This window comes from Bidens hawaiensis, unplaced genomic scaffold (assembly GCF_021521415.1).
Source record: "Bidens hawaiensis isolate Kalapana, Puna unplaced genomic scaffold, B.hawaiensis_p1.1 tig00000904_1, whole genome shotgun sequence".
NCBI lineage: Eukaryota > Viridiplantae > Streptophyta > Magnoliopsida > Asterales > Asteraceae > Bidens > Bidens hawaiensis.
The window spans coordinates 3,748,594-3,820,682 of record NW_027491052.1 but is presented as its reverse complement, the minus strand read 5'-3'; the positions used below and the strand labels follow the sequence as shown (position 1 = coordinate 3,820,682).

The window sequence follows — 72,089 nt, the reverse complement described above, 5'->3', positions numbered from 1 at the left end:
AGTTAGTCAATTTTAAGAAAAATGAAACACGTACATGTGAAATTCACTGTATAAGAAATATAAAAATTGTGTTTGATAGGTGGAATTCACATAAGATTTGTGCTTAATTGAATCTTAATACGTATCGTAAAATTACTGAAGGATCTGTATAAAGTTTAAGTGGACAATTATATCTGCAATTATCATTGGGTTACGCTCATAATAATGTCAAAATTGAAGTGTCGTTTAGGACGTTACTAGTCAATATGATCCCATGTCGCGATCTTTCTCACAAAAATATGTACTGCTTACATTTACTGCTTTAATTTCTTTTCGTTATTTTGAGTAAAATATAAAAATATTTTATTTGTGTTTTGATATAAACTTTGAAAAAAAAAATCAAAAATATTTTGGGTGTGTTTTAGCATAAAGTTTGTAAAAAACAAAAAGATTTTTCTTTCCAATTTATTTTTGATCTTCCGACAAGTGATATACATTTTCAAATTGTTTTGCCAAGTTACAAAAATTGTTTTCACCATTACACATTCTTGTTCATACATTTGTACTCAAAAGCTAAATCAAGATAAACTTTACGGTTTATTGACGGAATGTGTTGATTGACTACAGGTTTGAAAGAGTGATGATTATTCAATCCTTGAATCTTCTCAAATGGTGAATTTAAGGTATGGCAGAGTATTCGAGTGAAGGGGAGTGAAGATGCTGATCGTGTGTACAAGATTGATGCTGATAAAGATTGGAGACGTACAGCTAATGCCAAGGGGGAGTTTGCTAGTGCATTTTTTTCATGGCATTATATGTATAGAGACACACGTGAAGGCCAACTGAAAGCGACAAAGACTACAAGTTAAATGAACTCTAGCTATTGTCAAGGGGGAGTTTGTTAGTACATGGAATGTGACAAGTGCTTGGAGTTAAACCGACGAGCCGCTTTGTTTGTGTATAAAAAACAAAAGATAAAGAATGGAAGAAATATTAACAAATGAGTGGAGAATGGATCATAACGAATGAGATGATTAGTTAAAAGGAATGTGCAATGTCATATGGGAAGATTAACGAATGGAGTGTGCACGATGAAGACATAACGAATGGGAGCTGTGCAAGTATAACTGAGAGAGCATAAAAGGATCTAGATCTTGTGATTACATCAATGTTCATGTTGATTCGTTATACGATTAGGCTAGATATACGTTAGTAGGTGTAGTGTGTGTATTGAGATGGCAATCGGACAGAGTAACGAGAGGATAGATGGAAATAACCAGAACTGTTACTTTAAAATAGATTACAGGGGGTTTATATAGACGATGACCCTTATTCGTTAAGATAAACTTAACGAATAAGTCATTTGTTACAATTACTTAACAAATAAACACGCTTATTCGTTAATACTTTAAATGATAGCGAATGGCCCTCATTCGTTATCTCATTCTTTATCTCATTCGTTAAACAAGGTTAACGAATGAGCTTACATTTAGACGAATGTGTTACATTTGTTACGGGGTAACGAATGTAACTTACAATTGAGCGAATGGCATGTTTACCATGTTTACATTATAACCCCTATACTTTTAACCTATTACAATAAAGTCCTGATAAAGATCGAGACGAACAAAATATGCATCAACAATAACGAATGTGCAAATATGATGATTGGAATGCACTTAACGAATGGTAGTGATCTAGTAACGAATGTGACATGATTATAAATAGGTTCACATTTTAGAAAGTTAGTTAGGCAATTACACACACACAAGTCACAACGAGTCATTCATCTTACGAGACACCGAATTGTACCGAACCTCTGCCGAATTTTATAGTGAGCTTCAACGAGTTATTATTTACATATCTTCTACGTGTTCGGTCGTTTTCATTCATCGATTAGTACCGAAACTGTAAGGCCCCGTTACCGGTAACCCTACTTTCGTGTTGGATTTACTCATGAACACAGTTCTAAATATCAGAGTTAATTAAAAACTTTACGCGGAATATAAAACTTTCATAAAACATTACATATCGATTCATAATCATGTCTTAAAACATTCCTCTTGTCTTTCAAAATCAAAACATAACTTATAAAACATATCAGATCTTCAGATGCCAGGCTTTAGTCTTCTGCCATGTGTCCTCCACTCAAGCCAGCTGTCTCAACCTACTCACCTGCGTGCATACTAAAAGTCAGCTACGCTGAGTGAGTTCTAGTTAATCATACAATACCATACAATACCTTATTACATACATACGTACTTAACCTCATAACTTTCTTTCATACACACATAAGTACCCATGCCTTCATTCTTACTTACATACTTTCTTTCTTACTTACATACTTTCTTTACATTCATAATCATACGTTTTAAAGAGCCTTTCGCCCAATAACCTCACAGATATTATAAGGGTCTGGTCCCTAACATCACAGATATTATAAGGGTCTGGTCCCTAACATCACAGATATTATAAGGGTCTGGTCCCTAACGTCACAGATATTATAAGGGTCTGGTCCCTAACATCACAGATATTATAAGGGTCTGGTCCCTAACGTCACAGATATTATAAGGGTCTGGTCCCTAACATCACAGATATTATAAGGGTCTGGTCCCTAACATCACAGATATTATTAGGGTCTGGTCCCTTGTTTTCGAATATTAGTAGGGTTCGATTCCCTCTTCGTTACCATACAACCATACATCATACCTCGAGTATTATTAGGGCTCGGTACCCTTTTCGTAACCATACAACCATACAACCGTCATTTCCTTCTTTTATTAACTTTATTACGTTCATACACATAAACACACATATCATACTTGCCATCTTTATAACGTTACAACCTGACAGTACGTGCAATATCCGAAGATCGTTCACGTACCATCAAGCAATCGTTCATACATACTTACCATATTTATAACGTTACAACCTGACAGTACGTGCAATATCCGAAGATCGTTCACGTACCATCAAGCAATCGTTCATACATACTTACCATATTTATAACGTTACAACCTGACAGTACGTGCAATATCCGAAGATCGTTCACGTACCATCAAGCAATCATTCATACATATCACATATATCACATATGGCATACACTTATCACTTAGGATAAATGTATTAACAACACATCAAGTATGCACACAGCCCCGAAAACATAACAAGGAATGGGGCTAGAAACTCACCTGGATCCTGTTACGCTCGCCGTTGATCGTAATTCCTTTCTTTAACTGGGCTCGGCTAACTGTATAATATTTACACATATCAATTAACTACTACTACTCGCTTTGTATTTCTATCTATAAATGACCCACAACGAACGGGGGTCCGGGGGCAGCGCCCCTGGCAGCGGGGTTCTAGGGGCGGCAGCCCCTAGCGGGGTCCAAGGGGCAGAGCCCCTGGCTGGGGTTAAGCTGCCAGGTCAGCTTGGAAAAATTTTATTTTCGATAACTGCCTTAACACATTTTCCATTAGGTTTTTACTTTATTTTATAAACGGACTTCACTTCAGGCGAAGTTAAACCTTAGGCGAACTTGGCTTCAGGCGAAGTTATACCTTAGGCGAACTTGGCTTCAGGCGAAGTTAAACCTTAGGCGAACTTGGCTTCAGGCGAAGTTATACCTTAGGCGAACTTGGCTTCTGGCGAAGTTAAACCTTAGGCGAACTTGGCTTCAGGCGAAGTTATCCTTAGGCGAACTTGGCTTCAGGCGAAGTTAAACCTTAGGCGAACTTGGCTTCAGGCGAAGTTAAACCTTAGGCGAACTTGGCCGTAGGCGAAGTTATCCTTAGGCGAAGTTACACTTGAAGGCGAAGTTACGCTTGAAGGCGAAGTTACGCTTGAAGGCGAAGTTCATCAGGCGAACTTATTCTTGCAGGCGAAGTTATCGCGCTGCAGATCTGTTTTGCCCATAAATCCTTCGTTTCTTAGCCAAATAACTCGATTTTGGTACCCACGGAATCGTATGATCGGCGCCTACAAATCCCAACCATCAAATCGGCCTAAAATCGACGTTTTAGGGGTCCGATTTGGGCAGTTTGGGTTTCGGGTCCGGTTAACCCATCAAATCCTAACCATTTTCAGTACTATAAGCTTTGGTGGATTTGTTCTTACCTTACCAACTCAGATCTATCAACAAAATCTCGGGTCTCGGCTTCGAATCTTGATCGGTTAGTATGTGTGTGTTTTGAGGAGTGTGTGGAGTGTGGTGAGAAATGAGATATTTTGGGATTTTGGGGGTATTTATATCCCTGAAGTCCCATTCTCATTTATCCTATCTCAATTAATCCAAGTCCATGACCCGCTCCTACTCGATATTAATAATTAAAACGCGAAATCACTAACATAGCTTTCTTTATTCAACATTATAAATTTTAGGATGTTACAGAAACGCACCGAAACATACATCATGCGTTTTCGGTTTCGTAGATCAATATCGAGTTCATCGATCCTCATCGGGAAAAACAACAGGGTAATTAGTTAAGAGGTTTGTATGGGAGAACATTATTTGTAGGTTTAGGTTGCCATATGCCATTATCAGTGACAACGGGAAACAGTTCGCCAACAATCCATTCCGAGAATGGTGCGACCAGCTAAGGATAAAACAAGTGTTCACATCGGTGGCTCATCCTCAAGCTAATGGTCAGGTAGAGCGGGCAAACAGAAGTGTGGTGGAAGGAATTAAGGGAAGGTTAGGAAGGCAGTGGGGGTTATGGGTGGAAGAGTTACCCCATGTTCTGTGGGCACAGAGGACTATGCCAAAAACCAGTAATGGGGAGACACCATTCAGCCTGACTTATGGAACAGAAGCAATGATACCTGCAAAAATTGGAGCACCAACGCGTCGAACCCTGCAAAGGGAAGAAGGGAATGAGGAAGATTTACGGTTCAACCTGAACCTGGCAGAAGAAAGAAGGGAAGAGGTAGCAATAAGGGAAGTAGAATATAAAAAGAAGATTGAAAAATATTACAATACCAGGGTTAGAGAAGTCAAGTTCAGGAAAGGAGATCTGGTATTGAGAGAGAACGAAGCAAGTAGGAAGGAAGATCAAGGAAAGTTAGGACCAAAATGGGAAGGACCTTATCAAATTACGTGGGCCGGGGAAAAGGGAGCCTACAAGCTAGCAGATTTGGTAGGGAAAGAGATTCCAAGGACTTGGAACTCAATGCAGCCAGGAAGTATTACGCTTAAAAGCACCAACAAAAGAATCAAGGATCAGGAAAAATAAGGAACCTCCCCGTGAGGAAAGCCAAGAAAGTCTAACTGTTATTTTTGTACAATCCTAATGTAAACATGATCATAATGCATGAAAGTTTTGTGAAAAACAAAACATGTAGAAACAAAAAGTGAGTCCGTCTCACCAAAATACGATAAGCATAGCACGAGTTTGTCTCGAACATACTCCTATGACACTCCCAAAAGGGAAGGCCTCGCCGATAGGCTATATGGTTAACCAATAATTACGCGTAAAACCTCAAAAAATCTATGACAAACACCAAACATACTAGCTCATATAAAACACCAAGAGATACCATGCTAAAACAAAGCCCACACAGGGGCAAAAACACCATCATTATCTAAACCACAAATGGCATCCCAACAGGTACGAACGAGGAGACAAGTAGCATAATTGTCTAAATGAGGCAACCAACCACAAACACAAAACACTAAGGCAGGGGGGAAGGAGGATCCACGACGGAAGCAAGAGCTTGAATGTCTTCTATGGAGATCTCGGAATTTGAAGAGACTTGTGCAAGAATAGGGGGAACATGAGCAGTAAGGGCCACGAAAGCCTCTTAAGCTTTTATCTCTGTAGTAGAAGAAAACGAAGGAGCCTCTTGCAGAGAGATCCCCTGAGAGCAGTGCTCATAACCTGCACAAAGACCATGCTGGAACCCGGAAGCAAACACTGCTCGGCTCAGATTATCCCGAACCTCCAAAGTTTCCTTGCAACCTAAAGCCCTGTCATATACCTGATGAAAGCCTTTCGAAATAATCCACTTCCGATCCCCCTTAAGTTTCGTAACAACCCCCTGCAAGCGGGAGCATTCCCATCTCAACCACCCAACCTCCCGGGACAAATCAACAACTTTCTGTTTCTCTTGACCTTTAGCAGCCTCCAATTGTTCCACAACAAACTTATGCTCAACACGTTCACGATCCAGCGAGGTATCCAATTCATGGATTTTCACAATGGAGGGAGTTCCCTCGAGCTACAAAAAACAAACCGATGTATATTCGATTATGTGTCTTTTTAATTATTTTAATATATTATTGCATTTTCTTTTTAATTAATTGGCAGTTTATTTCTTTAGGTTAGTGGATAGAAGTTAGCATTTTCATTTCCTAAGTTGTAGGAAACGTGCATGGTGTAGTATTTTGATTTCCCTATATGTAACCATTTCAAAGGAGAATGAAAGGACAGTGTGTTTATGATGAAAAGTTATTGTATTGGTTTATCTCTTGAGAGTGAGAGTCAGATTAATATGTGTCTATGCTAGGTCAACTTTGGCAAGTTGGATGGTGTTCTTAGACCCGATCCTCTAACCGTAGTGGTGTATCTGTATCTATGGTTAAAGAACATAGCCCGACGGTTTATTTCGGTGGTGTATCTGTATCCGAAAACGATCCGTTGATCAATCCGTTTTTATTTAATTATTTCAAATTTCTATCCGTTACCGGTGATATTGCTATCATTTGGTATCAGAGCCGAGACGATCTATTTCGACTCAACTCCTGCATTCACGATTTTTACTTTCAAAAAAAAAAAAAAAAGTTTGTCCTCAAACTTTGAATTATTAGGTGGCGGCTCGGGAGGTATTTCTGATGGATATCCAATGGCATAGAGTTTCAAACGAGGTCGTAACATAAAAAGAATCCTCAAAGGGTGCTGCATTACTTGAATAGAGATCTTGGTTACATGGAAATTGTTAATGTGCATGACTTCAATTGAACTCCAAATATGTAGAAGTCCCTCTTTACTAGTACATTCCGAACCATAACATGCATTAGCATTTAACTCTGTTTCCTTCTGTTGTAACTTTAATTCCTCTCCCTCTCCCTCGTCAACTTCTGGTGTGTTGGGATGTGTACATACTAAACTGACCTTTTGTTTTTCTTTGATGAAGAGAAAATTTTTACCATCATCGTATCTGACCTCCATTTCATCTGATGGACCCTTTTTTGAATTTAAACTCTTAGACGTAGATTCATCTTCTTGTTCGATAATCCCATAAAGAGCTTGTGTCATGAACATGCACTCGTCTTCATCGGGACTAATGTCTTTTTCTGCATCATATCGGGGTCCTTCATCCGGTCCTTGGTCAACAATGTTTTGTATGTTTTGAATTTCATTTTCACCACAAACAGCGGTGACGATAGGCTCAACTACCGGAGCAGTGACATAAGGGCGAACCACCTCAAAAACTTGAGCAGCGTCTTGCTCACCGTTATGTGTCGTCAGCGTGGCTTGTTCCTTTAACATTGCATGATAAGTAAAGACATAATTAGGAAGCTTTCTTCTTGGCTTCTCGGTTCTGAGCACAGCCTGCTCATTCGCAAGAATCTTGCGCGTGAGTTCCTTTATCTGATGGTTCATATATTGCAACCGTTGCTTCCATTCTTGGTTTTCTCGAACTAATACATCAACTCTGGCCTGCAATTCACGTTGGTTTTCCTTCCTTAGCTTCTGTTCTCTAGGTCTCTTCACATAGACCATTGATAACTTCTTCTTGTTTTTTTTTCTTTCTGAAAGTGGAAAAATTGTGAATGCAGGAGTATGAGTCAAAAAAGATCGTTTCGGCTCTGATACCAAATGATAGCAATATCACCGGTAATGGATAGAAATTTGAAATAATTAAATAAAAACGGATAGATCAACGGCTCGTTTTCGGATACAGATACACCACCGAAATAAACCGTCGGGCTACGATCTTTAACCGTAGATACAGATACACCAGTACGGTTAGAGGATCGGGTCTAAGAACACCATCCAACTTGCCAAAGTTGAACTAGCATAAAAACATATTAATCTAACTCTCATTCTCAAGAGATAAACCAATACAATAATTTTTCATCATAAACACACTGTCCTTTCATTCTCCTTTGAAATGGTTACATATAAGGAAATCAAAATACTACACCATGCATGTTTCCTACAACTTAGGAAATGAAAATGCTAACTTCTATCCACTAACCTAAAGAAATAAACTGCTAATTAATTAAAAAGAAAATGCAAAAATATATTAAAATAATTAAAAAGACACATAATCGAATATACATCTTGCTCCGGTAGTTGAGCCTATCGTCACCGCTGTTTGTGGCGAAATTGAAATTCAAAACAAAGAAAACATTGTTGACCAAGGATCGGATGAAGGATCCCGATATGATGCAGAAAAAGACATTAGTCCTGATGAAGACCAGTGCATGTTCATGACACAAGCTCTTTATGGGATTATCGAACAAGAAGATGAATCTAAGTCTAAGAGTTTAAATTCAAAAAAGGGTCCATCAGATGAAATGGAGGTCAGATACGATGATGGTAAAAATTTTTTCTTCATCAAAGAAAAACAAAAGGTCAGTTTAGTATCTACACATCCCAACACACCAGAAATTGACGAGGGAGAGGGAGAGGAACTAAAGTTACAACAGAAGGAAACATAGTTAAATGTTAATGCATGTTATGGTTTGGAATGTACTAGTAAAGAGGGACCTCTGCATATTTGGAGTTCAATTGAAGTCATGCACATTAACAATTCCCATGTAACCAAGATCTCTATTCAAGTAATGCAGCACCGTTTGAGGATTCTTTTTATGTTACGGCCTCATTTGAAACTCTACGCCATCGGATATCCATCAGAAATACCTCCCGAGCCGCCACCTGATAATTCAAAGTTTGAGGACAAACTTTTTTTTCAAGAAAGGGAGGATGATGTATATTCGATTATGTGTCTTTTTAATTATTTTAATATATTATTGCATTTTCTTTTTAATTAATTGGCAGTTTATTTCTTTAGGTTAGTGGATAGAAGTTAGCATTTTCATTTCCTAAGTTGTAGGAAACGTGCATGGTGTAGTATTTTGATTTCCCTATATGTAACCATTTCAAATGAGAATGAAAGGACAGTGTGTTTATGATGAAAAGTTATTGTATTGGTTTATCTCTTGAGAGTGAGAGTTAGATTAATATGTGTCTATGCTAGTTCAACTTTGGCAAGTTGATGGTGTTCTTAGACCCGATCCTCTAACCGTAGTGGTGTATCTGTATCTACGGTTAAAGATGGTAGCCCGACGGTTTATTTCGGTGGTGTATCTGTATCCGAAAACGAGTCGTTGATCTATCCGTTTTTATTTAATTATTTCAAATTTCTATCAGTTACCGGTGATATTGCAATCACAAACAGTTTGCAATAAAAAAAGGGGGGGAAGAAAATAGGAGAAGAGTAAAGAGGGGAAAGCTGACCTCAGAAATCTTGGTTTGAGCCTCAAAAAGAGAAGAACGAACAGAGTCAAGATCAACAACCTTCTCCTGAGCAAGTTTAAAGTCGGCGGTTAATCAGAAGCTTGTTTCTTTGAAGACTCCAGTGCAGCCTTCAACCCAGTCACCTCGAGACTCTTCTCCTCAACCAGTGTAACCCTCTTCCGCATCTACATGACTCGCCTAGTATAGCCTTCAACTAATTTCTTCAGACCGGCAACCTCCTCCTGGCTATTGTGGTAAAGGATATTGGTATCCACAAAAGCTTGACGGAGGGAGGCACCCAACACCAAGGTTCGGTATAGATACGTCCCAAATTCCCCAACCAAACTATCCGGTAACATGGCATGAACATGAGAATAGTCAACGGGAGGAACAACGCACTTCAGAAACTCGTGGGCAAGATGAGGGGTATTCACAGAAGAATTAACCATCAGAGACCACTTGGGGACAAAGAGGTCAGCAGGAGACAGGCCACCTGATGTAGGATTCGTGGAGGTTTCAGGAACAACAGGATTTTTACCTTTAGGATCAGCCTTAGGAGCAATGGGACTTTTATCCATTGGGGCAGTAGCAGCAGCAGCAGGTTCAACAGGATCAGGAGCAACATTAGAAACTGGGAAAGAAAAGTCAGAGTCTATGTCAACAATCTCAGTAACAGATGAGGAGCCTTGACCAGCGGAAGACCCCAAGTACATACGCTTGGAATTGCGCAGACGACTCTTCAAGGAGGAGTCAAATAAATTAGAGGCAACGTTCTTACGCTTCGGGGTATCTTGAACCACCACAGAGGAAAAACCGGGAGCATCAGAATCAGAGGAAGCGTCAACTGTACGAACAGCTTGGGACGAGGTATCAGCGGAAACAGGGAGTTTCACAAATTCAACACCTTTCATGGGGCGTTTCTGCAGGATTTCCATCAGGTTCATCTCTAAAATAGAAAAAAAAGAGAGGAAAGGTTAAGAACAGTTAGCAAAAGGGTAAATAGAAAAGCAAATACAAATAAAAGAAGCAAAAGGTCACCCACCTCGGTCACCGTCAAACATAGCTAGACGTGTCAACGGATCAGGCCATACTGGCTAAGCCCTGCCAAATACAACAAAGGCTCAGGATAAGTCGTGGCCTCGGTTTTATTTTGAACCAACAAGTTATAGAGCCAATCCTGGCTAGTGGGAGGACCGAGGGTAGGATCATCAATTTTGGAAGCAATGTGACAACGGCGAGTAAGGCCAGGGGCAAAAGAAGTAGAGACAAAGAAGAAGTCATCCTTCAATTCCCGAGGGTAAAACCCAGAAGGAATCTTAGAGACACAAGGAGGATACTTATCGCTAGACCACCGCTCAAATGCAAACCAGTCGCCATCTGCCTTCAAACGATAGAATCGGCGAAATAATGGGACTAAAGCAAACCCACCCAAGGCCCGATAGGCAACTTCAAAATGAGTCACACGAAGAAACCCTAAAGGATGAACTTGGGAAAAACATAACCGGTGATGTTTCAACAAGGACAACTGAAACTCAATTAGGGGGTAACGAATGTTCAAAAATTCGAAGTTTTTTTGCATACACGGCTGTTGGCCGTCTCGCCCGGACCAGGAAGGGTAGGGACAAAGAAAGAGGAATGTGATAAGTCGAACACAGAGAAGCCATCTTGACAAAGGACATGGTGGAGGTTATAGTGGAAAGACCGTCGCGACTCATAATGAAAAGGAGAAAGATGATAACAAACCTGTGTGAAGGAGGAAGGGCACCTCGGAAAATTATCGGAGAGAAGAAAGGACAATTATTGTGAGATGACAAGTAAAGAGCAGTTAATAATGAACATGGGGAACTTAAAAACGTCAAAATTCAAATCAAACAAACAAGCTATTGGGCCGGAGTTTTAAAATGGGCCAAGGGAAAAAGAGGCCCAGGCAAACTTCAAACAAACCAACAAAAGGAGAAGCCCAGCTAGTAAAAATTAAAGAAGGCCCGAGGAAAACAAAACAAAGTATAAGTCTATAGTCCTCGTCATAAATAACGAGAGCAATAGACTATGGGGACTTAAAGAGCCTACCCATGAGATGAACCTCATCGATAGGCTCCAGCCCAGTAACACCAATAAAGCCCAACGGTGACAGGCCCAATAACAAAAAACGTTCTAGAAGCTGGCTTGGAGGGAAACCTCATGCGGCACGTCTGATCTAGTGGGTGGCCCAATGCACGCATGTTCCGGAATAGGAGGCAAGAACCAGGAGATAAAGATTTGCGAATTCGTAAGGCCCAAAGGAAAGCAAGACGGACTAAAGGATCCGGCCGATATCGATAAATTGATAGACAATATGTATAAACATCCTCCTGTATAAAAAGAGAGGAGATTATCGTTGTAATTCATTCACTCATAATAAAACATACTCTTTATTCATCTTTGATCTCCATTCTACTAGTTGTTAGGAACCTTACCCTTCACCCGGAAATGGTTCCAACAACTTGCACATTCGCCATTACGAACAACGATTTCCTACAAAAGCCCATTGAATCACCAAACATGGTCTTGAGATCGTATGCATGCTATGCTATAAAACTACAATTCCAATTTCATCTTCACTCCCTTCTCTTTCAACTCATCTTTTCAAGAGATCTTATACCATTTTTTATTTGTTTTCTTAATTGTTTTGGTCTATACATATATATATATTCTTAATCGGATTCAACTGAAAACTAGACAAACATGGATGATTACACCATGGTGTTTCCCATCAAATAAACGGAGCACAAAAAACAAGTAACAATGCTGGTTCCATCAACCAAAATGAATGTTTTCGATCAAGAAAACTCACTGTCCAAGACTTATTCGAATCGCCATTGTGCTGGCAATTTTCAGTAAAACGCCATTCCGTACAGTGACATGTAAAGTTTGTGCTAGAGATTGCCATCCATACGACAAGTTGTGCAGTCAAGCCAGAAATCACCCTTACGTATGACAATTTTTACTTTCCCAATTAAATGGCTCTTACATTCCCTGACCTGTTATCCACACCTATGGATTCCTCCAAATCGTCGTTCAAAATGGAAACGACATTAATTTTGAAAATTTTCGTAACCCGGCATTAGTTGTGAAAACAAATTAGGAAGCTGCATTAGTTATGAAAAAAAACTCCCCAAAAGCTTGCACATGCAATGGAAGGATAGATGTCATTTGCCTTATAACTTAACTTTTTAAAAATATATTTATATATAATATTAAAAGTAAATAATAAATAGCATTAACTATCATAAAAATCCAATCTACTTGGATATAATAAAGAGGTCACCAAAGGGTAGGAAATACACAACAAACCAAGACTTCAATAATCTCAACACCTTTAACCTCACAATTTGATATGCTGCATATCTACTAAAGTTGTATAATAAGTTAATAACATGCCTAGTTTGCATCTAAAGTTCTAAACATCCATTTCTACCAACTTCAATGCCACAACAACAGAACAGAACATTTGTTAGATTGTTTGTTGTAGAACAAAAAAACAGCATGAAGACTCATCCGATCATTTTCTGGTGTTCCTAAAACACAAAACAAAAGGCAAGTTATTGTTCTGGTGAATTTAAAGCTAGCATGTTCTTCATAACTTGCAAAGAACTAAAAAAGATCTGATCTTTTAGAGCAAATTAAGTAGTTTTCAAGATTTCTGATTACGTTAACTGGTCCTGGACTCCTGGTGAGCCCCATGAGTTTTCCCTAACAGGTTCTCCTAGAAGCACAAAAAAATGATCTTTTTTTCTTGGATGTTAAATGTTACATTAGTAATGTTTCACTTTGAAAAAGAAATTGATCTTTTTTGAGCAATTTTAGTAACAGAACAGGATTTGTGATCTGGGATTTCATAAACAAGCCAAAGGGTATAATCTACTTATATTTTTTTTGGATTTTCCCACTAAAAAAAAAAGAAAAAAAATATTACCTTGAATTAGAAATATACTCGTCAACTAATGCCTTTTCTTGATCATTGTAAGCAAACCATTTCTCATCAGAAGTAGCCACATCCTCATAACAAGAATCTGCAAATTTGATAATACAAAATTACAAACACGTAATTTTAAATGCATGATTCGAGTTGTATAAATGGAAGCCGACACGAACCTTGAAGTAACATGCCAAGTTTCTCATAATGGCTTCGCAATTTCCAGAGTTTGCAGCCATTTTTGTCCAGAAGAACGGGCTGTGATCTAACTACATATGATTCACGCGGTACATCTAAAATTGCAAAACAAATCAATGAGTTATGGATACAAACCCTAAACCTTGAAGTACAGAATGAGATATGCAATATAACTATTATTATATGTGGCTAAAGATCCTACAAACCTCTCATTTCCATAGAATTTGCAAGAACTTGAGCGCTTTCGGCCTTCAGTTTTGAAATAATATCATTATGTTCAGAAATTGAAAGCTGGATTCCGTTTCGTGATACTATAGCTTTTACCACCTCATCGTGTACTTTCTTTTTAATATCTTTTTCCTATTTTAAATTCACAATAAATGACCATTTATCGAAACAAAAAACAATAAATTTCAATAATTTTCAGGCCTCAAAAATACCTTCTCTCTATTAGCAATCAGCCTCTCTTTCGCCGCTTTCTTTTCTTCCACATTTTTCTCTTCAATCCACAATCTCAGTTGTCTACAATAGAAAAACAAACCAACCAGATTTAATCAAAACATAAAGCAAGAAATTTTAAAATTTGAAAATATTAAAAACAAAACTTGACTTTACACTGTGCCAAGAGATTCATCACACAAAAAGTTCAAAAGCCGAAGTTTTTTTTTAAAAACTTACTTCATCGTAACCGTTAGGCTGCAAATTAAAACACTCCAAGAGAGAATCTTTAGATGGATACTGAGATTCAGATATACACTCTTTAAAAGCTTCCACCCATGAGTTTTCAGAATATCTGCATAATATTTAAGCACGCGTTACGTGTGTCATTAAGTGACTAGAAAATTGTTAAAAACTTATCAAGCACTTAAATAAAAACACATACCTTTTCCCTAAATTTTCTTCTATCAAAGAGAGTAATCTGGTATGGAACTGAACGATTAACGATTCTTGTGTTTTATGTGCGTTTTCGGATGCCAATTCGCTTAGTAGAATTTCAGACTCTCCTGCCTTTAACTGGAGGACCTAAAATGCAGCAAAAAAAATATAAAAATAAAAAAATGGGGGGGAAATTTAATGAGGCCAAAATGGTAAACATAGATAACCAGACTAAATCAACGGTTAACAGATACGACAAAGTTTGATGTTTGTCGTGTCATGCGACCGTCATACTTTCCATGCAAAAGTTTCCCTATTGAATCCACTAGTTACTTTCCAAATATGAAATTAAATCACTCAAACATACTTCTCCAAATGCTTCACAGAATTCTAATAACTGCAAAGCATGTCCGATATCTCCTGGAGGCAGGTCAATTCCTGCAAGATTGGTCAACTCTGTACCCGGTGGTAGTTGAAGCTCCACATCATGATCTTCACTCGTGTCCTCAACTGTGCTTTTCTCCTCCTGGCAACTCTGAGAAACATTTGGATAAAGTTCATACATGATCATTAAGTTTCACATATTCCCATAAATCATATCAATATATCATGCAACATTAGAAGCATTTGGATGTGCTTCTGTAGTCTGACTTTCTAATAACACAATATAATATAATCATATGTTTTTAGGTTTGGCATCGATAAAATAACCAAAAATGACATTTTTATGAGTTATGATAATGTTAACTTTTGTTTTACCTCCCTTTCACCATCTTCTTTCATCAGTTTCGTTTCGGGTTCATCTCCAGTCTCCTACAAGTCCAGTTTCACATAATCAAGTGAGATCTTCCAATTATTAACACTTCATGCATGTGTGCGTGTGTTTATTTATTTTTGTGTGTGTTTTGGAGGGGTGGGGGGGGGGGGGGTTGTTACTGTAAAGATTTGGACCTCATCATCAGCACTTCTCTTTTTATGAGCACCATACTTTACTTCGGTCACGGCTGCTCCCTCCATATTTAAAAGATTGGAAACCGACTTATACCCGTTTTGTATTGCAATATGAGCAAGCATCCCTGTTGGAATGCATCCTTTCTTCTTCCTACAACACCATCATTTTTAAAACCCTTCAAACTTTAAAGTAGCAAAACCGCCTTCTCACTATACCGTTTAACTAAACTTTTCAAAATCTTGAATATCTTTACAAAACAAGTACTACGGTTTAACTTTTATGTCAACAGAGTACTTGTTGAATACAAAATTGGTATGAATCTTGCAACCAATAGATCACAATAATAGTACCAATAATATAGATTCACATTTTTTTGGAAAAATCTTAAAAAACTCAAACTTTACACCAAAACTTTCAGTCTTTGACCAAAGTCCAAATTACAGTTTGTTTTTTTTTTTTTTTGGTGGATTAGATCTTAATAATAAATAAAAATAATAATAATATATGATGATGATGATGATACACTTACATGCAAAAACTGCAATTACACTTGCCTCTGCATCTAGGGCAAATCCAATCACCAGATGCTGCAGCTTCCTCAGCATTCTCCCCATACCTAATTCAATTCACCAAACAATATCAACACACCACAAACCCTAATCCCCAAATTGTAAAATTAGCGCACGACCGTCCGGAGCCCGAAAATTTAAAAAAAATTATGGTCGTCATCGTCATCGTACTCAGTAAATCCCACCAATAGCAAAGCTATGTTAGGGTTTGAGGAGGGTAAGATGCAGACAGCCTTACCTCTACCCCGTAGGAATAGAGAGGTTGCTTCCGGTAAGACCCCCGGCTCGATAGTAGTTTTGCATCAAGCCTTGGACATAAGGCACATAACACTCAACCATCGGGACACCGGCCGATTGTGCGTATACCCTTGTCTTTCGGCTATCAACACCACCACATGATGACCGATTAACCTTCCGCCACTTTTAACGCTATTTTCATGAGATTAATAAAATAACATCAAAATTAATGTAATTTCACTTTTGCCCACCCGAGGGTTCACACATATATATACATTATATGGGTGCACCGCAAGCAAGGCATAAAATTATTTTTAATAATATTATTTTTTAAAATTATATAATAATTATATTTTTTAAAATTATATATTAATTTATAAAAATATTTAAAAAAAGGGTTTTTTTACGGGTATCCGAAATCTCGAAGACGGGTCTGAATTAGGGCAAAATGAAGCACCAAATTCACCTGTTCATTAGACAAGCTCTACACACATTCAGTGGACACTTCTTATTATTTCCACTCTGATTAGTACACGTCGCCACAAAGTCCAATGTCTTCTGCCGACACTAATTAACAATACCCACAATTACAATTCAGAGGCAAACAATCACCCGATCGTCATCGGAAAACACGCACATTGCATCAATTAATATGAATAATATTATTATTACCTGGTGACATGTTTTCCCGTTCTTTGAGTCGTAGATTCGCCTTCCAATGACGCGAATTCCGGCGGATTTGGCGCCTTTAGGAGGAGGTGACTGAGTTGACTCGGAGTTGGAGTTGGTGTCGGTGGGTTTAGGGTCATCGTCGGGAATTGGGTTTGCAGCCATGGATGTGATCGGAGGGTTGAGATCGCCGGAGGCTGTGACAAATGTTCTCTGGTGAGTGACCCCTTATTATTATTAATTATTATTTTGAAATATGATTATATGTTATTTCATGTGTTTGATGATATCTTTCTAATTAATGGCACCTGTTTGTAGTTATCTTTATTTTTTTACTTTTTTTTTAAAGTATATATAGCCAATGCTTTCAGATCCGGCCCACACGTTGACCCGGACGTCTCAGTGGGCTAACGGTCGGACCGACCCGGAAGAGTGGATCAGTGTTTGACCCGGACGATATCATAAATAACACACACATACATATATATATATATATATATATATATATATATATATATATATAGGTTGAGTTTAATGGACATATCATATTAGTGTGAGAAGTTGGAGAAATCCTTTCAACCAATTAGATTTTTTCTTTTTATTTTTCCATTTAATTAATTGAAATGGTATATTAGTAAAATTTCATTTGTGTTTTTTTTTGTAACTAATAAATCGTATATAGGAAGTTTTAAATTATAATTTTCTTTTCTTTTTTATTTAATTTCTTTTATTCTTTCAATTGTTTTTCTAACTAATCACAATTTCTAGGTTATAAATCGAGTGAGAATATCACAAGAACATGTATCTGCATATTCACTTATGGATTAAAAACATCTCTATGTTTAATATTATACGGACCATCCTACACATCCTACATTATACAGATGATACCATCCACACATCCTACATTATATAGATAATACCATCCTACACTGCGGATCTAACAATAACATACACATCTTAAACATCCTACAAAACATACACAATCCTACAAATACTAAACTTTATACAATATAATGCTACACATGCAATAACACAAACTAAAACAATATTTGATACAAAACAAATTTATGGTTTTTGCTTTACGTTACCCCAACACAACTTAACATATTTTATCCAACACAATAACAATGTTATTCTTACATTTAACTACATTAGTTGATCAATACGGAATAGAAAAATAAAACACAAATTTTATATTACAAAATTTAGCATTTATTTAAAACTTCATCCAACTAAAAAGAACTATGAAATTGCAACAAAAAAAATGTCGTAAAACTATGGATATAGTTATGTTAAAGTCAACAAAATGCATTTATGGCACATGTAATTCAAGGAATGTTAAGGTGTTTCCTAAACAGATTCTTAATAACAAAATACAAATATACCCTTTTGTGTTAAAGTCAATTAATATAAATGGCTAAAATTTACAGTTTTGCCATTTTTATTAATGACCGTTGATCAAATATAATCAATGGTTCAAATTCATTTCTCATACTTCTCACGCTAATATGATTTCTCTACTGAACCGTCATATATATATATATATTAGAAATAGATAAAGATTTGAAGTTAATGTTGGTATTCTATTATCGAACGCTTTAGTTTGCTTTTATAATTGTAGAGATTATGATACATATAAATAATTTATACATAAAAAATTATTAATAATCAAATTTTATGTTCATTTATTATTTATGCACTGCTTTTTGCTTTTTTAATTATATAAGAATTAAGTTTCACCTTTTAAAGACATTGACATAAATATAAATTAGTTGGTTGGCTCATGTGGGGTTTTCAAAGACTTTCTTCACAGCATTTGCGCAAGTATGAGCCCGGCATGCGTTTTGGATTTATTAAAAAATGGTTTTATCGGTTTAATCGACGGTTCACCGGTTCCGATCGAATCGTGAACTATCAAACCGGCCGAGTTATTAGAGAACGGGCTATATCTTGCGAACTGGACCGGCTTATCTACCGGGTCTTGGTCGGACCAGCCGGTCCAGTCCAGGTTTCAAAACACTGCATATAACAAACAACATTTTATTTTGACGTTATTAAAAGTATAGAATTATTAATAGGAAGTTTTATAGATGTGTTTATGATCGGTTTTCAATTAGTGGGTATGTTAAAACGTATTCTGTTAAATACGTAAGAGCATGAATATAGGATAGCTATGGGCATACTCACATGCATGATGAGTATGAGAGCGAGTATGGCACGATTTAATAATTGGGCTATGAAATTGAGATCGTGTGTTACCCCGTATTCAAAAAGTTCCCGTATAATAATTTCCATCTTACAAAATATTATACTACTAGCTTGTATTGTCTAATACAAGTTACATGTTTTGTCATTACTCATTTGACACTCCCACATTAACCCTTATACATTTTCTAAAATTTATTGTTATTCATTTATTGAAAACATATAAACTTTTACTTTTTAATTTACTTAACTAATTCTTAACTTAATAAATTAATCCTCATAATTTAACAACATACCAAGACAAAAATAAAAACCCGAAAATAATTCATAATTATCCTACAAATTATATTTATAATTTTTTATAAGCCAATAATAAAGACATACATTTTTTTTCTAAATAATTTTCAAATTATTAAAATGTTACTTTTATTAATATTAATCAAGGACGTTATAAAACCCATTATTAACACAATACATAATATATTTTACATTTTATTTCAAATGAATTAACATTTTTAAGGCAAATTGGATTTTAATAAGGGAAAATTCTCAAAATAGCCAATTTTAGAGAGAGAATCCCTAAAATAGCCCAAAAGTGTTAAGAATTCCCAAAGAATTTGTATAAATTGTATTGAGCAACACATTGGAAGAAGACCTTAATTATAAGGGAGCAGACTAAAGTCTTCAAAATATGGAGGAAGAAGACCAAATATGAGAATAATGTTGATAGATAATGCCAAAATTTTGAAAATATTGAGAGAGCATGTCATATTTATGTCTGAACTTTTATTTTTAAAAGGCAGTCTCCCAAGACTGTTTTTTTGTGTTTCCTACCTGGGTCGTACATATTTTCAAATTTTAGGAAAATATGTTTTTTTTTTTAATTTCGTCTTGGGAGACCCATTTCGGATACATTTGTTCTTAGGATACCAGATTCATGTATTTCTTCTTATAACTTGGAATTATTCAAATTTCGTCAACTCTGGCGATATTTATTTAAATTTCGTCAACACCAACATGATTTAACTATTATCAGTCTACACCAGCAAGATTGTGATTAATAACTTTCTTTCCTTTAATATATATTAGTAGAGCTTAAAACTAGGGATGAGCTCGGTACCGTACCGGTACTGAAAATCCCGATCCCGAAAATCGCAAATTTTTGGTATCGGTACTGAAATGTTCGGTTCAGTACCGGTACCGGTATGTAAGGTAAAATTTGGGAAATACTGGTACCATGCCGGTCCTGAAAACTCAAAACCTTGGTACCGATTTCGGTACCAGTACCAATTTTGCTCATCTGTGCTTAAAACCAATCAAACAAGGTTTCATAAAATGGCCGTATATTAGTACAAAAGTATATATACATACTTCCACCTCAGTATGTATTGATTCTATTTGCTCGCCCTCCTTCAATGGTGACCTGCTGCCCGCCGATTTCAACCGTAGACGCCTACACAATTCATGGTATTTTGTCAAGCAATGCCAAGTATGAATTTTAATAAGAGACATTTACATATTTCTCCTTCATAAGACCTTTAATTACATATTTTCCCAAGCCATAAAAATCAATTACATATTTTCTCTTCTTAAACCATATATATTACATATATATATATTCTTTTTATTAAAATTAACTACTTATGGACTATTTTACCCTTTATATAAAAAAACAATAAAAAATATAGAAATGAAATTACATGTATAGTTTCCTCACACTTCTGGACAACAAGAATTCTGTTTCTTCATTGTTTTCATTACCAGTTCTTCCTCACAATTCCCAAACCCCATAAAACATGAAGCCTTTATTTTATCATATAACTAACAAGTTTCTGATCACCAGACACAGCCCACCGCCATCTTGTTTTGCCGGTTTCCAGACACAGTCAGGTTTTTCGTATCTGAGTGAAACCCCATCCAAAAAGCTTTAATCTATAGATCGTTTTTCTGGTTGGAGGCGAATGGCGTGCCTTGATGCTAGGGTTAGGAGAATTGTCAATGGCGGTGGGGTTATGTAGATGGAGACCGTGGAAACCAGAGATGTCGTGGAGGAGGCACAAAGTAGGGTTTGCCGACTGTGTTGAAATGGCCGGAAACTCATCGAAGAATTAAGCTAAGTAGGTTGGAGAAAACAGAAGATGTGGTTTAACTCTATACTTATTAATATGACAATTTTTTTTTTAATTCAAATAAGGGTAGGGATAATTAAGTAATATGTTGTATAAAAAGGAAATATATAATTTATTTTTTGATTGAGGAAATATGTAATTTATGATATATTTAGTAAAAAGAAATATGTAAAAATCTCTTTTAATAAATAGAAACCGACACTTAAAAGTGACAAAGCAGAATCTTAAGCCCACTATAATGAAAATTTACTAGATTGAATAAACCAAGTCTACCTTGATTGCATTATGAACACAAGTGATGTCTTCAAACTCAACAAAATGTATCAAAATATATTAAAGGAAAGAAAGTATTAATCACAATCTTGTCGGTGCAGACGAATAATAGTTAAATCATATCGGTGTAGACGAAATTTAAATAAATATTATCGGAGTGGACGGAATTTGAATAATTCCAACTTATAAGAAAAAATACAAGAAGCTGGTCTTCTAAGAACAAATGTCTCTGAAATGCGTCTCCTAAGACGAAATTAAAAAAGCACATTTTCCTAGAATTTGAAAATAACGTACGACCCAGGTACGAAACATAAAAAAACAGTCTTGGGAGACTGTCTTCTGAGAATAAAAGTTCAGACATAAATATGGCTTGCTTCCTCAATATTTTAAAAAATTTGACATTTTCAATCAACATTATTTCCATATTTGGTCTTCTCCCTCCATATTTTTAAGACTTTGGCCTGCTCACTCATAATTAAGATCTTCTCCCAATGTGTATCCTCAGTACAAATTCTTTAAGAATAATCAACACTTTTGAGCTATTTTAGGGATTCTATCTTTAAAATGGGCTATTTGGGAATTTTCCCTTTTAATAATCCCAATTTAGAAAATAGCTGTCACCGATCGCAACTTTCACACTACTTGTTTTCATTAGACTCTCATTAAAAAAAAAAAAAACTTAACAGTGTTAAGTTTTTTCCAAATTTCAAATTGATGTTTTAGGGCTTTTGTTCGGTTGGAAGATACGAGTTGATTTATGTAAAACTTATCTCAAAGCGGTGGTCGAAACGACTAAAGGATGCTTCAATTCTGATGTGTAAACTTTTAATTAACAAAAATTCAGCTGTTTGGAGCACCGTTTCGAGGTAAGTTTTACATCAATCGATTCTTATCCTCATTCCGATCGAAAACCATAAAACATCAATTTGAAATTTGGAAAAATCTTAACGTCGTTAAATTTTTTTAACAATTGTCCAATAAAAACAAATTGTGTGAAAGTTGAGACTGATGACAGCAATTTTTTAATTTGGGATTATTATCGGCCAACTGCATTAAGTTGAGATTTTAAAATCTAATTCGCCTTTATTTTATTTACTTAGTTTATTATTTAGTCATTCTTATCGTTACCATCAGGGCCGTCTCTGAGAATGTGACGGATGTCAAAATCCCTATACAAGTGAAAATATGGGCCATACATTTAAATGTTTTAAAAGAACAAAAATATGACCCCTAATCAGTTTATTTGACCTAAAATACAAATACGTTATATTCTTTAAATTATCTTAAACTAAATAGGCTTTTATTTTACAATTTTTAGTTGGGCTTTAAATTTAGTTATGGTTTTTAATAAAATAAATTATATATAAAATATATAAAAAGATATTAATATAAAAAAAAGAAATGAACATATATAAATATACAAAGTAAGAAAATTTTGATGCAGTCAAAAGATAAATAAATAAAATGTATAAAAATATTACTATAAAAAAAGAAATTAACATAAATATATCAAATAATAAAAAGGTAAAGAAACTTTGAAGGAATCAAAGGAAAGCATTGATATGAATATACCAAAAAATAATAAAAAAAGAGTAAAGATTGGAATCAAAGTAATAAATTAGCATAAAAATACCGGATAATAAGAAAGTGAAAAAATTTTAGTGGAATCAAAAGGAAAACATAAATAGAGTTGGGTTTTGAAGGTTATTCACCTTGCAAACAGTGCGGCTTACCAACTAAGCTACATAACACCTAACTAGGATATTCGGTGGTTAACGGTCTAAATGGATATTGGCGCAAACAATCGCGTTGACGGCTAAATCTTTATGTATTTTATATGTTATACGTACTCGGTGTTAATCACCAAGAGTCGATTAAACTCTCATTCGACTATCCTTTAATTGTATTCTGTTACTTTGTAATTTTGTTGTACGATCATGTCGTTGAATTTGATCGTATTTGTATGTATCATTGAGTGTTATACATGACGGAATTCGTGAATCATCTTCCGCGGACACTAACATTCTATTGTTTTATTGATAGCAATTAAAAAGAAAAAATCATATAAGAATACTGATCGATTTTACCTAAAAGTATACAATTTTTAGTAGTTTTGCAATTTGGATAAAATAGTTTTCATTCTATACAATAATTTGACATGTTGACGACTCAAATTAATCCAAAAATTCGCCTATGAATTTTAGACTCGATCTAAATAGTTGTTGTATCCATAATTTTATTTTTACTTCAAAAATTAAATAAAAAACCTTATATGCAATAGATCTAAATGATGAATAAAGAGCTGAATTATTAACACTTACCTAAGATGTCTTTTGAAATCCTATGAACAGTCACCGATGTTCTTCAATGCCCTGGAAGATAACACATGTTCTAAGTTAGATAACCAGTTTCAAATCTCTGAACAAGATAAAAAGAAAATTGATTAAAAAGAATATAGAATCAAATACCACATGGGTCGCTGATTTTGCGATATCATCGGGAGGCTTGTTTTCATCAAACATGGACCACAAGGATATAGGTTTTCTCATTTCTGAGAGCTGCGGCCGTCTGTTGAATATTGATTGATAAAGAGAACAAGGCACTAGGGTTTTATAATATATAGTGTTACGCTACAAAGATTTGATATCTTTGCAATTAATTGTAATATTTCCATTCTTTTTTCAATCTAGCCCCTCCATTTACTATCTATTTGTTTATTGTTACATATCTATATGTTCCTGTATATTTTATAAGGGTTAGCTTTATGCTATTAAGTCTAACTAAAGAGTACACAAATGGGATACATTAATATACATAGGTTGTGTAGCGTCAAGACTTTTGGCAGTTGTGATACAAGAGATACCAAAGATCGACGCAATGATTCATGATGCCTCGCTTCCTATAATTAACTTGCTATCTATCATATAGTGAAAAAAAAGGTTAGTTTATTTGTAAGGAAGATAAAATTTCTGTTGCATTCAGTTTCTAGTTCATCTTGTTTGACTCTGTACACATCCATTCGATTGTGTTTGTGTGTAATAGATCATATCTCCACACAAGAACATATCGATCATGTTTCTAACAATGGTATCATATACAAGGTTTGGGTGAAGAAGAATTTCACATTTAATTGGAATCAGGTTGAACAATGGAACTCACTGTCAAATCAATCTCAATAATCTGGTATTGGTTCCAATGCCTAGTAATTCCAAACAGCTGAGGGATATTAAAGGACTGACGCAGTGCTCTAATCATGAATAGTCGAGGGTTAAATGAAGATTTGTGGGGCTCTACTTGGATCGGAACCTAAAAAAATATTGGTGAAAGAAGCAAAATTCATATTCAAAGAAATTGATGGCAACTGGTACCTTTGCAACATTCGATATTTTTCAAACTCGAAAATCCTACCCGTTTTAAATTTTTGGATTTGTTTTTATATATTTTTTATAATGTTATTAATTAATCTCAAGTTCCATTTTATGTATTTTATGCCTTTATTACATTTAAACCAAGTCAAGGGGTGTAAAATGTCAAATTCCAAAATTTGCTAAAAACCCACCCGTCATGCTATGCGACGGGATTGTCCTCAACTCAATTTTTATGATCAAATTCAAAGTTTTGAATGTTATTCAAATTCATTAACAAGTCTTGGGTCTTGACCAAATTCAATGATTTTGTTAATATTCTTGGCCATGTTGCTTATAAATAGAGTCTCATTTCACCCCTCTCACATTGTCATAACTCAATTTACAAAAACCATTTGTTATTTCTTCTAGACTATATTAATAATATGCGCAACGTTGAATATCCTAGTGGAATGCTATCTACGGTGTTGTTTTAGGGGGTCTCTAGTGTTTTATTTATTTTTGCAATAATATTGGTCTTAAGATATGAGGTGTATAAGTATTATATGGTGACCATCTTGTTGTAGGAACGTGTTCGTGTCGTGAACAAGACGTAGATCGATATATATAATCAACGTGAAGGTGTTGAATCCCTAAACGCGATCGAAAACAACAAGGTTTCTCATTAACTTCTCTCTATTTCTCATATATCTCAAAGTTTACAACAAGATATGACAAATATCAGTACATATACGTTCTGGACGAAAGAGTTATGAAAACATATGTCAAAATCATTATTTATAGGGTGTTTGGAGCATTTCTGGCGCATAAGTCTTCAACGAGCTCATATGTCCAGCGTATATTTCTAGTCAACGCATATGTTTGGTCAATGCATATGTTATGCTCTAGCAAAACAGAAAACTGTTTTGCGCATAACTTCTTTGTTATAGCTCCGTTTTACGTGTCGTTTTCGCCCACGTGCTCGTAATCAAATTCTCTATCTCCCCGTATAATAAAATCTTCATTTTACTCCATATAAAATGCTCAACCTTTTAGCTCCTTTAAAGCTCCGCGCACTTTCATTTGACAAAGACAAAAACAATAGACGTATGCACTAACAGACTCCCCCTCGGATATTGCAGAGTCTTTCCATTCAAATTAAGTGCTTTAACATTTTAGCTCTGGGTATCGCTTGTCTTGTCAACACATCTCTATCAAATTATCAATTCCTTCCTTAAGTGTAAAGAACATTTGACGTCAAGCTTCAAACAATTGTTTAAACATTATCGTCTCTGTTTGTATAGTCTTTGACACTTTCCAGAACTGAATCTTCTATAATTCTCCCCCTCAATTATTAATCATCTAACAAACTCCATCTCAAGATTCATGTCTTGATGGGACCTGTTACTCATGATAATTGTAAGTTGAAAATCTTAATTAACAATGTAAGCATACTCAAATACTTACCACCACGAACATCAACAAAAAGTTGTTTATCAAGTCCAAATTAATGATCTTGAAAAACAATGACATTTAAGTATGTTTACAATTGATTTTATAAAATTTTGTATTCCAACATCAGCAATCGAAAATAAAACGAAAAAATAAAATATTTTTGGTTTTAATGAAAAGCAATAAAGACAGTAAACAAATGAACTTCAATGCTATTTACAAACATGTAAACAATTACATATTTTTGTGAGTTTGAGCAGGGAATCATATTGACCAAATTGCCCTTCCATCACAGTTTTATTTTCAACGTTTATTCTGATTAGTGTTAAGTCAGCCATTGGTATTGTTGTCCACCTAAACCTTCCAAACAAATGATTCAGGAATTTCTGTGATACATTTAATTGGTTCAATTAAGGACGAATCTTATGTGAACCCCACCTATCAGACATAATTTGCATATCTTTATACAATAATTTTTTTACATGTATATCTTTTCACTACTTGCTTAAAATCGATTAGCTGTGACTCATGCAAAAATAATAAAACAAAACAATTCAGAACGTTAAAATTTTCCCTTAAGATCGGTATCACTACACGCAAATAAGGTTCCATTTTAATAAAAATAAGAAGATAAAATAAGTTGCATTTGTATAAGGCTTTAACAATCAGGTCGGATAATACCATATTATCTAAGAACTTTTCCCTTTACTTACTTATTTAACAACGTGATTATTTACTTGAACTCGAATGTCTATTTGTTTACCTAAGAATTTGAATAACAAATTGTCTCTCCAAATTATTTATCTAAATACTTAATGTCATACTTGTTTATCTAAAGAACTTGACTAACTGCGTGACTATCTAAGAACTGAACATCTATGAACTTAATTATTTTTATGATTACTCATGAATTCGATTTTGTTGTATCTGATTACACATGAACCTTTTTCAATGATATTCATTTATGAACCTATTTTAGCCACTGCTTATATATGAACCTATTTAACTGATAATTACTTGGGAGCTTACACGATTGATAACCTGTGAACTTATTAAATTGTGAAAACATGACTATTACTTAAGCTTATTTGTTTCTTCCATGAAAACGTGAAACTAAATCCTACTTATGTTTATCTATAACCACTTGAAACTTGATTATTGCTTATGATTATTGTCTTCTTCCGTGAACATATGAAACTGGTTTATTAGTTATCAATATCTTTTATTTTAACTCTTTCCATGAGCATAATTTCTCATAAAAACCTGATCACGTGCGTGTTTACATATGACTACCTATGAATATTGTTTGATCTTGAATCCCTTCCGTAAATATACTTCTTCATGAACTTGACTACATACGTGCTTATATTTTATTACCTATGATTGCTTGTTGGTTTGATGCATTCCATGATCATACTTCTATACATATGAAAACTTGAATAATACATGATTACGCATGATTACTTATGATCTCAATTCATTACACACACATATTTTCTATAAAACTTGATTACATATATGTTTATATCCGATTACTTGTGGCCACTCATGATCCTAATTATATTTCAATGAACATGTTTTTTTTTCCGTTAATCTTGATTGCATATATTCTTACTTATGATTCTCTATGAGCTTAAATTCTTTTCGTGAACATAATTATCTATGAAAAACTGATATTTGTGCAGAACTGTGTATATGTGAACCATGCTTATATGTAAACTGTATTTTTTTTATCAAATCTTATTTACCCATAAAGTATTATTTTATTTACTTAGTGCAACTTGAGTACTTACAAGGTTATTGTCTAAGGTGGTTAGTCGTCTATAAACTTGTCTGGCTATAAATGTAATTGCCTGCGTAACTCGAAATCTATAAATCTATTTTCATGAGCTTGATTTTCCAATATGTCTATTTCTTTGCATAGTTATCTAGTAGAAGCATTTTGTGTACAATACTTTGTGTTACGTTTCAAAGCATGATTGCATGCAATTTGGTAATTCAAATAACTAGTCATTCAAACTTATCATATTGTACCCAAATATTTTCACCATCTTTAATGTTTTCATAACCTAGTGCTCGTGTTGGTGTATTCTTATTCAACATCTCGGGGTTGACATAATCTAGTTCAACCCGAGACAGGGCTAGATTATCATTAAACTTGCATTTAATATTCATATTGAACAACATTTTTATCATAATGATTATTTTATTTATTATTATTATTTTACATTTTTTTTACCATACATAATTGGATGAACTATGTGGACCATGCGGTGAACAGAGTAATTGCGGGTGCACACGTAATTATGAAATTCAACGCATGGAACCCATAGCAAGTTCTGTTGTGTGTTATGGCATAGAAGTCTTTTAGTGATTAGGAAAACGAGACGAATGGAATATGGTAAGGACATGGTGGATACGCCGTTGGTAATTCCTATACATAGGTGTCCCTGCAATATCGCCAATCGTAGCGTTTTTCGTGTCATGGGGAGTTTTGTGTTACCCTGAAACTTTGACCAACATTATTAAGATTTTTTTTGTAACGAATTTTAAGCATGCTCAATTATTTTATAAGCATCGAAGTTTCACCTTTCAGGTTCAAACCACTAATCGTTAGAATTGGTGTTTTCCCGGAAACTTATCTAAACAATTCAACTCTCCCTTGTCGTTTACCCTTAAACTCTCTATCTCTCAATCAAATTCTTGATCAAAAGATTATCGCTTGATATCAAAATAGCCTATTGAATTAGTCTACACCGTTAATCAAATCTCTGGAACTCAACACATTAGACCATAATTTTTTTTATCATTTTAAATCTTCCTCAAGTATTCATAATCTTATTCAACAATTTTATCTTATAAAATTTCGGGACGAAATTCCCTTAAGTGGGGGAGACTGTAACACCTATGCATTTTCATGCATGAAATCACTAGTCTTTTATACTCGTATTTAATAAGGTCCGTGTATTAGTTCACCATCTATATTATTATGGAATCATATATTATTTATTTCTAGTTATTAACATTATTTTCATATGCACAATTACATGTTTCTATGTACATTTAGTTATACATGGTTAATCGTTAACGTGACACGTTTAACCGGGAATGCCTAGATTTAATATTTGTCATTGTCAATTTTATCCTAAAGTAATTTTATTTATATCCTTAAATTCAAATTAAGAATAACCTTCTAGAATATTCTGTTCTTGATTTCCAAGATTAGCCTTATCCAAATTTGAATTCAAGTCCTAGTCAAATTCTATCTCTAATTAATCATAATCTCTTCTCTAAACACCCCTATAAATAGAACTCCCTAGCACCCCTAAAATTCATTCCAAACCTGCATATTTCAAAGCCCCAAGGTTGAAAATTCGTGATCATCATCCTCTCAAAGATTCACAACTCGTTTCCTTCCTAGTAAGTTCTAATTTCCGTTTAATGTTTTGTTCTTACATTCTGCAGAAAAACCTTTTATTTCAACGCTTAGATCTCGGTCATAATGTATCCAAATCACGAATTTCAAAATCCTAAATTGGTTCTTTATGTGTCTAGTATCTCTGTAATTTTTGGTGTAAAATTTTATAAATTTAAAAATGTTTTTATTATTTTTCTTTAACAAAGGGTCTTGCGGAAAATCCTAACACATAACTTTAGCCTCAAAACAAATGTCATAACTTACTCATGTTTACGAATTATGACCCAATTTTTGGATATATTGTAGACCTTTTAATTATAAAAATTATCCAACTGGAATCTCCTCAATTTGTTAAAGCATCTATTTTTAGTGATTTTTCTACTAAACTGACTCAGAATCAGACCCCTCGGTAGTCTATGAATTTTATATATTTTTTTATAAACACTTAAATCTTATAAAAAATATATATGTTAAAAAACTCATATGGTTACAAGATATAAAATTTTCGTAATCTAACTCAAAGGTTTACTATTTTTAAAAATTCGTGTCTTGAATAGTAAACAACCTATTCTTTTCTGGAAAAGATAATCTAAAACCCTAAACCATAAAGTATCACTTGAAACCCTAAAATCCAATTGTACTTTCAAACAAACACCAAGTCTATAGATATTCAACCAAAGGTTCTGTCACCAAGGCTACGGCCTAAGGAAAAACCAAGTGGCGTGTCCGAGCGTGAATGGACCCACTTACCTTTTCCTGGGAACCTGAGGTCGGAGATTCTATTCCACCGAAATAAGGTCACATTCTAACAACTTTCTTGATCATTAGGGCTCTAAACAAAAGCGTTACAAGTCTCAATTCATCAACGAATGTGAGTTCATATCCCCTTTTCATGCTTTTAAACGTTTTATACTTCGGGGTGGAAACATGCAACTTATTTACCTTATGTTTTATACATGCTATTTGATTCAAGATTTATTTCATTATATTCGTTATGTGTAATCATTACAAGTGTATACTTAATCGCATGTACAACCATTAACTTGTTAAGCCCGTGGTAGTATGATGATAGATCTATTGGCTCGACCCGCCCACGCAGGCCTTAGGTAGAGGCTTGTGTGTTCAGAATCCGACGATCGTTAAACATTAAACATAATAGTCTAATCGTGGATTAGACGACTCGCTAAACGTGTCAGAGGTTTGGTTGTAATCACAAAGTATACAAAGTAACTTAAAACATATGGATTGCTTTCAACTTAAAACTTATTTTATTAAAACCTATGTTCTCACCAACTATTTTTAGTTGACACTCTCGCATGTTTTTCAGGTATTGGAAATTTGTTTGTTGAAGATTACTTGATGCAAGATATAGGATTGCATGATTGGACCTAGATGACTATAAAACAATTAATTGTATCTCTGTATTGCTTGATATTAAATTAAATTTAACGCCTATTGTAACACGTAGTATCATGTGCTATGAACATCACCGTCTCACCTCGACGTATTTCGTCGTCGGTTGGGGTGTGACAAAAATGGACATGAAAAGCAAACCGTAATGAACTCCATTTTTTCAGATTTCCTGTGTTTGCTCCGCCCTCCATTGATTTGGCAATGCTTAGCACAACCATGCTCCGATGATAGACATTATGACTTATGGGAGCCCCTGCACACACAGTTTAAGAAAACAGAGAAATCCAAGTCTTGGACCTTATGACATTTTCAAAATTCTCAACATTTTCAACAGTTTTAGACAAATTTGTTACCACAGAATGCTTGCTATCTGAACACTCATAATTAACATTTGAATTTTCTGAAGTTTCGGATTTTACAGATATGACAATGTTATCCGAACTTTCAGAACAAAACTCCTTTTTCTTTATTATCCAATTATATAACTTTGATTTGGATCTTTTCACATAAAATTTCAAAATTTCAAACCTTTTTGCATCACACTCTTTCAAATCAACAACCTCAACAACTTTAGGTTTAACGTTTAAATTCAAATTTGATTTGACACTTGAGCTCAAATTTTTAGATTTTGAATTTTGAAATTTTTGTTTTTCTGTTTTAAGAACATCTTGGTTGATTTTAGATGTATCAACATCTGATTTTTTAACGTATGCGAACTTAGGACTCTTCTTATGACAAGGAGATTCCTCAGTTTGTTTACATTGACTTTTTGAACAAAGAAATCCTTATTGGATTGATTTTGATACTGGATTTCTTTCTTGTTCTTAGATGTCGTACCATGTACGAATTCAACCTTATTAACAAATTTTTTGTGGTTTCCATGATCATGGTTATAACGATTAGGACACGCAAAGGACAAATGTCCTACTTCGTTACAGTTAAAACATCTTCTCCGGTCAACAAACTTTCTAACGTTCTTGAACACGATAACGCCTAGTTTTTGAATTTTCAGATTTTAGAGGCTTAGGGGAACTTGGGGTCGGAACTTGCTTATACCCCAAACCATGATCATTATAACCATAGACAACTTCCCCAGATATTTCATCTTTACCTGTCGGTTTGGGGAGAATATTTTCCAGGACGAAAGATGCTGCTTTGAAACTGTTAAGCTTTAAATCAACCTTTTCATTAATAGCTTGTTTTAACATCAAAATTGTTTTCTCATTTTGAACAATCTTTTCCCCCGGTGTCTTTTCACATGTTTGAAGCTTAGCATAAGCTTCCTTAATATGTTTAAGCTCATTTAGTAAAGAGTCATTGTGAGTTGTTAACAATTTATTCACCACATTTTTTTTCTAAACATTCTTTATGAGATAACTCACATTTTTCACATGACTTTACGTTATGAATTTTTAACGACTCATGATTAAACTCTGATTTAATTTTAAAACGAGAATGAGCAGAAGGTTCAGAGTGTACCTCGAATAACTTAAGCTCTTTGACTTTCATAGTCGGGATGTCTGAACTTTATGTTCTGACTTGCTTGAGAATAGGTTCAATTCCCTTAGCTCCAACAACAGCTTCCTCACCTTCATCCAATTTTAGAGGATCACAAGTAGACCGACACCATGATTTCAAAACCAATTCTTCATCAAATTCTGAATCACTTTCATTATCGAACTTAGGAGTGTTCTCAAATTCTCGCAGTGATAGTTCTTCGGATTTAACAATCTTTTCAGCAAATTGGTCAATCATTTCAAGCATTTCAGACTGGTCATTTTGAACTTCAATAACATCATCAACCTTCTCAGAATCTTTAATTACCTCATGGATCATTAGCTTCTCGATGAATCGGGAGAGATTGTATGTGTTGGGGTTTGATTGTATTGACAAAATGATTATACCCAAATCTTCAGGTGAAGTTTCAATAAGTATATCGGCCAACCTATCAATGTATTCGAACTCTCGTCTCACAATCCCGATATGCTTCATTTCGCTCACAAGCTTGCAATATCTTTCTTTTAAACGATCAAACGATTCTCCAGTCATCATCTCAAAATCAACAAATTCTTTCTTCAAAACGTTTCTTCTCGATGTAACTTCAACGTTAAACAAACTCGAAAATTCCATTTTGAAAATTTTTGTAATCTTAATTCAACAAATTTCAGCAACTTTTTGGCTTGTTTAGGCTAGTTTATCAGCAAAATAGCAAATTTTATCAACTTTCTGACTCATTTTAACCAGTTTATTAGAAAATTAGCAACAAAATCAGCATGTTTCAGCAATTTATAAGTGCACGGATTTGGTGTCTGCAGCTGTTCGAATAGGATAGGGGTAGTTTAGTCTTTATGTTAATGTATAAAAGCTCATTCGCTTAGCATGTTTAGCGAATGAGGCCTCATTCATTAGAGACTAGGCTAATCGTTAAGTTAGGAGCCCATTCGTTACTACAGTGAAACGAATGGTGGCTTAGTCGTTAAGGTATACCCATTCGCTAAGGGTGTTTAGTGAATGGGGCTATAGAATGACTTATTCGTTAGTGATGTTAACGAATGAGAAGGCTTATTCGTTACTACAGTGTAACGAATGGGACATGCCTATAAATAGGCCTTCCATAGTTAGTTTGCATAGAGATCTGTGCCATATTTATGTACTGTAACGTTATGCTGCCGGATTCTCTCTAGATCCCTAATGTATTCATCATCCATGATCAATAAAGTATTCCGTTAATGTATGAACATGAGTAAACGTATCGATTTGCAACTAGGTCTTGGCTCGTAATAACGTTTTCTCAACTGGTATCAGAGCCGAAAGTTGCTCGTGATACGGTGTTCGTGTTCATCGGTGTTAATGTATGGATTTGATCGAATTTGGATTGATTTCATGGATGAATTTTGAAATTGATGATGAATTCATGTTCGTGAATGAAATCCGAGTCTTTAGTGATAATCTGATGATTAATCATGGTGAATTGAAGAATCTGCCATTGATGTTCAAGTTATTGGTTGATCTGAATTAGACCGGCAGTGCTTGAATGATGAATTGGATTTTATATTCATGTTCCTGATGTAAATCCCGAGTTCTCGGATGTAATTTGGTGGTTAATTATGAAGTTTGGATGAATCTGCCATTGTTACAGCTTGAAGATTTGAGTTTTCCGGCGATGTAACTGATTTTTCTGGCGAAACCCGTTTTTCTGGTGTCTACAATAACTGCCCAACAACCCATTCGTCAAGTTAAAAAGGCCATTCGTTACGGAAGTTTAACGAATGAGTTATTTGTTAAGGGATTTAACGAATACAGATTTCTTAACGAATGAGATCCTATTCGTGCACTGTTCACACGAATGAGGGGAATTAACGTATGGAAGACATTCGTTATAGGCTTAACGAATGTTGATTTAACGTATAAGTCAATCGTTATGGGATTCACGAATGATACATATTCGTTCAGATGTAACGAATGAGGGGTAGATTCTGACGGATGTGATACCTGGATGACGAATGTGAACAGGATGTAACGTATGAGGAGATTCTTAAAAAAAAGTATGTTCGGAAAATTTTATTAAACGAAATTTTTCGAGGATATTTTAAATATACGGGATACTCTTCTGGCAAAATTTGGTGACATATTTTCTGGCCGACTTTTCACGCATATCGAGGGGCCGAGGGGGAGTAACCGATTAAGTTAACGAGACGTTTATTGAAGATTTTCGAAGATTTGTTCAAGACCTTGCCTAATTTGTCAGAAAGGGGGAGATAAAACTTTCAAGGAGTTTATTCGATTGATATCTTCCTACCTTCGCAAGGATTTCATGAAAAATTATTGCAATTCGGGTGGTAATTCATGTTTGCAAAGCTATGTTTGACCGAGTTCAAGACTGTATTTGTTCTTCGATTGTGGATTGATTTGTTCAAGATTGAAACCTGACTACGTGGGATACGAGTGTCTGTCCGATTACTTCTTTCTGAGGGACTTTGATCCTGACAATGTTGGCTACGAGTATTCAGCGGATTGCTTCTGTTGAAGGGGACAATTCTTGAATGGGTTGATCTGATTGAGGAATATACGAGTCTTGTCATCTAATTGAAGAATATGATCGTTCGGGATTGATTAACGAAGGTTGGAACTCTAAATCATATGTCCAAAGCATTAGTGCATCCAAGCGTATTGGTTGCCGAAGAGATTCAAAGAGTTATATTTTGGGATAGACATTATCGAGAGAGTGAAGACTTAAGTGAAAGATGTTGAGTGACTGGGTTGTTTATGAAGATGTGTGACGAGGTTAAATGTAAAGACATTTTTATTTTACCAGTGCGACAGATAGCCGATGACTTGCTGCTGATTGACTCGTTTGATCGAATCATATCATATGCCAGTTGGATGATCGGAATAATCACCTGGAGATGCTTATTTGAGGGGGAGATCTGATACGAGTAGCTACACGTTGTTGGTTTGCTTACAAAGAGTTATATTTTTTCTGCTTGCACAAGCCCGAGAATCATCAGCCAAGGGGGAGGTTGGCTGTACGGCTGATGATGTGCAGTTAAAGTATTAGCGGTTAAAGTATTCGACTTTAACGTATTCGTTGTTAAAGTATTGGACGCTAAAGTATTGAAGACCAAAGTATTGGACTATAAAGTATTGAAGACTAAAGTATTGGAAAACATTCGACAGCTACGGACAAAGGGGGTCTGTAAGTGCACGAATTTGGTGTCCGCAGCTGTTTGAATAGGATAGGGGTAGTTTAGTCTTTATGTTAATGTATAAAGGCTCATTCGCTAAGAATGTTTAGCGAATAAGGCCTCATTCGTTAGAGACTAGGCTAATCGTTAAGTTAGGAGCCCATTCGTTACTACAGTGTAACGAATGGTGGCTTAGTCGTTAAGGTATACCCATTCACTAAGGGTGTTTAGTGAATGGGGCTATGGAATGACTTATTCGTTGGTGATGTTAAAGAATGAGAAGGCTCATTCCTTACTATAGTGTAACGAATGGGACATGCCTATAAATAGGCCTTCCATAGTTAGTTTGCATAGAGATCTGTGCCATATTTATGTACTGTAACGTTATGCTGCCGGATTCTATCTAGATCCCTAATGTATTCATCATCCATGATCAATAAAGTATTCCATTAATGTATGAACACGAGTAAACGTATCAATTTGCGACTAGGTCTTGGCTCGTAATAACGTTTTCTCATAATTTCAGCACGTTACAGCTCGTTTTTAACGTGATTCAGCAACTTTTAACTCAAAAAACAGTAAATTCAGCGCGAAATCAGCGCGTTTCAGCCCGTTTTGACAGCAAATCAGCCCATTTTGGCGCGTTTTCGGCACGTTTCAGCAACAAAATCAGTTTGTTTATGCACGTTTTGACAGCAAATCAGCCCGTTATGGATATGAATTGACTTTTATGAATCCGAAACGAACTTTTTAACGAGTTAAGAAATAGATCGAATTTTTGACGTGAAACGAGTGTATCTTGTTATTTTCTTCCGATATTGAGCATCAAAGCTCTGATACCACTTGTAGGAACGTGTTCGTGTCGTGAACAAGACGTAGATCGATATCTATAATCAATGTGAAGGTGCGGAATCCCTAAACATGATCGAAAAACAACAAGGTTTCTCATCAACTTCTCTCTATTTCTTATATATCTCAAGGTTTACAACAAGATATGACAAATATGAATACATATACGTTCTGGACCAAAGAGTTATGAAAACATATGTCAAAATCATTATTTATAGGGTGTTTGGAGCATTTCTGGCGCATAAGTCTTCAACCAGCTCATATGTCCAGCGTATATGTCTGGTCAACGCATAAGTCTGGTCAACGCATATGTTTGGTCAACGCATATGTTATGCTCCAGCAAAACAGCAAAACAGAAAACTGTTTTGCGCATAACTTCTTTGTTATAGATCGGCTTTACGTGCCGTTTTTGCCCACGTGCTCGTAATCAAATTCTCTATCACCCCATATAATAAAATTTTCATTTTTTTCCATCTATAATGCTTGACCTTTTAGCTCCTTTAAAGCTCCGCGCACCTTCATTTGACAAAGACGAAAGCAATAGACGTATGCACTAACACTTGTCAATGGTTATGTGGTCATATGTTTCTTGTGTCTCAAGAAAAATAAAAATCTTGCATTGGGGGCTACACTTTTGGGAGTTTTAGGATTGTTTACTATGATATGTCTCGTTCTTCGTGTTGTTAGTTTGTGGCAAAAGTATCGTGCGAGCGAGGATGTGCACATGCCAAACTCGAGTACTAAGGAATCTTGATCGATGATTGGTTATTTTGGATTTAATCTTGGATTTTGAGTTTTTAGTAAAGGCTATAGATTATTATGTTAACCTAGTTATAAGGGTGTTCAGTTTTATATCGGATTTTGATTTTGTTTATTGGATTAATGTTATTTTTTTGGGTATGATGAAAATATATTCTTGGTTTTTTTAGTACAATGATTTAACAATGTTTGGAGTTTATATATAATTTGATGAAACTAGAGTTACGTATCAGAAACCATATCCGGATGTAAATCCAGTTTTTTTATGAAATCGGTTTAACATTGTTGAGTTTAAGTGCATATCATGCAAAATAAATTGCAGTAATGAGCATAATTGCATATCACTAAATTGTTGTTGTTAACATTGCTCAAAACCGTTAACACAGGTCAATATCAACTTATTTGAGCTAAAACGGTTTTCACACATAATCTATATTACCCTCTACAGTCTAAACATAGCACATATTCAATGCACACGTATATAACATAAAATGCGTAGCCAACTTGTCTACTTATAAAAGCATGCACCTAAGATCTGTCAATAAACGACTGTTGTAAACATAACTCAAAACCCAAAATGCAGGTCTATATGAACTAAAAATTAAACAAAAGCTTGTCGTATTATGTTAAGCTGTAAAAACCATACCGTATATTCCGGCTACTAAAGATGTTGAAAGCAATCCACAAAGTCGATAACTGAGACACATAACAAAAAGCAACACAATCTAAATTGAATCGAAACTTCTAACAATAACCTACTCATAACAAAAATTAATGGCTAAAACACATGTATAACAGACAATATAAAAGCAAACTTCGATCTTATAATTGGCAGCCTATCGGTCTACTAAAGATTATTATATAGCAAAACTAAAGCTATGTTAACTCGAAACAAATTATCTATACTATATATAATATATCACTTAAGGGTAAATTAAAACGCTTGGATTAAGAGATTCAATAGTGATGAAGCACATGGTACAACTTTAAAAAAAGGAAAAAAATGTCATCATAACATCAAAAACTCACGTGTTTTTTAATTTACTTAAAAATAGTTACAATTTATCCCACTTAAGTATAATCAACTTTAGTAAATTTAATGTATACTTATAATTATTACCCTTAATCTTTTACTCATGTTTTATTTATACTTTCACTTTTAACCCAACTTTTCCCGTGATTTTTAAATGTTAATAACTTTTTCATAAGTTAATATTTAAAAAAAAATTATACCGTAAAAACGAGCATATTTTTTTTCTCTTTAATGGTATTGTTATAGATTTTTTTTTCAGTTAAAAAAATAACATTTTGCATAGGGGTGTTTGCAGTATGGTTTTGATGGTTTTCAAGTTGAACCGTGAACTAAACTGTTAGTAACATTTTTTTGTCATCGAAAGTTGAAACTGAGCCATTGAAAATTGAAAACGACTGCCAAAAGCCAAAGAAAAAAAAATTAACTATGAAATCAAACCAATGACCAGTTTAAACGGTTTTACGATTTCAAACCAAACAATAAATACCCATAAACTTGTTACGTGATTACCAAATCTATGTTTCCCGCTACATTGCGCGAGCACCCAGTCTAGTTATATACCAACAAAGATTTTCCGAAAAAAACTGGTCTCAATTCCGGCTTGGAAAGGTTGATCAAACACATCGGTCCCATAACCAGTCCCGTCTTAGGTTCACTTTTTTACACCTAATAAAGTCTTGGTCCGGTCTGGTTTGTTCAAGGTCTTGAACGTGATCATGCCTAGACTTTATTATATGAATTTGGAAAGGTCCAAAAATGATCCATAAAATAATTGCGTAACCGGTCTAATAGTTACTGCCGAAGATCAAGGCTGTCCCAGAAATTTCGGATGTCCGAGACGAATATAAAAATAGTGGCCCTTAAATGTAATATTTTTGTTTATGTTTATTGGACTAATTAAGGAGTAAACAGGCTATGTTTGATTATGTTAAATGGGCTACTTCGTGTAATGGGTTAAATATGTATAGGGGTAATGTTTGTTATTTTTTGTTTTAATTGGCCATACTCATAGCCATTTAGGCTTTATAATTAGGTAAATTACATATGTGTGAGATTAAAGCTTATAAATAACGTATAATAACTCATGTGACAACCACCAACCTAAATTACCTACAATTTTTCATCAATAAACTTGAGATCAAAGTTTAGCTCATGCTGGTTAGAATATATAATATCGAAGAACAACAATCATGCCGAGCCAACACGATTTATCAAGATGTTCTTGTTGCCTTTAGTGTCACCGGGGTTTATAGCATCACCGTGGTCCTTTAGTTAATGTATGGCCAAGAACAGGACTTGCCTTTATGGATGCTTAACTTTTGGCTGTTCAACTTCATATAGCTCTACTTGCGTCGAAATTATTGGTTACCGAGCGGCACAGAACTCAACCATATCTTTTTTCTTCTTGTGTATATTCATTATACAGTCTCAAACAAGTATTTTGAGCACATGGTTCTAGTGGGGATTCTTTGCTGGATGAAGAACTGGAGTTTTGATGCCAAATGGATGTTAACAGTGATCCTAAACAACTCGTTTATAGTTTTTATCAATGGTTGGACACTCCTTTGTTAACTATGCTTCAAGCAAGAGAGCCGTGTCATGAAAATTCCTGCCATTGTACTTTTGGGATATATAGAATCGATGGCCTTTATATCTTTTGGTCTACGGTTGGTTAGCCAATGGGAAGAGTTTCGTAGGAGTCAGGTGCTTGTTCAACCTATAACAAACCCGATTCAAGTAGCTTGATTTCACAAGATCAAATGGCACTGCCAGTTTATTTACGGTTTATTGTGTTACTTCAACTTATATTTACCAATGGATCTCATAGAAATTAGAATAATCAGTGCTATATTGTATCTAATAAAGAATATTACACTCTAATCATGCTATCTAGTATTTTACTGTTGTCTCATGTCATGTGTTGTCTTCATTTGCCATCGACTTTTCTAACCGTGTTGTTGTATCACTTTCGCTCTATGGAACTTCTGCAGAGGCAACTTGTGTTGTCTTTGAAATAATATTTAACGACAAATTTTATAGAGAACAAACAACTTTATATGTGTATTAGTTTCAAATCAACAAAAATACTTTTGATAAAGAGTTAAAAGAAGCTAGCCAGTTACGAGAGTAGTCATTAAGAGATCTAGAAATATGAATTAACTCATACCAGACCTAATAAAACCATCAAACAAAAATGGAAAGAAAAATAGGCCAATGACCCAATCCACTCGACCTTTATTTAATAAGCTAGGATATAACCCGTGTAATACACGGGTAGTTAAAAATACAACAAAAAAGTTAAATTTAATAATATACGTAATAGCATACTTTATGAATTCATAAGATATAAATAATAATAAATAAAATTTTATAATTCATAAATATCTAAAAACGATATTTAATACAACATTTAAAGTTAAATTTATAACTTTGTTAGTGATTCTATAAATGGTAATAGTACTAGTTGGTATATTAGTTAATTACTCTAGTTGAATGGTATGTGGAAGAATGATTTTGTTTTAATTGTATAGGTAGATGGTTCCTCAAAAGAGTAATGTTTATTTGTTTCTACAATATTTTTTTAATGACCAACAAAGCCCGATCACCTGGATAAACTCAATGGTAAAAGGCCACCCCACGACCGCAAACACAAACAGTGCTGGTAGCCCAACCCACCACCATTCAAGAGGATACCCATCACCTAAATGCACACTATGGTAAAACCCTAGAGCATTTTTGCTCAAAGTGAGACTCAAACCCACGATCTCTACTTTCAAAGGTCATGGGGCTGCCAATCTACCATAAGGTGATTGGCTCGTTTCTACAATATTTTAATTTAAATTTTATCAAAAACCAAAACTCTATTTTTAACAAATTTTATATCAAAGAAAAATTAAATGTATTGTAATGGTTTATTTGAAATTGTATAAAAAATGATATATTCAAGTTATAAAAGAAATAAAACTATAATTAAAAGGTGTAGAAGATAAATTTGTTGGTAAAATAACTGTTTGAATTAATCTTGAAAACATGCATAGTCCAATTAGGTTTTGATGTTATGTTTATCTTTAAGATTAAATCCTAAAAATAAATCTTGTGACAACTAAGACCTTAACCCTAGGAAATTATGTAGACATTAACGATTATAGTTAACCTCGTGATCCACATGGGATGATGCCGAGTCCGAATCATTCCCGACCGACAAGAACATTTGGCTCAAAATTTGGTAAATAAATTGTGTGATACAATTTACATTTGGCTCAAAATTTGTTACAGTTCAAAAAAGGATAATATGAATATTTTTAAAAGTTTGAGAATGCAAGTAGATTTATCATCAAATTTGTTATGGGTTCAAAGTTTTGATTTGAAAATGTCAAAAAAAATGAAAGTTAGAATTTTAAACGTGATTTAGGTTTTGAATTTATTTTCAATAACATTTTTGGAAATAATGAAAAGATTCAGGATTTGGCTAATTGACCATTTTTCCCACAACAATTAAAATTTAAGAAAAGACGGCAAACACTTTCGACATGCTACCTCCAGACCTATCAATGCTTCTAATTTTTATCAAATTTGAAACATACAGCATTGACTTTTCTTTTAATGGTAAGTAAAATGTAGTGTGTGAAACATTTCATACAAAAGTATGCTAAAGTGAAGCAAAACATTCACAAAATTAAACAGGTTAACTTGTTATTTTTATGTGTTGTCATTATGGCAAAGTCGAGAAGCCCCCTTAAAATTATAAAAATCATTTTCATGGTGTAGCTTAGAACTATTATTGTATGAAAAATAATTTTTGAAATTGGTTCATAACCAAAATTCTTTTAGTTTTATATATATATATATATATATATATATATATATATATAGAGAGAGAGAGAGAGAGAGAGAGAGAGAGAGAGAGAGAGGAAGGTTCAAATGAAAACCACTAACAAACTTGAAAACTAGGAAAACTCTTCTTAACCAATCATATTTTTTCAGAAAAATATGTATATTTTTTAATTCATAAAAAATCTCATTACGTAAACAATTGTAGGTCTATGTACTTACCTCCATAAACATCATAGATACCAAACAAAGATGTGCAATTGTCCGGATCAAGTGAAGCAGCATACTTGAAAAAAAAAACTAAACTGGAAAAAAAACTTACCTCAAACTAAAGTAAAAGAATGAATAATGAAGACAATGAAGAAGTAAACTTTAAATAAAGAATAAGGCTTTTGAGCACTACAAAATAATAATGACTCACTTGTTAAATCATACAATCAAGCATTATAATTTAGCATAGAAGATCACAAGGGCAGAAGCATGAAAAAAAAGAAGAAAACGTACAGGAAATAGTAACAAAGCGCAATGTGTGTTTTCTTGATTCAATCCATTAAATTTAAATGAAACCAACAATATATGAGCTTAAAATCACAGCCTCTCAAAAAACTATTGACTTATAATTTGACATGTAGAATGGTTGGGTTTCGATGTGACACAAGACCGGATTAAACAAACCCGAAAGACCCAACCGGAATGAGTGGGTTCTTGGGTTGAATCTTATACCCCTAAATCAATAACATTTGTTATGTATTGTATATTTATTATATTAAATAAACATTATTATAACTTGATTACTTCAGTAACACAATTAGCATAACTATAGTTAAAGTTAGTTGTTGATTGCTGAAATAGTAAAACTAAAATGCTTGGACCATTGACTGTTCAAAACTACAAAAGTTCTAAACTGTGCATTATTTAGTTTATTAAAGTATGCATTGGTAAAATTTTAAATAGGAATAATTATTTACGTAACATCTCTGAGAAATGGTGGAAATGTATGTTTCCCACATATTCATTCACCGGAAATTATTCTTCCCATGAAATCTACAACATATTTTGTAATATTTAAATGTAACTTTTATTTGCATCTAAATAATATGCATTATGATTTGAAGCAACCTTTTTACATAGTTGTGCAAATAGATGAGTGTCATCATTTAGAATAACAAAGTAACTACAGTGTAATGTAATACACATGAGTGCATTGATCAATGAATGTCATGTCTTCTTCACCTTTTGAGATTTAGAACTTTTAAAATAATTATCCAATTGCAATTTAGGAGATATTTTAATGTTTTTCTTCCAAAAATTTTTAAATATTTTTCCTTAAAAACACATCCATGGCGTGATTGAAGCTTAAAAGATGAAATTATAAAACATAGAAGCAAGGATATGCTAATTACCGTCTTCTTTGACAACATCGTCATGCCCATTTGAAGAATATGGATCTAGAGCAACATTAGAAAAAACTGGTTCTGTTTTAAAAAAATTTAGAAAAAAAAGGTCAAAACCAAAGCAATCCATCAATTCAAATTCATTAGTTAGTTTTATTGTTAACATAAAGACTAAAGCTAGGGTAATAATCACCATCAGATGTGTAATTAACATAGCAGAAAAATAGAAACTAACACTCGTATCAATTATCAAAATTACACAAACAAACTTGATATACACACAAGAGATATACAACTACAAATGATGAAAAGTTCACCAATTTAAAACAATAACAACTACATAGAGACATTTAATGGGGCGATTAAGAACTTAATAGGATACAAGTCATATACATGATGATCGCCTCTTGGTCGAACACTTGGCCTAATGATACCAAACACTAACAGAAGCATATTTAGTATTGATCTATTCATTATAATATCACTATTATTGATCTATTCATTACTAATATCACTATTATATTACTATAACACATGTTTAGTATTCATTACTAATATCACTATTATTATTGATCCTATGCATATGGTTTTCGAGCCAGGGGGTCTCTCTAGAAGCAACCTCTTTATCCTTTGGGATGGAGGTACGGTTTGCCTACATCTCACCCTCCCTATACCCTGTTAACAGCTTACTTTGTTGAGATGGTTTTAATGGATGAAGAGGTAATTTAATATGTATAGTTCATATACTTCCACAACCGTATAATACGAACCTTCACATTGAAAACATCTGTCTACACGTCAAGTTTGTTGAGCATGGTAATCTGAACATCATCGTCCATTTTGTTGGTGTTGCTATGAAGGAAAAATAAGAAAACATTTTACTAAGTAAACAAAATATCTAAAACCAATTAGAATTGATTAAGTAATGAACAATATGTATTTTTATATCAATAGCACCTTTAAAGTTACTTGGTATTGCCAATGGCTTGGTTTTTATTGGCAGACGTTGACATGTTGGATGATAGATACGATTAGCAGAGTGTGTAAATGCAATTGTGTTGGATCTGGTATTTTATTTTACATATAACATACAGATTCTTTACTCCATGAAAAATGGGAAGTGTAACTTCCAGAGAAAAATTATAGGGGTAAGCTATTTGAAATTTGAATTGAAATTCATTTATGTGTAAATGTGTTAAATAAAAATCACCTTATCTTAAAACTTTTTAAAAACAGCAACAAAAATAAAATAACTTTAGCTAGCATTAAAAGTGGTAAAAAAGTAAGAGATTATTTTTTTAACTAATATATATATATATATGTATATATATATATATATATTAGTATAATACATCTGCGTCATAGAAGGATATGGCATATTGGTTTGTATGAAAAAAGTGAGTAAATGTGGTATTAATTCCACACCGTAGAAGTTTGTGCATCAGTTTTTAACATGTATACCAAAATAGTAACCAATGGTATATGAAGAATACAGGATAAGATACTAAAGAACGAAATTCATATTAAAAATTAGCTATTTTATTTATAATTTTGAATATTTATATATAAACTTTGCATGGCTATTTGCAATTGATGAAGTGCTTACTATTTTTTATGAACAAAATTCATGGGCTCTTAGTCTCTTACCCTTTATGTATATTTGCACACGTGTAGCTATACACGCGCAAACATTTTATGTTTCCACTACTAAATATCAGGAATATAACGATCGTGTGATGGTTGTTGTACCTTGTGAAGTCAAAGTATGATATGCAGATTAAATTCTATTTTTTATATTACATACAACTTTCATCTTAGGTATTGAAATTTTTATTTGTTGCATATCAAGAAGGCATACTCCAAAAACTAATCACTGATGAAATTTTTATTTTGTTGCTTGTTAATGCTTGTTAATACTTGTTTTGATGTCTGAAGAGGTAGGTCCCAGCAGAGCCCAGTTGGACCCGCAAGACTCACCTTGAAGAGGGACGTCTGCGCAGAAACCAACTGGATCCGCAGGACCAACCATGCTCAGAGACGTGACGTCCTTACGCGCAGTACGCAAGCTGTTCCCGCAGGTAATGCCTCCCGATGGTGAAGGACTCCGCCTGTTCCCGCAGCTTCGGATACAAGCCATCAGGGAAGGCCACCCGCGCAGCAAGGCTACACGCACAAGGCACTTAGCTCTCAATCACTCAGTGTCACCTGAAGGAATGAGCGAAGCCGGGAACAATCCCGCACAAGGGCGGGAGGGGGAATACTCCCGCCCAAGTAAGCCAGTCCGTATGATACGGGAAGATCTTCTGTACTGTACCTGACGAGGTATGGGAAAAAGATCTGACTAAAGATACGACAGCTTATTGACAACAGTATGGCGAGCAGCATGCTCCTGTACTGTATGTCACTATTAGCCGCTGCCTACTCACCAACTACTGCCATACCACGTGCATAGCCGGCAGTTGGTGGAAAAGGAATAGTACACAGCAGGCCTGGTCACTATCAGCCGCTGCCTACCCACCAACTACCAGCAGGGCACGTGCGTAGGCCACTGTTGGTGGAACAGGAACACTGTTGCAGCCGGCCACACCTCCTTGGAAACCTACCTTCGGCTATAAATACCACAAATGGTATGACCATCTCATCTCATCTTGTATCATCATATTATACCTGATATCTGCTCTAGCAATCTCTTAATATACACTTATATTTAAAGAGCAATCTAGTCTGATTCTCACGCCGGAGGGTGGTCACAAGGAGGAACCCCCCCCCCATTCTCAGTGACAAGCTCACGGTGTCTGTTTTGCAGGTTATCAGAAGAACCATCTTCTCTGGGTCTAACCCCTCGTGGGAAACATCTATCTAACCCCCAGGTTACCAGTAATCTGCCCGGGGTCCGGTTAGTGTTTCTTCATTGGCGCAATCCGTGGGTAAAGCTAAAACATTTTTCTCCAGTTTTTTCAAACTTCTAAGATGGTTAAAGAAACTCCGGTAACCACAACCCCAGCTACTGGGGGAAATACCGGCTACACAGTTTTTACAAACACTACCCCGGTTACCCAAGCCGGGGCAAGTGAAGTAAATCTTACGAACACTACCCCAGCTACCCAAGCTGGGGCAAGTGCAGTAAATAATCGCTCACTGGGATTCACCGATACCCAGTTAGAGAAACGAACAAGACTCCCCCGCCAAACACTCGATGAAGTTAAGGCATGGGCGGAGGCACGTCAAAAGGAATTCCAAGCTGAGCTGGACGAACGCTTGCGTTCCGTCCAACAGGCTGACGAATTCGAATAGTACTTGGACGACTCGGAGGAAACGGACTCCCAACCGAGAAGGCATTTTGGAGAAGCCTTCAAACCAAAAAACACAGGTGGAAGTCCACGAGACTTCTCCAAAACATTCAGACCAAACGTTGCAAATGTGGGAACGTCCAAATTTGCAAGGGACATTGCGGAAGCAATCGCCCCAAAAAGTGCCAAACAAATGTCCAGCATAGGCACATATGATGGTATATCTGACCCAGATGATCATTTGAACAGATTCATAGCGGGGGCAACCGTCAGTAGTTGGACGGAACCTACGTGGTGTTACATGTTCCAAATGACGCTTGTTGGGGCTGCTAGAGCGTGGTTCGATCGTCTACCGGTCAACCACATCTACGACTGGGCAGACTTCCAGCAGAAGTTTAGCCAACACTTTAGCCAGCAAAGAAAGTATACCGAAGAGGAATGGACAATCCTCAAGTGCATTCGAGAAAAAGATGAATCTTTGCTAGACTTCATCACTCGCTTCAACTCGAAGAAGCTAAGTCTGGGTAACATTAGCGAAGATCTTGTTCGCGCTGCCTTTATTCAGGGCGCGAACGACCCAGAGCTCATCCGCACCTTAACGGGTAAAGATGGCATGCCATCCACATGGGATGCCATCATGACAGCAGCTAAACGCTTTGCGGAAACGGAGAAGCAACTGGGTAGAGATCTCCCACAGAGCACAAACCTCTACACCCAGAAAACAAGAGAAGACAACGTCCTTACCGCCCGATTAAACAAAAAGCGTAAGCTAGGCATTTGGCAGTCAAGGGTAAACTTTGACACCTCATCCGGCTTGCAGCATCGGTTAGGCGGAAGGGATAACATACAGTCAAACAAGAACTCCAGATGGACGCCGCTCACCAAAAGCGTCACCGAGATATTCGCTACTGAGGAGCTCCCATGGCCAAAGCCTCAAATAATCCGACATCGTCACAATGCTGATCGGGGTAAATACTGTGACTTTCACAGGACAAAAGGCCACAACACCGAAGAATGCATAGACGTAAAGGACATGGTCGAAGCATTTGTAAGAGATGGGACGCTCACGCACCTCGTGGCGCAATGAACGCTGAGCAGGCTGATGCGTGTAGAACCCCAGCTGGGGAAAACACGAATAAAATTCCAGCTTCAATGTGGAGACTACATGCTGCGTAAAGAACGAGATCCCGAACCAGGCGCGTATCGGCTCGATGGCACTCCCATCCCAACAACATGGAAGGGAGCTCATTTACACAGTTTGCATGTAAATCAATTCCAAATTTGTAAAGAAAAGGCCAAGAGCCACTTCTAATGGAAATGATTCTCCTTAAAACATCGACGCTGATGATTTTACATTTATACTTTTATGAACTATCAACACGGATATGCCGGTTTTCACCGCATAATTACGTGAAAAGTCGTTGCATGGGGAAGGCGGCAAAACCCGCATAAACCCAAAAAACGACAAACCTTCACGCAGGTCAGTTAAAGGGGAAAAGTTCAGTCCCATTAAATGAAAGTGCCGGTCTATCCGCATGAATCATGAAAAAGGGAACTGAACACTAACCTATTGACGCGTCGAACGCTTAATTTATTCAACACGGATATGCCGGTTTTCACCGCATAATTACGTGAAGTCGTTGCGTGGGGAAGGCGGCAAAACCCGCATAAACCCAAAAAACGACAAACCTTCACGCAGGTCAGTTGAAGGGGAAAAGTTCAGTTATCCCATTAAATGAAAGTGCCGGTCTATCCGCATGAATCATGAAAAAGGGAACTGAACACTAACCTATTGACAACCGCGCGTCGAACGGTTAATTTATTCAACACGGATATGCCGGTTTTCACCGCATAATTACGTGAAGTCGTTGCGTGGGGAAGACGGCAAAACCCGCATAAACCCAAAAAACGACAAACCTTCACGCAGGTCAGTTGAAGGGGAAAAGTTCAGTTATCCCATTAAATGAAAGTGCCGGTCTATCCGCATGAATCATGAAAAAGGGAACTAAACACTAACCTATTGACAACCGCGCGTCGAATGGTTCAAAACAGAATTTCTAAAAAAGGATGAGGAAAACCTACACGCAGGTCAGATATGGGTAAAGTTTAGCCATCCTACTAAGTGCAAGTGACGGTCCTACCCGCACAATCACGAAAGAGGAAGCAAAACTTCACACCTATTATCTACCACGTTCAAAGGTTAACTTATCCTCAAAAAGGATGAGGAAAACCTACACGCAGGTCAGATATGGGTAAAGTTTAGCCATCCTACTAAGTGCAAGTGACGGTCCTACCCGCACAATCACGAAAGAGGAAGCAAAACTTCATACCTATTATCTACCACGTTCAAAGGTTAACTTATCCTCAGAAAAGGTGAGGAAAACCTACACGCAGGTTAGACGCAGGTAAAGTTTAGCCATCCTACTAAGTGCAAGTGACGGTCCTACCCGCACAATCACGAAAGAGGAAGCAAAACTTCAACCTATTATCTACCACGTTCAAAGGTTAACTTATTCTACACTTGGAAAATTGCTAATTTAAACTAAAGTATGCAAGTCATATAACGTTTATAAAGCAAGAAATCCAATAAAAGAAGCGGTCTTACCCGCACAAAGATTTATATTTCACGATTCATTACAAGAATGGCCGGGTAACTACCCGCCTACAAGAAAATAAATCTATACAAGCTAAATTTATCCTAGCAGTGGGAAGGGATCTTCAGGATCAGGCTTCAGGGCCACTTCCACTTGGACCAGCACCGTCAGTAGAGCGTGGCAGTTCAAGGAAAGCCTTAAGGATAGCTAGCCCATCATCAGCAGCAGCAACTTCATTCACCTTCTCCACCACCGGATGCGGGAAGGCGGCGTACTGATTCACTGCTTGGTCGTAAACAGCTTCAGTATCAACATTGTACAAAGGGAAGTTGGAAGGCGGGATGCCTTTCTCAACGAACCCTGTAACATCCGGCCCCTCGCACCACCAACATTGTCCGCTCTGCCCACGAAGAACTCACGGATTTGTTTTTGGTTTCCCAAAACGCGTTGGTGATGTTAAGAGGCAGGACATTACTTATGAACCAGTGATCTCTCTTGTCCACGGCCGATGTGGGATAGCCTAAGAGTGGGACGATGTTGTGTTTGCCAAGGGTGTTACAGACAACCCCCCTTTGGACTCATCGTCCTCGATGAGGCGTGTCCCAACATCCCGAACGGCACAAGAGTGGCTTTGATACCAACTGTAACATCCGGCCCCTCGCACTACCAATATTGTCCGCTTTGCCCACGAAGAGCTCACGGATTTGTTTTTGGTTGCCCAAAACTCGTTGGTGATTGAAGAGGCAGGACATTTACTTATGAACCAGTGATATCTCTTGTCCACGGCCGATGCGGGATAGCCTAAGAGTGGGACAATGTTGTGTTTGCTAAGGGTGTTACAGACAACCCCCCTTTGGACTCATCGTCCTCGATGAGTGGTGTCCCAACATCCCGAACGGCACAAGAGTGGCTTTGATACCAACTGTAACATCCGGCCCCTCGCGCCACCAATATTGTCCGCTCTGCCCACGAAGAACTCACGGATTTGTTTTTGGTTTCCCAAAACGCATTGGTGATGTTAAGAGGCGGGACATTACTTATGAACCAGTGATCTCTCTTGTCCACGGCCGATGTGGGATAGCCTAAGAGTGGGACGATGTTGTGTTTGCCAAGGGTGTTACAAACCCTAGACCAAGCAGGAAGCCGACCTTTTCCCCATCCTCGTGAGAAGCGTTGAGGGCTGCGCTCATAGCATCATCATAAGAGGTCTCTGAGAAGACCCGATGCACAACCTACAAGAAAATATACAAGTGTCAACCTTTTCTATTTACAAAGAAAAGCGTAAAGACAAGAAAAGCTTACCTGAGACAACGCTTCTCGAAGAAGCCATTCCTTGGCAACCAGGGCTTCTTGGAGGGCAGCTTGAGCTTCGTTACAGGCGCGTTCGGCTTCACTCTTGTTGAGGTTGGCAAGCAACACATCTTTAGCCGCAGCCTCTTCGACGCCCTTTAGCTTACGCTCGGTATGGTCAAGCACCCCCCTCTGGTCCAGGATTTCTTGGAGCTTTTTGGCGTCTTCCATCGCCAAGGCATCATGAGCCTGCTGGAGAGCCTCTAATTTGGCTTTAAGCTCTTCATTCTCCACGCGTAGAGGCTCAGCAACAGCTTCAGCCTTGGTGGCCCTCTCGGTTGCTTTCCTTGCAGTTTCCTTAGCCAGCCGAAGCTGTTCATTAACAGCTTGGGCAGCCTTGGAACGGGCCTCGAGTCGAGCCTGAACTTCAACCTCGAGGGCCTTGAAGGCCTTCTCCTTCTCCGCAGCCACTGCGGTAAGTTTTTGGTTCTCCTCCCGGACAGCCCGCGCCTGAGCTACTTCTTTAAGGCGAGCTGCTTTTAACTTATCGTTTTCACGACAAAGCAGCTCGACGCGTGGCTGCATCCGGGCCAGGAGAACCCGAAGCTCATTGCTTAGCCTACCCTCCTGGTAGCTAGCCATGGCTTCCCCCAACGCACCACTAGGAGCAGCGTGACGAGCCCACTCCACGCACTCCACAGGGGTGCGAAGGGTTGTTCCTCGGCGAATGTTCCATCGTGGAACATACACTTCATTGGAATCCGACACTGCAAAAAACATAAAGCAGTTAGGAAAAGATGATAAAGAAAATATATATATAAAATGGGCCAAAAGAACCCTACGCACCTGTAGGGTTAATTACAGGCCGATAGCCGCCGAACCCATCACCTGAACCCAACGGAAATCCATCCAAGAGGTCAGGCAGATGGGAAGGTGGCAGAGATTGGCGAGAAGCCCCATGCGTACCTGATGGATCGGCCGTCGTTGCCGATGGCGGGGGCATGGTAGCAGCCGCCGCGGTCGCCGCCGCGGAATCCGCAGCAATAGTAACCGCCGGCTCGGTGAAGGATGCTGTAAAAATCGCACTCACAGCCGGCGGTGACGTCATCTCAGCTGGAACAGTCGGCTCAAAGGAGTGAGCAACTGAACCAGCGGAAGCAGGCGCAGGCGCCTGGGTCGACGCCTCAGGTAGGCTGACCAAGCCTACCGTCATTGGCGGAGAGGTACTCCTCTGCGCTCCACCCTGGAATGCGTCAACATCCACGCCTGCGTAAAGAAGATAAGTGTTAACGATATTAAACTATGAAGCTAAAGACAAAGGAAATTTGTACTTACGGGTTTTCTTGACCCTGAAAGTACGGACGGGCGGGGATGAACCCGATGGAGCCGGCCTCTTCACGCCGGTCACCGTTGTCATCCTGGGCTTGTAACACCCCGACCGATGGCGGATTATACATCGGGGCGCCACGTATTGTTTCATTACTCGTGACACTATTTGGGTGTCCATATTTAATAAATACATTTTCATTTCGCAAGCGCAAAACACGACATAAAGTAACATAAATCATATCATAACACAAAATATTCAAATAACATAATTTGTCTTGTTACATTTTAATCTAGGTCCAAACAAAAGAAAACATCCTACGTGTCCTTGAGATTCCCAAAAGCAGCTACAGCAAACCTGAACATGTGTTAAAATAAAACGTCAACACTTGCGTGTCGGTGAGAAATCAAGTTTAATAGGTATAAATAGATAATAATAAATACTGCGCGCAACATGTGCTTAACTGGGGTTTAACATAGGGTGTAATCAGATTGTGATCAAGCCTAAATAGATCATAGCTCATAGTTCAATCCGTGCTCCCAATCGAGCACAAAAACAAGAAATCATTCGTGCATGTGTATACAAAACAAGAAAACCGTAAACGATAGGTCTCCCGTGTTCATCTAATGGATCTATGAAAACTTCGGAATAGGCCGTCAAAGCGGTTAATGATTCACACATACAAATAAACAGCCAAGTAAACGTCCATAACACATGGGGTTTTGCGCACATAAATTTCATAAACAAGTTTAAGACTCAAGTTGTACGAACACATGAACATCCCAAAACGTTAAAAATAAAAGGGGATTAAGTACGAGATTACTCACTTGTAAACGGCGCGAAGAAAGATAATGCAAGAACCAACTTTTAAACAAGCACAAGTTAACCTATAAATAAAAGTTTATTGGTTTAACGATTGGTTTCTATGTCTTGAATATATGCAGTAAGTATCGGTTTTTGTTAGTTAAACAAATTAAAACAAAATATATATATTCATATTTACCGAGATTCTGGGCAGAACAGAAGAGAAGACAGAGGCAAAGAGAGGAGTGGCGTTGCAGAGGAACAAAGGGAGAGAGATTTGGGGAGTGTTTAAGTGTAGTGTGTGTAGTGTTAATAAACAAGAAATAGCTTTATTTATAGGAAAACCCTAGGGAACACAATCCCTTAAAAGGAGGAAAAGATCTTATCAAATCAAGCAAAAGATATTAAAAAGTATAAGAATCCAAAAGCAAAAGATATTAAAAGATATGCCGGCAGCTGCAGGGGATGGGGAAAAGCTGGCAGGTTACAGGTCAAAGCATGGGAGGTGTCAGATAAAACACTGTTCAAGACATGCAAAAGAAGATTTCAAAAGATTATGTCAGTCACTTTTTCTGTCAACCAATAGGATTGGTGCGCATGCTGCGCCGAAAGTGGCTTTTCGGACAGATGTTGGAACTGATCTAAAGTGCTCATACAAAAGATAAGATATTTCAAAAGCATACAGGCTGGCTTAAACAGAAGAAAATACTTAAGGTCTAGCGCGAGAAGACTCGAGCGCGCGCGAGGGCGAAGGCAGACAGAGAACAATCCTTAGCGCGTCGCGGGAAGAACTACAATCCTTAGCGCGCCGCGGGAAGAACTACAATTCTCAGCGCGCCGCGGGAAGAACTATAATCCTTAGCGCGCCGCGGGAAGAACTATAATCCTTAGCGCGCCGCGGGAAGAACTACCATTCTTAGCGCGTCGCGGGAAGAACTACAATTCTTAGCGCGCCGCGGGAAGAACTACCATTCTTAGCGCGCTGCGGGAACTGTTCGCCTCGCGTATCGCAGGAACAGCTGGTCATCACGCAGGCTTCCTTGTAAGGAGTCTGGCGCGTGGAGCTGCGCATACATCCTTAGGCGGGAAGAACCAAAGGGCAAACAAAGAGTTAAGAAAAAAGGGGTTCCGGGCTTAAGGGTTAGGCAGAGGGGCGGGACGGCGACAAGAGAGAGAAAGAGGCGGGATGGCGACAAGAAATTATTATTATTAGTAAGTAATATAAAAATTTATATATATATATAATTTATTTAAATGTTAAATTTACAAAGATTAATAATCAAATTTTAAATCATAAAAAGAATCGGATTCGAAAACGGGTACCTGGGTCGGGTCGGATTAGGCAGTTGTCACAGTCTCCCCTACTTTAAGAAATTTCGTCCCGAAATTTATCTCGAAGTAGGTTGCGCAGAGAAAAGGTGCGGGTACTTGATCTTCATTTGATCTTCCCTTTCCCAAGTGAACTCGGCTCCGCGCTTGGACTGCCAACGAACTTTAACAATAGGGATGCGACTGCGCTTGGTTTGCTTTACCTCGCGATCCATAATCTCAACAGGCTTCTCAACGAAGTGCATAGACTCATCAACTTGAACTTCATCAAGTGGTATGTGGAGGTTCTCGTCAGCTAAACATTTCTTGAGATTGGATACATGGAAAGTTGGATGCACATTGCTGAGCGCGGGCGGCAGGTCCAGTTTGTAAGCAACTTTTCCCACCCTCGCAAGAACCTTGAATGGACCAACATAACGAGGTGCAAGCTTACCTTTCTTCCCAAAGCGGACAACACCCTTCCAGGGCGACACTTTGAGGAGAACAAGATTACCAACTAGAAATTCGAGAGGCTTCCGCCTGCGATCTGCGTAACTCTTCTATCGGCTTCTGGCTGTCAGCAGATGATCACGGATCTTGGCGATTTTATCGGTTGTCTCTTGAACTAGTTCGGGTCCTGTGATTTGAACTTCACCCACTTCGTTCCAACAAATCGGTGAGCGGCACTTTCGACCGTAAAGTGCTTCAAATGGGGCCATACCGATGCTGGAATGATAGCTGTTATTATAAGAGAACTCGATCAGAGGTAGGTGTGAATCCCAATTACCTCCAAAATTAAGAACACAAGATCGGAGCATATCCTCAAGGGTTTGGATGGTTCGCTCAGACTGTCCGTCAGTCTGAGGATGATATGCAGTACTCATGTCCAAACGAGTTCCTAACGCAGTTTGGAGAGATTTCCAAAAGCGAGATATAAAACGGCCATCGCGATCGGATATGATGCTCAAGGGAGTACCATGACGGCAGACAATTTCCTTGACATAAAGATGCGCAAGTTGTTCAACACGGTAGGTTTCACGAATGGGCAGAAAGTGGGCAGACTTGGTCAATCGATCCACTATTACCCAAATGCTATCATGTTTGCTTGCGGTCAAGGGTAACTTGGTGATAAAGTCCATTGCTATACTTTCCCATTTCCACGTAGAAATTTCTGGTTGTTCGAGCAAACCAGATGGGCGTTGATGTTCAGCTTTTACCTTAGAACAAGTTAGGCATTTAGCTACGAACACAGCAATATCCTTTTTCATACCAGGCCACCAATAAGAAAGGCGTAAATCTTTGTACATTTTGTCAGCACCAGGATGAACGGAATACCGAGTTTTGTGTGCTTCACTCAGTATGACAGAGCGAAGATTCTCATCATTGGGGATCCAGATGCGATTGAGATAACAGAGAATTCCATTCAGGTTAGGGACTAGATAAGCTTCTGCACCACACGCTAACTCGGCGCGTAGGTTGCCTTTGCTGATCGATGCGCGCTGCGCGTCGCGAATGCGCGATTCAAGATCGTTTTGGATCGGTGCGAAGCGAAGCTGCGTGCGCGGCAAGATACAGTTAAGTTGGCTGGGTTTTCGGCTGAGCGCATCGGCTACCACATTAGCCTTTCCAGGGTGATATCGGATCTCACAATCGTAATCGCTGATGAGTTCGTTCCATCGGCGTTGTCTCATGTTAAGTTCCTTTTGATCAAAAATGTGCTGAAGGCTTTTATGGTCTGTGTAAACGATGCACTTAGTCCCATAGAGGTAGTGTCTCCAGATTTTCAAGGCAAATACAACTGCACCAAGTTCGAGGTCGTGAGTCGTATAATTCTTTTCATGAATTTTGAGTTGCCTTGACGCGTAAGCGATAACCTTGCCTCGTTGCATAAGTACACAACCGAGACCTTGGTTGGAGGCATCACAATAAACGACAAAGTCGTCAGTACCCTCAGGTAACGCTAGAACAGGAGCTTCGCACAACAATTGCTTGAGCGCTTGGAAGGCTTCTTCTTGCTTAGAGCCCCAAATATACGGTTTGCCTTTGTGCGTTAATGCTGTTAAAGGCAAGGCGATTTTTGAGAAGTTCGAAATGAATCGCCGGTAGTAACCAGCTAAGCCCAAAAAGGAACGGATTTCGGTAGGAGTGGACGGTGTAATCCAGTTCTTGATTGCTTCAATTTTGGATGGGTCGACATGAATACCCATCTTGTTTACAACATGACCAAGAAACTGTACTTCATCCGACCAGAACTCACACTTGGAGAGTTTGGCATAGAGTTGTTCGGTTCGAAGCTTTTGCAACACCAACTGAAGATGTTGTTCATGCTCGGCCTTGGTTTTGGAATACACCAGAACGTCATCGATAAACACGATCACGAATTGGTCCAAGAAAGATCTACACACCCGGTTCATTAGATCCATGAAAACAGCGGGTGCGTTGGTTAAACCGAAGGGCATGACCAAGAATTCAAAATGACCGTAGCGGGTTCGAAAAGCAGTCTTGGGAATATCCTCTTCGCGGATACGCAACTGGTGATAGCCAGAACGGAGATCGATTTTGGAGAAACAAGAGGCACCTTGGAGTTGATCAAAGAGGTCGTCAATACGCGGTAAGGGATACCGGTTCTTAATGGTGAGCTTGTTCAGCTCGCGGTAATCGATACACATGCGAAACGAACCGTCTTTCTTTTTAACGAACAACACCGGAGCACCCCACGGCGAAGAGCTAGGGCGAATGAATCCTTTATCGGTCAACTCTTGAAGTTGACTTGCTAATTCTTGCATTTCAGCGGGTGCAAGTCGATAAGGAGATTTGGCTACGGGGGATGCACCAGGGACAAGATCAACACGAAACTCGACTTCCCGAGCGGGAGGTAAACCAGAAAGATCATCGGGAAAGACATCAGGAAAGTCACGCACGATGGGGATTTCAGAAAGTTTCTGCTTTCCTTCATCGGGTTTGACCACATTAGCTAAGAACGCGACACAATTCTTCCGCAAAAGTCTTCGGGCTTCAGAGCATGACATAAGTTTAAGACCGTTAGATGGTTTCTCGCCGTAGATATGAAGATCTTGACCATTCTTCCGAGGAATGCGAATCAACTTCTTGGCGCAGATTACTTCGGCGCGATTTTGCGAGAACCAGTCCATTCCAATAATAACATCAAAGCTTCCAAGAGGCATGGGAATGAGATCGATTAGAAAATCGTGTTCATTAAGGTTAAGCGTGCAATCTTTGATCACGGAGTTTATTAAAATAGTTTCTCCATTAGCCAATTCAACTGAAAAGTTTTCGTTTAAGTTTACTCGCGATCGCGCAAGTTTTTGTTCAAATGCGCGAGAAATAAAACTTCTATCGGCGCCAGTATCAAAAAGTATAGATGCATATTGTCCGTTAAGTAAAAATGTACCATTAACCACGTCATTATTCGCTTGCGCTTGGTGCGCGGTTATATTAAAAGCTCGGCCACGCGTCACTTGGTTTGAAATTTGGTTAACCGGATTAGCTTGCGTAATTTGTACTTGCAGTCTCGGGCAATCGTTCCGGAAATGACTGGGGTCACCGCAGTTATAGCACGACCTGGGTCGTGGATTAGGGTATGTTGGTTGTGGGTTTAGCGGGTAAGTTGGTGGTGTTTGCGCGATTGGGTTGGCGGGAAGGACTCTACAGTTCTCAGCAGTGTGACCAGTACTTGAGTTGGATGGTGAAGTCTACAGGTTGGGCTAAAGGGTTGGTTTCCTGTGTAAGGTTTCTTAGTTGACGGGGCAGGGAGTGCGGGATTGGTCAAGGCATAGTTATGGACTACAGGGGGTGTTGGGTAAGTTGGCAGTGGGTTAGGAGCGTATACTGGAGGTTGGTAGGCGGGTTGCTGGACAACGAGCGGGTTGGTAAGCGCGTAAGTTTGATGATTGGGTCTGCGCCTACGCTTGAGGTTGTTACGGTTTGAGGGTTCTGGCTTGGTTTCTGTTGGTTCTGGGACAGTCTTGGTGAGTTTGGTCTTTTCGGCTCCTTGCAGGAACAGGGTTCCTGCCCTGACATGGTTGTCGCTGAGCACAGCGGCCAACTCGATGGCGTCAGAGAGGGTTGCTGGGTTCCTGGCCCATACAGAATCCTGAATTTCCATGGGGAGACCCCCAAGAAACTTCTCGATGGTTCGGCGGGAAGGGGTAACTAGGTGCGGGACAAGCAAACTTAGTTCGTGGAAGCGCGTAGCGTACTCGCGCGCTTCGCCACTGTACTGCTTCAAGTTCCAAAATTCCTCCTCAAGGCGCTTTATTTCGTTGGGAGGGCAGAATTCTCGAGTCAAAAGATCCTTTAATTCCTCCCAGAGCATGCTAGAAGCAGCCTCTGCGCCACGCGCATGAGCCACTCCGTTCCACCAAGTAAGCGCCCTTGATTCCAGGACACTTGAGGCGTATAAGGTTCGTCGGTCTGGAGGGCATTGGGTATGAAGGAAGGTGTTCTCAATTTTCTCGAGCCATTGGAGCATTACGGTGGCTCCTTCAAGCCCTGTGAATTTCGGAGGGTTACCCGCATTAAAGGATTTAATATTGTATCCGGAGGGGTTGGGATTATTTTGGTTTAAGGCTTGGGCTATTGCGGCGGCCATTTCCTGGGAACGTTGCTGCCTACGTCTGCGCGCGGCCTCTCTCCTCTGATAACGAGCTGATAGCGGAGGCATTCTATAAAAGTTTTAATTTTTGTTAATATCTTGGTATGGGAAATCGTTTTAGCGCAAAGTATATCGTCGTAAAGCTTGTTTCGCGGAGTTAAATGATATCAAATTTTGAAGTAAAATATGAATTTAAATGCAAACTTAATACAGGTAATGAATTCGAATTGAAAATCGACAATTCATGTATCACCATGACTTTTCAAATCTTCAATTTAAAATATACGAGTAAAGGAGCATTGAAGGTTGACAATTCATGTATCACCATGACTTTTCAAATCTTCAATTTAAAATATCGAGTAAATGAATATTGGAGATTGACAATTCATGTATCACCATGACTTTTCAAATCTTCAATTTAAAACATAAAGTTAATGGGGATTGAAAATCAACTATTCATGTATCACCATGACTTTTCGGATTTTCAATGTTAAGTCCCAACAACAAACGAATATGTAAGTAAAGAAATAAATTGAAATTTAACAATAAAAATCGAAAGATCGCGGATAAAACACGAAATCATGTGCTGCGTATACGCAAGCATATTTTATAAACATCGAGTAATTAACAATTAGCGCGCAAACATGAGATATTTCTCATGCGCGAGAAGGGACTCTTAGGTATTCTAGGTCGTTAAGTCTAACCACCTATCCTAAAGTCACGGAGCTCTGATACCAATCTGTAACACCCCGACCGATGGCGGATTATACATCGGGGCGCCACGTATTGTTTCATTACTCGTGACACTATTTGGGTGTCCATATTTAATAAATACATTTTCATTTCGCACGCGCAGAACACGACATAAAGTAACATAAATCATATCATAACACAAAATATTCAAATAACATAATTTGTCTTGTTACATTTTAATCTAGGTCCAAACAAAAGAAAACATCCTACGTGTCCTTGAGATTCCCAAAAGCAGCTACAGCAAACCTGAACATGTGTTAAAATAAAACGTCAACACTTGCGTGTCGGTGAGAAATCAAGTTTAATAGGTATAAATAGATAATAATAAATACTGCGCGCAACATGCGCTTAACTGGGGTTTAACATAGGGTGTAATCAGATTGTGATCAAGCCTAAATAGATCATAGCTCATAGTTCAATCCGTGCTCCCAATCGAGCACAAAAACAAGAAATCATTCGTGCATGTGTATACAAAACAAGAAAACCGTAAACGATAGGTCTCCCGTGTTCATCTAATGGATCCATGAAAACTTCGGAATAGGCCGTCAAAGCGGTTAATGATTCACACATACAAATAAACAGCCAAGTAAACGTCCATAACACATGGGGTTTTGCGCACATAAATTTCATAAACAAGTTTAAGACTCAAGTTGTACGAACACATGAACATCCCAAAACGTTAAAAATAAAAGGGGATTAAGTACGAGATTACTCACTTGTAAACGGCGCGAAGAAAGATAATGCAAGAACCAACTTTTAAACAAGCACAAGTTAACCTATAAATAAAAGTTTATTGGTTTAACGATTGGTTTCTATGTCTTGAATATATGCAGTAAGTATCGGTTTTTGTTAGTTAAACAAACTAAAACAAAATATATATATTCATATTTACCGAGATTCTGGGCAGAACGGAAGAGAAGACAGAGGCAAAGAGAGGAGTGGCGTTGCAGAGGAACAAAGGGAGAGAGATTTGGGGAGTGTTTAAGTGTAGTGTGTGTAGTGTTAATAAACAAGAAATAGCTTTATTTATAGGAAAACCCTAGGGAACACAATCCCTTAAAAGGAGGAAAAGATCTTATCAAATCAAGCAAAAGATATTAAAAAGTATAAGAATCTAAAAGCAAAAGATATTAAAAGATATGCCGGCAGCTGCAGGGGATGGGAAAAAGCTGGCAGGTTACAGGTCAAAGCATGGGAGGTGTCAGATAAAACACTGTTCAAGACATGCAAAAGAAGATTTCAAAAGATTATGTCAGTCACTTTTTCTGTCAACCAATAGGATTGGTGCGCATGCTGCGCCGAAAGTGGCTTTTCGGACAGATGTTGGAACTGACCTAAAGTGCTCATACAAAAGATAAGATATTTCAAAAGCATACAGGCTGGCTTAAACAGAAGAAAAGACTTAAGGTCTAGCGCGAGAAGACTCGAGCGCGCGCGAGGGCGAAGGCAGACAGAGAACAATCCTTAGCGCGTCGCGGGAAGAACTACAATCCTTAGCGCGCCGCGGGAAGAACTACAATTCTTAGCGCGCCGCGGGAAGAACTATAATTCTCAACGCGCCGCGGGAAGAACTATAATCCTTAGCGCGCCGCGGGAAGAACTACCATTCTTAGCGCGTCGCGGGAAGAACTACAATTCTTAGCGCGCCGCGGGAAGAACTATCATTCTTAGCGCGCTGCGGGAACAGTTCGCCTCGCGTATCGCAGGAACAGCTGGTCATCACGCAGGCTTCCTTGTAAGGAGTCTGGCGCGTGGAGCTGCGCAGACATCCTTAGGCGGGAAGAACCAAAGGGCAAACAAAGAGTTAAGAGAAAAAGGGGTTCCGGGCTTAAGGGTTAGGCAGAGGGGCGGGACGGCGACAAGAGAGAGAAAGAAGCGGGATGGCGACAAGAAATTATTATTATTAGTAAGTAATATAAAAATTTATATATATATAATTTATTTAAATGTTAAATTTACAAAGATTAATAATCAAATTTTAAATCATAAAAAGAATCGGATTCGAAAACGGGTACCTGGGTCGGGTCGGATTAGGCAGTTGTCACAGGGCTCTTCGGTGACAGTTGTCACAGCCTCCGGAATGGTGATCTTATCACCACCGAGATTCCCCGCCACCTCTTCGCTCTCGGTCTCCGAATCAGACCGAGGCGCCGGATCGGCAGTGGAGGCCACCTTCTCCTTCCCCTTCCCGCCGGCAGCCTTCTTCTTCCGCACCAACGGAGGACCATCTGCGGATTCCTCATCAGAACATACGATTAAAGGAATTCCAGCAGAGGTTTCAACATTGAGGGGTCGAGGGTCGAATAGCGCCTTACCTGGCCGCCTGGCGCTAAGGATCTCGTGGCCTAGCGGATAGACCTCCACGAACCGATCCGCCGTTTGTTCTAGGATGGGCAACTCGTTCTCGTCTAGAGCGCGAGTACCCATCCGAGCGGGACCGTCAGCCTCCCGCGGGTTCAGGAGCGACTGCAAGTCGTTCCCCTCTAAAATAAACAGGAAAGAAGTTAGAAGAAATTCAAAATCAACAAAAAGAAACAAAGCATACCGTAAGGAACAGAGTTCGAACCGTATTCGAGGACGATTGGGATCTTTTGCGCATCGGCAGCCTTCCACACCCGGCTCATCCCCAGCATCACCATCCCGGACTCCGCAAACCGGTAAACCGGAGATTGGACTCGGGATATCTTCGAAAACCATTCTGCCTCCTCGTAGTTGGAGGCGTGAAGGCTTGGGAGAGCTTGCCCATTCTTAAACTTCATGGCAAGAGGGATGGCTGGAGCGGAGATGTAGAAGAACTCCCGCTTCCACGCGCGAAGACTGCGCTCGGTTGCGCAGATCTTCAAACCCTTAACCCGGGTTATCAACGTATACCACCCCTGGATGCACCTCCAAGTGTAGAAGGTCATCAGGCGGTCAACATAGGGCTCAATGCCCAAAATCCGGCACACCCACTCGAAGTGGCGAATCTTGGCGATCGCCATGGGGTGCAACTCGGTCAAATGAACACCGTGCCTCTCAAGGACACGGTAAACAAACTTTGTCAATGGGAACCTAAGATTCCCATAAACAAAGAATGCAGCATAAACCCCGATCTTGCCTCTGGGGGCATCGTACACCGTCTGATGGGGTTCAGGAAACTCAGGCTCGAGAGACTCGAGCATGAACTTCCTGACGACGTACCGATACAGATCGCCAGGCAGAGCACACTGGCACTCGCCAGCAGTACTCTTGTCATCGGCTGTAGATTCGAGATCACGAGACATCTTGTAAAAGAAGAAGAAAACGATGAAGAGAAGAGTGAAAGTGTGGATTACAAAGAACCCTCTCCCCCTTTATATACTAATCGCAATTAATGCGATGAAATTAATGCGGAAGAGAGAGAAAACGAAGGTGCAATGAAACTATGACACGTGGCAAAAAGCAAGCTGGCAACAGCTGTTGACAGGACGCATACCATTAATTTCGCGGCCACGCGCCCGAAAATTCGCGCCCACGCGCCTGAAAAAGCGTCTGGAATGACCATGTACTGTCACGTCACCATAACTTCTTGCACGTCCTGACACAGTCAGAAGAAACCGTCGCACGACGTTTCAGAGGTTTGGACTGTTCTTATCTTTCCACCAACTCTTCGAAATTCAAAATTCAAAAAGATTAAAAAGTAAGCAGGAAAATACCCCTTACCTTGGCAACCAAGTAACCGTAAGACGGATGCGGGTACAGTGTTAAGGCAAAACCCTCCACATACCTAGCACCCGCAGGGAATTGAAGCCAAGTAAACCTTGGCAAACAAGTAACCGTAAAACGGATGCGGGTACAGTGTTAAGGCAAAACCCTTCACATACCTAGCACCCGCAGGGAATTGAAGCCAAGTAAACATTGGCAAACAAGTAACCGTAAGACAGATGCGGGTACAGTGTTAAGGCAAAACCCTTCACATACCTAGCACCCGCAGGGAATTGAAGCCAAGAAAACCTTGGCAAACAAGTAACCGTAAGACGGATGCGGGTACAGTGTTAAGGCAAAACCCTTCACATACCTAGCACCCGCAGGGAATTGAAGCCAAGTATACCTCGGCAACCAAGTAACTATAAGACGGGTGCGGGTACAGTGTAAAGGCAAAACCCTTCACATACCTAGCACCCGCAGGGAATTGACGCCAGGAATACCTTGGAAGTAAAGTAACCGTAAGACGAGCGCGGGTATAGTGTTAAGGCAAAACCCTTCACATACCTAGCGCTCCGCTGGGAATTGAAACCAAGAAGGATCTTCTGGGCAATGCTTGCGGAAACGGAAATAACATCCCCGCATAGCGGGAACGTCGAGAACTACGTTGTTTGAAGCTCCAGGATGGAATTGGTGGTTTTAACATAATTGATCACTATGTTCAAAACTACCAAAACCTCATGGAGAATCCACACAAGTGGGACTCAACGCTCCTGACTTGCGAGGAGGTTACAGACCTACCCGCATCATACCCAAAGACCAAGCAGGAAACTCGGGAATTTCTGCAAGCGACAAGGACTTCCGCGGGAGGAATCCCCATGGAAAACCTTAAAAAACCCTTTTCAAAACCCTTTGCTTAAGTCCAAAAGTTCACCTCACTTTATTAAACACTCATGAGAAGAACATTGGACTGGGGGACTTGAAGAGGTAGGTCCCAGCAGAGCCCAGTTGGACCCGCAAGACTCACCTTGAAGAGGGACGTCTGCGCAGAAACCAACTGGATCCGCAGGACCAACCATGCTCAGAGACGTGACGTCCTTACGCGCAGTACGCAAGCTGTTCCCGCAGGAAATGCCTCCCGATGGTGAAGGACTCCGCCTGTTCCCGCAGCTTCGGATACAAGCCATCAGGGAAGGCCACCCGCGCAGCAAGGCTACACGCACAAGGCACTTAGCTCTCAATCACTCAGTGTCACCTGAAGGAATGAGCGAAGCCGGGAACAATCCCGCACAAGGGCGGGAGGGGGAATACTCCCGCCCAAGTAAGCCAGTCCGTACGATACGGGAAGATCTTCTGTACTGTACCTGACGAGGTATGGGAAAAAGATCTGACTAAAGATACGACAGCTTATTGACAACAGTATGGCGAGCAGCATGCTCCTGTACTGTATGTCACTATTAGCCGCTGCCTACTCACCAACTACTGCCATACCACGTGCATAGCCGGCAGTTGGTGGAAAAGGAATAGTACACAGCAGGCCTGGTCACTATCAGCCGCTGCCTACCCACCAACTACCAGCAGGGCACGTGCGTAGGCCACTGTTGGTGGAACAGGAACACTGTTGCAGCCGGCCACACCTCCTTGGAAACCTACCTTCGGCTATAAATACCACAAATGGTATGACCATCTCATCTCATCTTGTATCATCATATTATACCTGATATCTGCTCTAGCAATCTCTTAATATACACTTATATTTAAAGAGCAATCTAGTCTGATTCTCACGCCGGAGGGTGGTCACAAGGAGGAACCCCCCCCCTTCTCAGTGACAAGCTCACGGTGTCTGTTTTGCAGGTTATCAGAAGAACCATCTTCTCTGGGTCTAACCCCTCGTGGGAAACATCTATCTAACCCCCAGGTTACCAGTAATCTGCCCGGGGTCCGGTTAGTGTTTCTTCAATGTCTATGATTAAGTTAACTTAGGTTATGCATCCTTAACATTTTAAAAGAAAGTGATATGTAAGTAGATTGTTTTGCATTATGCATTGTTGTATCATTATTGAATCTAAATTTGCCTTGCATTATGCATTGCTGTATCATTATTGATATATGCATTGCATTATGATCAATTTGCATTGCTGTATCATTATTGAATTTGAATTGACTATTGATGGTTAAGATCAAGTTGACTTGCATTATGCATGTTAAATTATAAACGAATCATGCCTATTTGGGTTGTACATTATTGCCACCATTGGTTGATAATACCAAATCATTTGCCACATCACTATTTTGACCAAGTTGTCCATGGTACAGATCGCCCAAAGAGTTCAAATAGGATAGATAAGAATGACGCAGCCATAGCTTCTGCAAGTTACCAAAAATAAAAAACAAAATACTTAATCAGGTTCAATTTTCAAAAAGTATAGAATTAACAATCGGTCTATCAGGTTCAGTTTTCATGATCAGTCGTATAAAACAAATACTATTTAATACCCGTAACAAAATCCGCCCCGTAACTATGCACCATGGACAACAACAATACATTTAATGAAAATAATTCCAAACTTTAACAATTTTTTCATAAGCTTCATGTCTAGTAACTAATTTGCAAGTCAACACACCACATTACAATGCGTTATGTAAGACCATTAAATTCAATCCTCACATGAAACTGCATTATTTTTACCATGCATTGATACATATATATCTTTAATGTCACATTTTCCATTCAAATCTCATTGTGGCATTTTATCAAACATTTGGTGTGCCTCAAACTTTAAAGTACAAATGTTCCAAGCTAATTTTATCAATTCCATTAAAAACACATGAGAGCCAACTCAAGAAGATTAATCTCTAGAATACATAGGGATGAATAATATGAATATAAAATAGCATACCTTCATGATTTGTTAATCGTCGAATTGAATCTGTCGTTGTCGTCCTCTCATATGGACTCCATTCTCCGCTCCATGGATTAAGCATGGTAGCCAGATTTTCAATTCGTAATTGTGAAGTAAGAGCTGAATTATATCAGTTTGAGCAAAGGTAACCCTAATTGTGAAAAGGGTCTGATGGAGATTTTGGTATTATTAATCCCATAGAAAATATACATATGGAAAATGAAACCCAAAAAAGGTTGGGCGGGAAAATAAATATTATGGGGGTATTGAGAAGATAACAGGTGTCCAATCGTTGATTCCTTTATTATCCTTTATTAGAGAAGATATATATATATATATATATATATATATATATATATATATATATATATATATATATATAAGGGTTAGTTTGATTTGAGAACTCGAAAAAAGTTAAGAACTTTAAGAAACCCTTAAAAACCAAATATTTTTTCAACTTTTTTTATATATTAACATTATTTGAGACTTATTTTATTATATTTATAAAAAAAATTTGATTACATATATAAGTCACAAGTTACACATGTGTAAAATTTATGTGATAAAAATTTACATATGTGTAAAAAAAACATAGATATGCGTAAAAAAAACTAATTTTCGTAATTGTAATCGTAAATATAGATGTCAAAAGTGATAAAACTACACTTAAATAACATTAACATTCAAAAAATTTTATAAAAAACGTTAGTTATTAAGAGTTCCTTCAAGTTCTTAAATAATTTAAGAGTTCTCAAATAATACTTATATATATATATGCTAAGTATAAAATAAAAACACACTTGAGTTGTGAAAACTCTAGAAACTCATTCTCATACACATGATTAATGTTTAAATCTTGTGGTCCACAATTAAAGTGAATAAAAAATGTAAATATAAATATAACTTTTTCTCTTTACTGAAAACATATATAAAAATTAGTAAAAAAATGTTAAAAAACAGCAAAACATTTTTTTTTATGTTTCGATGTTTTGTATTAAATGTTACAACATATATTACATGTTAAAAAAACGATATTACATAGGGTTTTCGTGGGTTTTCACACCTCAAATGGGTTTTCATTTTAACCTTACCCTATATATATATATATACATACACATATATATATATATATAGGAGATGGATCAAATACAAATAGAATATCTATACTAAACATACAAACTGAATAAAACCACCAAACCCTTCTCCATCTTCTTCCTTATCCGACCACTAGACCCATCTCAATCTTCTTCCCCCATCTTATTCCTCATCTAACCACCAGACCCATCTCCATCTTCTTCCTCATCCACCACAAAACCACCGGACTCCAATCACTCCACCGGCAACCTCCGCCACATTTCCTTCAATCAAGGCTCCGTTATCTCGCCGCCGACAACAACCACAGCTTCCGTATATACAACTGCGACAAATCCGGCGAGACTTTTGACTCTGGTGGCGGCATCACCGTCGCTTTCTGCTACAACGTACTCGATCCAATCGGCGTCGACCGACCACCACAGCCGATGTATTGTTCTGATCGGAAGTTAAATCCCTATGTCTTGCCGGATTACTGTGATGATATTAGAGAAGATATGTGTTTACAATTTCGTCGATGAAGCTTTTTATAACAGACTGAAACAATAAAACGCACGATTTTCCAATCAATTTTGTAGTTACTGTGGTGTTTTTAAAGCAGATAATTTGAGAAAGAAGTAGATTCAATAATTACTCTATTTAAAACAAGTAACCGGATGAATGAATGAAGAATTGCTTTAAGTGATTGCGGCCAGGGTTTACGAGGAGAGTAGGTAAATGACTTAATAAATTAAGTGAAGCGGAGTAATAAAATTACTCTATATAGGTTACAAATAGAGTAATAAAATTACTCTATTTGTAAACTATATAGAGTAATTAAATTACACTACAAACATGATTTTCATTTATTTACAAAAATGTCACCACCTCCAATTTTGTTCTAGTTTGTACGCTTCGTACGCTTTTTTTATTTGTATCTTATCTTTACCCTATATATATATATATATATATATATATATATATATATATATATATATATCTTTGTTAAATTATAAAATAGTCTGGTTGTTACATAGCATCTCAAAGTCCTTATAAGATACACTAGCAGGGTGCCCGCGCTTTGCAGGCGGGTGTGACACACTGACAGGCGACCACCATAGCTTTTCGATTTTTGGTAGACACATTCGGGCCTATAGTTCTTGCATCCCGATTTAGTAGAGGCATGAGTTTTTGAATACAGATAGTTGAATAAATTGTTCGAGTGTAATTGAAATGCCCTTCGACTCATAAGAAAGATTATGAGAAGTAACAGCTTTTGGCTTCCATGAGATCAATTTAACCCACTAATCAGCTATAGCATATCTATTCTTCAAGTCACATTCATCAAAATAACAAATCCAATCAAATGAAACCAAAGTGGATCACAACAGCAAATGGTCTATCAACTATATTTCCACACAACACATATAATGAATATGAAGTACCAAGTTATTTGTAATCAAGTTGTAAAACCTATACATTATCATAAGAAAGAAGATGCTTAAGACTTGAACTATGTTATCAAGGCCACGCGAAGTGCTTGGTGAATAATGTATAGTAAGTCCACATGCAACCACTTCTGATCCATTTAACAACCATCTTGTTACCATTTACTCCCCTGTGTGAAAACCCCAAACCTTAGCAAAGGCAAATAATAAAGGTTCAAAGCCTGTTAAATAAAATCGATAAGCATCTCTAAATATAAGAATCACATAATACATAAATGGGGCAGTTTCCACAAAATGAAAACGGGTAAAGTTCGTATGCAAATTAACTAACAAACTAAATTAATTTTGGTCAGAATAATAGATATTAAAATCACATGCATGCGTATATTTCAAATGACATGTCTAATGAATGTTGCAACTTTTGACTTTGCGCATGGTTTAACCATACACTGAAGGGCATTTCATTTTATTGAAAAAATCGATATAAATGCTAACAAACGTATCGGTACACTACAATCAAGGGCATTGATATTCGAAAATGAAAATCACTAAAAATTCATGGGACATTCAGTGGACAAAGTAGAGTATATGCAGACATACATCTAATAATCATTGTCTTAATTTTTATTAGCAAACACCCCAAATCATGTATCATAAAGTTAAAAGCAAATTGCAAATGAACATATGCATAACTTAACAACTTGATTCATACATTGCAACCTCGCTTCTTAAAGAAATTAAAATAGCCTCGTTGACCCATTACATGCCCCACCTATTTTTTCACATCTACAAACTTCACTTATTGAAAATGAACTAGATAATTTGTCAAATTATTTTACAAAAATTACCTATAACTAATGCCACATTATCCTCTAGTCAAAACTATACCTTTTCACATACAATGACAATATAATTATACCAAGTGATGTGTTAAAAACACAAATGGATCTTGAGACGGTCAATATTACTCAGATGGCAACTACAGCCAACAAAGAAGATGCCAAACTTGAAGCTAACTACAATATATATGGAACTCATCACTGGTCTGACAGGGTCTGCATGTCCTCCAAATAGAATAGTAGATGCAAGCCAATGATTACATAGAAAAAAATATTGAGTACATAACAGAAAAGAAGTGCTAAATTGGCACCTAGGATATTCTTTTTCAAAATTTTAGTAACACTCTAAAATAGATTGCATAACAGATGAAGTTGTTGGTGTCTGAGTTCTTTCCTTTGCTTATGCCATTCTACATCACCAAAAAACATAAATTATAAAAACACTTGTTATTCAATGTTGATAAACAAATAAAAATGTTACCCTCTCAATTATAATATTATCCTTTGCTTCTACAAATATGAAAATAATAAATACTATAAGTTTTATCTCTCATATTTTAAAATGTAATTTCAGTTCATACTATTCTGAAGATTATACACTTTGTAAAACCTCCATGTGATTTCAGTTCATACCATTTTGAGATGTTTACTTATTAATTTTTAAATATGTTAAAGCTTGAAATGACCAAAATGCCCTCAAACTATCCGGCTAAAGTTAATTTGTTAACTTTGGACCATTGAGAAAAGAGAAATATTAAAATACTGAAATGAAAAATGATACCATGGATACAGAGGTTGAGTTTCATCAGCACCATCCCAAAGACAGAAACTCATCTTATTATGGATATAAATTAAGTACCTTCACCAGCAGGAGACTTTCATGTTGTGATGTGAAGAACCTTGGTTGGCATTTAAATGTGTCATTTCACTCTTAGTTTATTGTCTTTAGCACCACTAATCAAATCCAAACAAACTGTGATTTCTAACGAATAAAGAAAATGATTAAAATACTAAACTAAAAAATGAATGCCATATGAAGAAACACTAAGTGAACCCTGGACAGATTATAGATAATCTGGGGGTTAAGTAATGTTTCCCACGGGGATGAGGTCTCGCGGAGAATTGTTCTTCAGGGGACCTGCAAAACAGACACCGTAAGCTCGTCACTGAGAAGGGGGGTTCCTCCTTGTGACCACCCTCCGGCGTGAGAATCAGACTAGATTGCTCTGAATATAAGTGTATATTAAGAGATTGCTAGATAACAGGATAGCAGATGATCTTACCATTCCAAGATGTTGGAGTATTTATAGCCGAAGGTAGGTTTCCTAGAAGGTACAGCCGGCTGAATAGTATTCCTGTTCTACCAACAGTGGACTATGCACAGGCCATACTGGTTGGTGGATAGGTTACGGCCAACAGTAACAAAGTCGGCTGCACTATTCCACCAACTGTAGATTATGCACGTCCCACCTACTGTGGATTATACGCAGGCCATGCTGGTTGGTGAATAGGTTACGGCCAACAGTAACACTATTCCACCAACTGTAGGCTGCGCACGCCCCACAGTAAGAGTTGGTGAGTAGGCAGCGGCTAATAGTGACAAACAGTACTAGAGGGTGCTCCTCCTCGTACTGTTGTCGGTGAGCTGTCACCCTGTGATTGGCTCATGGGCTGTTCTGGTCAGATTGTCTGTCCTATCCATACCTTGGTAGGTATAGTACAAAAGATCTTTCAGAATCATACGGACTGGCTCATTTTGGCGGGATTGTTCCCGCCTTGCTCATTCCTTCATGTGACTACTGAAGTAGCTATTGTCTTGTGCGTGTAGCCCTGCTGTCTGCGGGTAGCCTTCCCTGATGGCTTGTATCCGCAACTGCGGGAACAGGCGGGGTACTTCACCATTGGGAGGCTTTCCCTGCGTGTGCAGCTTGCGTACTGCGCGTAAGGTTCTCTGAGCATGGTGGGTCCTGCGGGAGCAGATGGCCTTTGCGCAGACGTCCCTGTTCAAGGTGAGTCTTGCGGGACCAACTGGGCTCTGCTGGGACCTACCTCTTCAAGTCCCCCCAGTCCAATGTTCTTCTCATGAATGTTTAATAAAGTGAGGTGAACTTTTGGACTTTAAGCAAGGGGTTTTGAAAAGGGTTTTTAGTTTTAAGGTTCTCCGTGGGGATTCTTCCCGCGGGTTTCCTAATGTCACTTGCAAAAATTCCCGATTTTTTTGCTTGATCTTTGGGTATGATGCGGGTAGGTATGTAACCTTCTCGCAAGTCAGGAGCGTTGAGTCTTACTTGTATATAGTCTCCATGGGGTTCTGGTGGTTTTCAACATAGTGATCAATTATGCTAAGACCACCAATTCCATCACGGAGTTTCAAACAATATAATTCTCGACGTTCCCGTTATGCGGGGATGTTATTCCTCTATCCGCAAGCATTGCCCAGAAGATCCTTCTTGGTTTCAATTCTCTGCGGGGCGCTAGGTATGTGAAGGGTTTTGC

General features: G+C 37.7%; 1 protein-coding gene across 1 annotated transcript; it reads right to left on the bottom strand.

The window, feature by feature from the left end:
- Window positions 1-12,894: 12,894 nt before the first annotated feature.
- LOC143546018 (uncharacterized) lies at window positions 12,895-17,065 on the bottom strand. The gene is made up of 14 exons (XM_077037775.1): window positions 16,904-17,065; window positions 16,698-16,798; window positions 15,955-16,041; window positions 15,425-15,575; window positions 15,233-15,286; window positions 14,841-15,008; window positions 14,481-14,620; window positions 14,276-14,390; window positions 14,203-14,213; window positions 14,038-14,119; window positions 13,804-13,957; window positions 13,579-13,692; window positions 13,400-13,496; window positions 12,895-13,001 (listed from the first exon to the last, which is right to left on the bottom strand). The coding sequence occupies exons 1-14, from the start codon at window positions 17,063-17,065 to the stop codon at window positions 12,986-12,988; spliced, it is 1,452 nt and encodes a 483-aa protein (XP_076893890.1). The 3' UTR covers window positions 12,895-12,985.
- Between the last annotated feature and the right edge of the window lie 55,024 nt (window positions 17,066-72,089).

Coding starts and splice junctions, on each gene's coding strand:
- LOC143546018 (XM_077037775.1), bottom strand. CDS start 17,065: ATGGCTGCAAACCCAATTCCCGACGATGACCCTAAACCCACCGACACC. Junction 15,287..15,424: donor AGAGAAGTGCTGATGATGAG/GTCCAAATCTTT, acceptor CTGGACTTGTAG/GAGACTGGAGATGAACCCGA. Junction 15,009..15,232: donor AAGAAGATGGTGAAAGGGAG/GTAAAACAAAAG, acceptor AATGTTTCTCAG/AGTTGCCAGGAGGAGAAAAG.